Here is a 63,903-nt window from a genome sequence, read left to right on the forward strand (position 1 = left end):
AGGTAATATGCTGGTACTGGTGACACTAACCTATCTATCTGCAGGGCTGGGGTGATATGCTGGGTCTGGTGACAGTAACCTATTTATCTGCAGGGCTGGGGTGATATGCTGGTTCTGGTGACAGTAACCTATCTACTGTATCTGCAGGACTGGGGTGATATGCTGGTTCTGGTGATACTAACCTATCTATCTGCAGGGCTGGGGTGATATGCTGGGTCTGGTGACACTAACCTATCTATCTGCAGGGCTGGGGTGATATGCTGGTTCTGGTGACACTAACCTATCTATCTGCAGGGCTGGGGTGATATGCTGAGGTCTGGTGACACTAACCTATCTATCTGCAGGGCTGGGGTGATACGCTGGTTCTGGTGACACTAACCTATCTATCTGCAGGACTGGGGTGATATGCTGGTTCTGGTGACAGTAACCTATCTATCTGCAGGGCTGGGGTGATATGCTGGGTCTGGTGACACTAACCTATCTATCTGCAGGGCTGGGGTGATATGCTGGTTCTGGTGACAGTAACCTATCTATCTGCAGGGCTGGGGCGATATGCTGGTTCTGGTGACACTAACCTATCTATCTGCAGGACTGGGGTGATATGCTGGTTCTGGTGACAGTAACCTATCTACTGTATCTGCAGGGCTGGGGTGATATGCTGGTTCTGGTGACAGTAACCTATCTATCTGCAGGGCTGGGGTGATATGCTGGTTCTGGTGACACTAACCTACCTATCTGCAGGACTGGGGTGATATGCTGGTTCTGGTGACACTAACCTATCTATCTGCAGGGCTGGGGTGATATGCTGGTTCTGGTGACACTAACCTACCTATCTGCAGGACTGGGGTGATATGCTGGTTCTGGTGACACTAACCTATCTATCTGCAGGGCTGGGGTGATATGCTGGTTCTGGTGACACTAACCTATCTATCTGCAGGGCTGGGGTGATATGCTGGTTCTGGTGATACTAACCTATCTATCTGCAGGGCTGGGGTGATATGCTGGTTCTGGTAACACTAACCTATCTATCTGCAGGGCTGGGGTGATATGCTGGTTCTGGTGACACTAACCTATCTATCTGCAGGGCTGGGGTGATATGCTGGTTCTGGTAACACTAACCTATCTATCTGCAGGGCTGGGGTGATATGCTGGTTCTGGTAACACTAACCTATCTATCTGCAGGGCTGGGGTGATATGCTGGTTCTGGTGACACTAACCTATCTATCTGCAGGGCTGGGTGATATGCTGAGGTCTGGTGACACTAACCTATCTATCTGCAGGGCTGGGGTGATATGCTGGTTCTGGTGACACTAACCTATCTATCTGCAGGGCTGGGGTGATATGCTGAGGTCTGGTGACACTAACCTATCTATCTGCAGGGCTGGGGTGATACGCTGGTTCTGGTGACACTAACCTATCTATCTGCAGGGCTGGGTGATATGCTGGTTCTGGTGACAGTAACCTATCTATCTGCAGGGCTGGGGTGATATGCTGGTTCTGGTGACACTAACCTATCTATCTGCAGGGCTGGGGTGATATGCTGGGTCTCATTGGATCCAGGAGCTGCACAGATTCTGGGTATCAGACTTATCACTTTTTCTCATTAACTACTACATTCAGGGGTGTAACTACCGTGGCAGCGGTGGAAGCGGCTACCACAGGGCCCGGGACATTAGGGGCCCGGCGACAGCTGCTACCGCTGTGTTTTTTTTTTTTATTCTTTAAATAGGCCGTTACCACTGGAGTTACTATTTACTTACCGATCCTGGCTGGGCCGAGATCGGTGACACCTCGGGCCCCACAAAGACTATCATTATACTCGGGGGTCTTTCTAGTATAGTTGATCGGCTACATTGTAACTATCCCCCAACTGAGTAAGCAAAATGTGGAGATTCTTGAAAACGGTAGAAAACGTAAATTGCAACTAGGAATGATGCATCATGGGAGAGGAGTAAAGAGATTTACACATTTCCAGTGCTCTGGCTAAGTCGGCCAACCGTCCAGTATTCCACGTTTTATGCAACAAATTTCTGTTGAAATTTCAAGCCCACAACATGAATAAACAACAATATTCCCGCCACCTAAGTTCCTTATTCCTCTCTAACTTTTCAAGCTGCTCCTTTCATTTCGGTATTGGAGTAAGTGTATTTAACTCCTTCAGACCTGAACCCTATTGAGCACTTATGTCAGCCCACCATAAGCTATAACTATTCATCCTAAAAATCTGTCTAAAAACAATGCATGGCTATAACGCTCCGTTCTCACAGAGTAACGCGCCGCTCATTTAGACACATAAACACGTGTCAGAGCGAGGCGCTTCAAAACAGATCCCATTGATTTCAATGTGTAGTGCGCGTAAGCCGGCACCCATTGAAGTCAATGGGATCTGTTTTGAAGCGCCACACTCTGACACGCGTTTACGTGTCTAAATGAGCGGCGCGTTACTCCGTGGGAATGGAGCCTAACACTGCAGTCTGTGTCAAAATACAGAAGCCTACAGGTGTGGGACAGTATACTGTCTGCCTTCTCCACCATGATTTGTCATGGGCATGTGAATAAGGCCTAAGTGGTATAAATTAAACACCCCCCTCACCTACATGTGCTATGTATAATATTGCTGCCCTCTATTTAGATACTCTCCCATTGCAATTTTCTGGTTGCTCAGAAAGTAGGCGCACCTGACTAATACTGTGAGATCTCCGTCAAGACGTCTACTTGTAGTTATGAATTATTACTATGTCCGAGACAATTGCCATGAGTAGCAGCCATCAAGCAATCGCCAACAGACAATAAAGGAGAAGCGCAGTGTGTCTTTGTAAAGATACCGCACTATTAAACTCCGGAGATTGTAAAATCTTTTCACAATTCATTTCTATCATCATTTCTCCTGTTGCTTTAACCCCTTCCCGACATGCGCCGTAATAGTACGGCGCGTGTCGGGTCTGTAACTATGGCGACCGCCCGGGAGCCGGGCGGCCGTCATAGCCGCCGGGTGTCTACTGCTTTAAGCAGTAGACAACCGGCTCTAATGCCTCCGATCGGTCCCCGGACCGATCGGAGGCATTAACCCCTCCGGCGCTGCTGTCAAAGGCGCCGGAGGCGCCATTTTCCCGGCGGCACATGGGCGCCGCCATTTTGGCAGGGATCGCCGGCTCCTGGAGCATGCTCCAGGGCCGACCCCCCGTTGCCATGACAGCCGGGAGCCTTGTTAAAGGCTCCCAGCCGGTCTGCAAATTCTCTCTTTTGCAGGCTGGTCTATGCAGCCTGCAAAAGAGATGATGCTTTTTTGCAATGCATTGCAATGCATTAGCATTGTAATGCATTGCATTAGTGATCAGACCCCCTGGGGTTAAACACCCCTAGGGGGTCTAATAAATGCAAAAAAAAAAAAAAAAAAAAAAAAAAAAGTAAAAAAAAATATAAAAAAATATAAAAAGTATTAAAAGTTCAAATCACCCCCCTTTCCCTAGAACAGATATAAAAGTAGTTAAAAACTGTGAAACACATACATGTTAGGTATCCCCGCATCCGAAATCGCCCGCTCTACAAATCTATACAAATATTTTTCCTGTTCGGTAAACGCCGTAGCAGGAAAAATAGTCAAAAGTGCCAAACCGCCGTTTTTTCACTGTTTTAATTCTGATAAAAATTTGAATAAAAAGTGATCAAAGCAATAATATTTCCCGAAAATGGTAGAACTAAAAAGTACACCCAGCCCCGCAAAAAAGACGCCCTATGCATCCCCGTACACCTATGTATAAAAAAGTTACGGCCGTCGGAATATGGCGACTTTTAGAAAAAAAAATTTTTAACACCGTTTTGGAATTTTTTTTAGGGGTCAAAATGTAAATAAAACCATATAAATTTGGTATCCCTGGAACCGTACCGAAACACAGAATACAGGGGACATGTCATTTTGGCTGCACAGTGAACGCCGTAAAACCAAAGCCCGTAAGAAAGTCGCAGAAATGCATTTTTTCTTCAAATCCACCCCATTCTGAATTTTTTTCCTGCTTCCCAGTACATTATATAGAATAATTAATGGTAGCATCATGAAGAAAAAATTGTCCCGCAAAAATTAAGACCTCATATGACTCTGGGAGCGGAGAAATAAAAAAGTTATGGGGTTTAGAAGGAGGGGAGTCAAAAACGAAAAACGAAAATCAAAAAATGCCATCGGCGGGAAGGGGTTAAAGAAGGAATAGGAGAGTCTTTACATGAGAAAGATCCAGCACTGGTGATACAGAATAGTAACCCAGAGCTGTATCCGTAATTCTACTGGTTATGAATGAAACTATTCAGCAAACTTGTTGTCAGAACCCATAACAACTTAGCTGAGCTCTTAAAGTACAGGGATATACCTATATAACATATAGCATATAACTACTATAATATTGCTCCTATGTACAGGAATATAACTACTATAATACTGCTCCTATGTACAAGAATATAACTACTATAATACTGCTCCTATGTACAAGAATATAACTACTATAATACTACTCCTATGTACAATAATATAACTACTATAATACTACCTCCTATGTACAAGAATATAACTACTATAATACTACTCCTATGTACAAGAATATAACTACTATAATACTACACCTACGTACAAGAATATAACTACTATAATACTACTCCTATGTACAATAATATAACTACTATAATACTACCTCCTATGTACAAGAATATAACTACTATAATACTACTCCTATGTACAAGAATATAACTACTATAATACTACTCCTATGTACAAGAATATAACTACTATAATACTACTCCTATGTACAAGAATATAACTACTATAATACTACTCCTATGTACAAGAATATAACTACTATAATACTACTCCTATGTACAAGAATATAACTACTATAATACTACCTCCTATGTACAAGAATATAACTACTATAATACTGCCCCTATGTACAAGAATATAACTACTATAATACTGCTCCTATGTACAAGAATATAACTACTATAATACTGCTCCTATGTACAAGAATATAACTGCTATAATACTACACCTATGTACAAGAATATAACTACTATAATACTACCTCCTATGTACAAGAATATAACTGCTATAATACTACACCTATGTACAAGAATATAACTACTATAATACTACTCCTATGTACAAGAATATAACTGCTATAATACTACTCCTATGTACAAGAATATAACTACTATAATACTGCCTCCTATGTACAAGAATATAACTACTATAATACTACTCCTATGTACAAGAATATAACTACTATAATACTGCTCCTATGTACAAGAATATAACTACTATAATACTGCTCCTATGTACAAGAATATAACTGCTATAATACTACACCTATGTACAAGAATATAACTACTATAATACTACCTCCTATGTACAAGAATATAACTACTATAATACTGCTCCTATGTACAAGAATATAACTACTATAATACTACACCTATGTACAAGAATATAACTATGAGAAAAAATTCCATAAAAGGATTCAAACAAAGTTTGAAGGATCTGCAGCTCAGAGGAGGTTAAAACTCAAAAAAAAACTTTATTTCATACTTTTAAAAGGACTCACCCCAAATGGGTGAATACATTCAGAGGTTTAACAACAGAACATAGTGAGAAAAAGATAGAAAAATGTGAAAATAAAACCAAAAACCGCTGACGCGTTTCGGGACAGATTTTTAGTGTCCCTTAATCATAGCGGAATACAGCCTACACAATGTGTTGCCTCGATCTCTTATATACTACTGACTTTAACCCAGTTTAGAACACTTAATTGTCTAATCCCCATCAGCCTTCTACATGTCGGTAAAAAAAAAACAACTCCACCCGATAACTTTTACAATGCCGGTAAATAACCCCACTTCTCTATTTTTTCTAAAAGAATATAACTACTATAATACTACTCCTATGTACAAGAATATAACTACTATAATACTGCTCATATGTACAAGAATATAACTACTATAATACTGCTCCTATGTACAAGAATATAACTGCTATAATACTGCTCCTATGTACAAGAATATAACTACTATAATACTACCTCCTATGTACAAGAATATTACTACTATAATACTGCTCCTATGTACAAGAATATAACTACTATAATACTACACCTATGTACAAGAATATAACTACTATAATACTACCTCCTATATACAAGAATATAACTACTATAATACTGCTCCTATGTACAAGAATATAACTACTATAATACTGCTCCTATGTACAAGAATATAACTACTATAATACTGCTCCTATGTACAAGAATATAACTACTATAATACTGCTCCTATGTACAAGAATATAACTACTATAATACTACTCCTATGTACAAGAATATAACTACTATAATACTGCCTCCTATGTACAAGAATATAATTACTATAATACTACTCCTATGTACAAGAATATAACTACTATAATACTACTCCTATGTACAAGAATATAACTACTATAATACTACTCCTATGTACAAGAATATAACTACTATAATACTACCTCCTATGTACAAGAATATAACTACTATAATACTGCCCCTATGTACAAGAATATAACTACTATAATACTGCTCCTATGTACAAGAATATAACTACTATAATACTGCTCCTATGTACAAGAATATAACTGCTATAATACTACACCTATGTACAAGAATATAACTACTATAATACTACCTCCTATGTACAAGAATATAACTGCTATAATACTACACCTATGTACAAGAATATAACTACTATAATACTACCTCCTATGTACAAGAATATAACTACTATAATACTGCCTCCTATGTACAAGAATATAACTACTATAATACTACTCCTTTGTACAAGAATATAACTACTATAATACTGCTCCTATGTACAAGAATATAACTACTATAATACTGCTCCTATGTACAAGAATATAACTGCTATAATACTACACCTATGCACAAGAATATAACTACTATAATACTACCTCCTATGTACAAGAATATAACTACTATAATACTGCTCCTATGTACAAGAATATAACTGCTATAATACTACACCTATGCACAAGAATATAACTACTATAATACTACCTCCTATGTACAAGAATATAACTACTATAATACTGCTCCTATGTACAAGAATATAACTGCTATAATACTACACCTATGCACAAGAATATAACTACTATAATACTACACCTATGTACAAGAATATAACTATGAGAAAAAATTCCATAAAAGGATTCAAACAAAGTTTGAAGGATCTGCAGCTCAGAGGAGGTTAAAACTCAAAAAAAAACTTTATTTCATACTTTTAAAAGGACTCACCCCAAATGGGTGAATACATTCAGAGGTTTAACAACAGAACATAGTGAGAAAAAGATAGAAAAATGTGAAAATAAAACCAAAAACCGCTGACGCGTTTCGGGACAGATTTTTAGTGTCCCTTAATCATAGCGGAATACAGCCTACACAATGTGTTGCCTCGATCTCTTATATACTACTGACTTTAACCCAGTTTAGAACACTTAATTGTCTAATCCCCATCAGCCTTCTACATGTCGGTAAAAAAAAAACAACTCCACCCGATAACTTTTACAATGCCGGTAAATAACCCCACTTCTCTATTTTTTCTAAAAGAATATAACTACTATAATACTACTCCTATGTACAAGAATATAACTACTATAATACTGCTCCTATGTACAAGAATATAACTACTATAATACTGCTCCTATGTACAAGAATATAACTGCTATAATACTGCTCCTATGTACAAGAATATAACTACTATAATACTACCTCCTATGTACAAGAATATAACTACTATAATACTACCTCCTATGTACAAGAATATTACTACTGTAATACTGCTCCTATGTACAAGAATATAACTACTATAATACTACACCTATGTACAAGAATATAACTACTATAATACTACCTCCTATGTAAAAGAATATAACTACTATAATACTACTCCTATGTACAAGAATATAACTACTATAATACTGCTCCTATGTACAAGAATATAACTACTATAATACTGCTCCTATGTACAAGAATATAACTGCTATAATACTGCTCCTATGTACAAGAATATAACTACTATAATACTACCTCCTATGTACAAGAATATAACTACTATAATACTACCTCCTAGCTGTGAGGACGTGTTTTTGTAGCTCTCCTGAGGCTCCTGATGTCTGGAGATAGCCCAGGGCGGGGCCGCCCTGGGTGGGGAAGTTCCCCTGCCAAGGCCCAGGCTCCAAGGCCTTCTCTGGGAAGCAATTCCCAGACAACTAAAATAATGGATGAAAATCCTAAAGTCCCCAGTAATGGGAATCGTGTCCAGTGTGTCAGCAGTCCTAGTGCAGCAAGCCAAGATGGGAAGAAAGTTGTAAAGAAAGAAGTAATGGAAGCAAGCAGTAGTACGGTGCAACAACCAAGCAAAATGGCTGAATGTAAGAAGCAAACTTTGCAGCCTGTGCAGACTCCATTGCAGGTTGCAGGTGTCCAGTCCACCCCACCCTCCTGCAGACAGAGGAGAACATCCCTGGAGAAGCAGACCATGCAGGAGAACATGCAGCAGTCTGTATTGGTACGGTCTGAGCGGACAAGATCTGGTAGCAGCAACCACAAAAATGTAGTGAAGGCAGTGGAGGAGATCAAAGGGAGACCAGCGGGGAAGCTTCAAGGTACCAGCAGTACAGTCACTGGGAATAAACTGGGGCATAGTCCCCAGTCTGGACATTGTGGGCCCATGGCAGTGACAACAGCCGTAGCATGTCAGAAATCACAGGCTACACCAACCAGAAGCCATACTGGGGGTAACCAACCTGCAAAGCTTTCCAACAATGTACAGACTGTCATGGCTACTGAGCGAGCACCAGAACTGCGCCTGGCAGACGAGATCCCAGCACTGGTCAAGCGACTGGAGACATTAAAGGCCAGTAAAATATATCTGCAGAGACAGATTGAATGTGCCTATAATCTAAAAAAGTCTGCATGCCCTGAGAAACTGGTGTTACTGGACAGGAAGCTGAGCGCACTGGCGAAAGAGCTCGCCGAGAACGTACGGGAGACCGAGACTGTACTGGAGCAAATGGGACCGGTGGGAGAATCGTACAGAAACCAGCAGCGGTTCCAGGAATACCAGAAGTCACCATCACCTTGTGCTAAAGCTGGGTCTGAACCCTCTCAAGGTGGCAGCCAGCAGTCCCATGTAAAACCGGTTCTGCAGCCAGCAAGTTTCCCTTTTAAGGAAGGGAATTTGTACGGGAAAGCGGCCAGTGTTAAGCAACAGCAAAAACCTGCAGCAATTCTCAGCAAGGCACCACAAGTCCCAGCAACCAGCACTTTGCAACCAGATCATGGACCCCTGCCTAATGGTAATGAAGTAGCAGCTGTGCAGACACCACAAGTCCCAGGAGACAAGTCATTGCAGCAGGACTATGGACTCTTACCTGAAGGTACTGGGGGAGTAACATATTCGGGGTTACAGGTTGTAAGTGTGTGGGACAGTCTGGACTCTGCTGTGCAGGACTCTGCTGCTGCTGACTGTAGTGGTAATATGGACTCTGCTATGCAGGACTCTGCTGCCGCTGACTATAATACTAATGTGGACTCTGCTATGCAGGACTCTGCTGCCGCGGATTGTCTGACTAATGTGCCTGATATTATGGATATTCCTGTATGTGATAACGGCCCAGCAGGGGAAGGTGTTTCTGGGGGGGATCCTTCACTATCTATGGCGTCAGACCCCTCTGCAGTCCAGTCTCTGGAGTCTGGTGATATTGCAGACATAGAGGTTGATGGTGGGGCGGACACAGGACAGTCCAGTGTGCAGGACTTTCCCCCTCTAGATACTCGCACAGTAGCAGAACCACATGGTACAGGTGCTCAGCAGCCCACACAGCGCCCACAAACACGCCAAGATGGCGGATCTGGCCGTACCTCCTCAGGGAATGCCTGGAGCCGCGGTGCTCCATCTTTTGCATCAAACTCCAATTATACAGGCCAGGCTTTCAGGAGGAGGAATGTAGTCAGGTTTAGGCACGGAGGTGCCAAGGAGGATCTGCCGGATAGGAGGTTTGTGGTCCGAGAGCTCCTATGTACCCAGATGGGCTTTGTGCCGACTGATATCCTGGCCGTCATAAACCTTCCTGACCGCCAGGGGTATGATGTTAGTTTTAAGCTGATGTCTGATCTGGACCGGTTCTGGGCCAATCTCACCAGGTTGAGAGATACGGAAGGTTGGGATAAGTTCAGTTTCATCCCCATCTCTAGGCCAGATACAGCCTCTGTCACAATTGTATTTTGGAATGAAGCCGTTCCCCCTCAGGACATAGTCATCTGGCTCAGGAGGCATTGTGACCTCATGTCTGATCTTACTAAGAACAGGGATGAAGACGGGGTCTGGACCGGTGGGTGGAGGGTCCTGGTGAAGTTGCGTCAGCAGAACAACATAACCCAACATCTGCCCAATTCGTTCTTTATAGGCCGAGAAAAAGGGATCTGCTTCTATGCGGGTCAGCCTCGCTGCTGCTTCAAGTGTGGGAAGGCCGGCCATGTGGCCAGTGTATGCTCCATGGTAAAGTGTAGCCTATGTAATGAAATGGGCCACGTGAGTGCCACATGCCAAAACATTAGGTGTAACCTGTGCGGTAGGATCGGTCACCCCCACAGAGATTGTCCTGATGCCTGGCATAACATCTGTAAGGATAGCCCTGATGAGGACTTGCTGGCAGCGGCTGATGACATACAGGAGGAGGAGGAGGCGCTATTGTCAGGGTCAGTAGTCATGGAGGCGGAGCCTCAACCACATACAGGTGATACCACCCAAGACCAGGCCGAGTCAGGTCCCATTGAGACGACCATGGAGGTTGTCGAGCAGGTTGTACAACCCTCAGTGGTCGTCTCTTCTCCTGCCCGATCATCCAACAATAATAAAAGGAGGAAGAAGGATAAAGCCAGCCGTAAGCCTGAGGGTGAGTGGACCACAGTAGAAAAGCCTACAAAGATGAGAGTAAGTAGTGCAGGCGAGGTCACTGCAACGGGGAATAGATTTAGTGTCCTATCAGAGTCAGACGGAGAAGCAGAACTAGACAGAGAACTCTCACGAATGATGGCGGAGTATGAGGAGGAGCCAGAGGGCGATCCCCCCACTAAGAGGAGACCCCACCGAGATGAGGGGCAGTCCGAATCAGACATGGAAACAGCTGGTCACCAGGACACCTCTGACTCTGACCTATGACAATGGGGCCCATCTCTCTGTTTCTCATATTCCTAGTTGTTCTGATGGCAGGTTTCTATCTTAAAGTTATCTCTAGTAATGTGAATAGCATCCGAGCAAGGAGGACAAGACACGCAGTGTATGAACATCTGAGATATCTTGATGCCGATGTCTATTTCTTACAAGAAACCCGTTTAAATACTTTAGGACTAATACGAGAAGCAGAGAGAGAATGGGAATCTGGCCCGTCCTTCTGGTCTCTGGCGGTGGAGCCTTATGCCGGGGTTTCTATACTGTTTAACACCCCTGATGTCACCATACACAGACTAACTGAGGTTCTGATGGGGAGGTGCCTGGTTTTAGAAGTTACCATCCGAGGCAGAAGGCTCCGACTCATTAATATCTATGGTCCACCGCAGTCAGTGATTGAAAGGGCACGTCTGTTTGATGAAGTCAAGCCGTACTTGTTTACATCTGTTCCGGTAGTCATGGCAGGGGACTTTAATGCCACCATGTCATCCAGTGACAGACCTACTGGTAGGCCTCTCACCAGGGACTGCAAGGTCTTAAGAAGAATTATTTCACAGGCTGGTCTGTCTGATGTGTTTACTGAGGGTGGTAGGAAACCCAAATTCACTTACTCCTGCGCTGGTAGATGCAGTCGGATAGACTTAGCTCTGGTCAGTCCCGCTGAGTATGTTAGTGAGAAAAGTGAAAAGACAGTCCCTTATTCTGACCATCTGGCTTTGTATTTTTGCTTGGGCTCCACAAAACGCCCTGATATTGGGAGAGGCCTATGGAAGCTGAATTCCAGCCTCTTGGACGATGACTGTGTCCGGAGTTGTGTCCACTCTCTATTTCAGAACCAGCTTGAGAGAGTGGTGTTTTATGATAACATGGCTGACTGGTGGGAGGATGTCAAGGAGGAGATCAGATCCCTCTTAAGGAGACTGTCAGTTAAGAAGGGGAAGAGTAAGTATAGCCAGTATCTCAGGCTGCGGAAAGAATTGGAGTCACTCTATTCGGCGGGCGGGGATGACCAACAGAAGATTGACCGGCTGAAATCTGAGATCAGTCAGTATCAGTACCGCAGGTATACATCCCTGGTTCTTGAACGGGATTATGGGTCCTTAGGGGCTCCGGATCCTTTTGAGAATTGCAGGGAGCGGGTGGCAAATAAATCGGTCACAGGTCTCACTGACTCCCAGGGTGTGTTACAGGAGTCTCGGGAGGGTATCCTGGGGGTGGTGAGAACTTACTATGCTGACTTGTTTCAGAAGAAGGTTTTGGATAGAGAGAAGGTGGCTCAATTCTTGGAGGCAACTCCGGGTCCTGATACTAATGATTTGGACTTTTCTCCTTTGACAGCAGAGTTAACAGTGGAGGAGGTGAAAGAGGCCATAGATAAGTTACATCTGAAGAAGGCACCAGGTCCAGATGGGATTACAGCTGAGTTCTATAGGAAATTACGAGACCTCTTGGCACCAATTCTCGTGGATGTCTTCAAAACTAGTCTAGAAAACCACCTGATGCCTCCATCCATGAGAGTGTCCTCCCTGATCCTGCTGTCTAAAGGTAAAGAGCCTAGTGACATCAAGAACTGGAGGCCGATTGCCCTCTTGAATGTCGATAGGAAGATTCTTGCAAAAATTCTGTTCTCTAGATTAGTTTGTTTGTCCTCGGCACTGTTGGCAGGCTCTCAGTTTGGCACAGTTAAAGGGCGGAACATCTCTGGAGCAGTTATCTCGATAAGGGAGATGTTTGAGAGATGTAAAGCTCTGAGGTGTGGGAGATATGTTGTGAGTCTTGACCAGGCTAAGGCCTTTGACAGAGTAGACCATGAGTATCTATGGGCGACTTTGACAAAGTACGGTATTCCGGGACAATTTGTGGATTGGCTGAGAACTTTGTACCGTGAGGCGGAGAGCTTTCCTCTGATTAATGGTTGGCAGGGTGATACTTTCAGGGTTGAGGCAGGGGTGAGACAAGGTTGCCCACTGAGTCCATTACTGTATGTGTTTGCCATAGACCCGTTTCTCAGGTCACTGCAGGAGTGTGATTTTCAGGGGGCGCCGGTCCCCCATTGCTTGCCCCTGAGAGTCGTTGCCTACGCGGATGATGTGACTGTGGTGATATCTGAGCCTCGTGAGGTGGAGATGTTGTCTGCGGCCATCAGAAGTTACTCAGAGGCCTCCGGGTCTCTTGTCAACCTTGAGAAGAGTCAAGCTCTCTGGACGGGTCATACTGATCCTACATTTGATCTGCCGCAGTTTGCCCAGGCCTCCTCCTATATTAAGATCCTTGGGGTGAAATTCGGGAGGGATGATAATTGCAGACTAAATTGGGAAGAAAAGTTGGAATCCGGAAATGCAAAGGTTCAGCGATGGAAGAACTGGAGGCTGACCTATAGAGAAAGGGTTAAAATGTTGAAGACTTACCTGGTCCCTGTCTTCTTGTACGTCTCTGTTGTCTTTCCTTTGCCAGAATCTTTCTCCGCTAGGCTCTTTAGCCTGTTCTTCCAACTTTTGTGGGGGAACAGGTTGAACCCAGTAAAAAGAGGGATAACCTACCTACAGAGGAGAGAGGGTGGGCTGGATATGTTAAATCCAAGGGTGTTTTTTGACTCCATGTTTCTAAAAGTAAATTTTGGTTGCCTGGACTCAGATAACGGCTCCCTGTGGGTAAATAGTATCAGGAATTGGATATTGCCTTTTGCAGAATCCTGGGTGCGAGGCGGCAGCCTTAAGAGGGGTCGATCGACTCGTGACTACCTCCCCCAGTATCTGGACTATGGCATAAGGTGCCTGAAAAAATGGGGAATTGAAAAGACCTATCTGGTGAGTAAGACCAGGAGAGATCTGTACACCAGGGTATGTAAGACCTTCTATTGTCTCCAGCCAGCATTGAGGGACTGCACATCTGCAACCCTGAAGGATAGTCTGAGGCTCCTCACTGGTCTGAGGCTCCCTGCAAAGTTCTTTGACATCGCCTGGCTATCTTTGCATGGGAAACTTTTTGTAAGAGGCAACTTAAAACATCTCAGTGTGTCAGATCGGGCATGTCCATTGGGTTGTCAGCAGGAGGAGACCATGGCACATTTTATATCAGAGTGCGGGGGAGGGCGAAAGATCTGGCAGGAAATATCCCGGAGGCTGAAAATTCCCCAATTACAGTCTCTCAAATACCCGGAGATTGTATATGGCATCCCCAGTAATATAGGTGACATTAACCGGGAGACCCTGTATATTATTATTACTGTCATCAAATATTATCACTGGCATACGAGGACCCAGGTGTCCCTACACAGAGAGCCCTTCCATCATATGGCCGCTGTGAGATACATCGTGTCTGAACTGAGGTGGATAAAGTCTCTGGAGGTCAGAAAAAAGCCCGATAATGTAAAATTGTGGAGAAATGTATATATCGATTGCTGAATACTCTGATAACACTGCAAATAAGTCTGTTCATTTATTTACGGATTTATTTTTTCCCCTTTTTTTTTCCTGCCAGCAATGGAGACTTAAGTTAAAGTGATTCTCATTTGTGTTATCTGACGGACATGTCTGATTTATGTTATATTATTATTATTAATTACTAATTCTGTTGGAATGTAATGTATTTTTGTTTTGTTTTTACTAATAAAAATTACCTCCTATGTACAAGAATATAACTACTATAATACTGCTCCTATGTACAAGAATATAACTACTATAATACTGCCCCTATGTACAAGAATATAACTATGAGAAAAAATTCCATAAAAGGATTCAAACAAAGTTTGAAGGATCTGCAGCTCAGAGGAGGTTAAAACTCAAAAAAAAACTTTATTTCATACTTTTAAAAGGACTCACCCCAAATGGGTGAATACATTCAGAGGTTTAACAACAGAACATAGTGAGAAAAAGATAGAAAAATGTGAAAATAAAACCAAAAACCGCTGACGCGTTTCGGGACAGATTTTTAGTGTCCCTTAATCATAGCGGAATACAGCCTACACAATGTGTTGCCTCGATCTCTTATATACTACTGACTTTAACCCAGTTTAGAACACTTAATTGTCTAATCCCCATCAGCCTTCTACATGTCGGTAAAAAAAAAAAAACTCCACCCGATAACTTTTACAATGCCGGTAAATAACCCCACTTCTCTATTTTTTCTAAAAGAATATAACTACTATAATACTACTCCTATGTACAAGAATATAACTACTATAATACTGCTCCTATGTACAAGAATATAACTGCTATAATACTGCTCCTATGTACAAGAATATAACTACTATAATACTACCTCCTATGTACAAGAATATTACTACTATAATACTGCTCCTATGTACAAGAATATAACTACTATAATACTACACCTATGTACAAGAATATAACTACTATAATACTACCTCCTATATACAAGAATATAACTACTATAATACTGCTCCTATGTACAAGAATATAACTACTATAATACTGCTCCTATGTACAAGAATATAACTACTATAATACTGCTCCTATGTACAAGAATATAACTACTATAATACTGCTCCTATGTACAAGAATATAACTACTATAATACTACTCCTATGTACAAGAATATAACTACTATAATACTGCCTCCTATGTACAAGAATATAATTACTATAATACTACTCCTATGTACAAGAATATAACTACTATAATACTACTCCTATGTACAAGAATATAACTACTATAATACTACTCCTATGTACAAGAATATAACTACTATAATACTACCTCCTATGTACAAGAATATAACTACTATAATACTGCCCCTATGTACAAGAATATAACTACTATAATACTGCTCCTATGTACAAGAATATAACTACTATAATACTGCTCCTATGTACAAGAATATAACTGCTATAATACTACACCTATGTACAAGAATATAACTACTATAATACTACCTCCTATGTACAAGAATATAACTGCTATAATACTACACCTATGTACAAGAATATAACTACTATAATACTACCTCCTATGTACAAGAATATAACTACTATAATACTGCCTCCTATGTACAAGAATATAACTACTATAATACTACTCCTTTGTACAAGAATATAACTACTATAATACTGCTCCTATGTACAAGAATATAACTACTATAATACTGCTCCTATGTACAAGAATATAACTGCTATAATACTACACCTATGCACAAGAATATAACTACTATAATACTACCTCCTATGTACAAGAATATAACTACTATAATACTGCTCCTATGTACAAGAATATAACTGCTATAATACTACACCTATGCACAAGAATATAACTACTATAATACTACCTCCTATGTACAAGAATATAACTACTATAATACTGCTCCTATGTACAAGAATATAACTGCTATAATACTACACCTATGCACAAGAATATAACTACTATAATACTACACCTATGTACAAGAATATAACTATGAGAAAAAATTCCATAAAAGGATTCAAACAAAGTTTGAAGGATCTGCAGCTCAGAGGAGGTTAAAACTCAAAAAAAAACTTTATTTCATACTTTTAAAAGGACTCACCCCAAATGGGTGAATACATTCAGAGGTTTAACAACAGAACATAGTGAGAAAAAGATAGAAAAATGTGAAAATAAAACCAAAAACCGCTGACGCGTTTCGGGACAGATTTTTAGTGTCCCTTAATCATAGCGGAATACAGCCTACACAATGTGTTGCCTCGATCTCTTATATACTACTGACTTTAACCCAGTTTAGAACACTTAATTGTCTAATCCCCATCAGCCTTCTACATGTCGGTAAAAAAAAAACAACTCCACCCGATAACTTTTACAATGCCGGTAAATAACCCCACTTCTCTATTTTTTCTAAAAGAATATAACTACTATAATACTACTCCTATGTACAAGAATATAACTACTATAATACTGCTCCTATGTACAAGAATATAACTACTATAATACTGCTCCTATGTACAAGAATATAACTGCTATAATACTGCTCCTATGTACAAGAATATAACTACTATAATACTACCTCCTATGTACAAGAATATAACTACTATAATACTACCTCCTATGTACAAGAATATTACTACTATAATACTGCTCCTATGTACAAGAATATAACTACTATAATACTACACCTATGTACAAGAATATAACTACTATAATACTACCTCCTATGTAAAAGAATATAACTACTATAATACTACCTCCTATGTACAAGAATATTACTACTATAATACTGCTCCTATGTACAAGAATATAACTACTATAATACTACACCTATGTACAAGAATATAACTACTATAATACTACCTCCTATATACAAGAATATAACTACTATAATACTGCTCCTATGTACAAGAATATAACTACTATAATACTGCTCCTATGTACAAGAATATAACTACTATAATACTACTCCTATGTACAAGAATATAACTACTATAATACTACTCCTATGTACAAGAATATAACTACTATAATACTACCTCCTATGTACAAGAATATAACTACTATAATACTGCCCCTATGTACAAGAATATAACTACTATAATACTGCTCCTATGTACAAGAATATAACTGCTATAATACTACACCTATGTACAAGAATATAACTACTATAATACTACCTCCTATGTACAAGAATATAACTGCTATAATACTACACCTATGTACAAGAATATAACTACTATAATACTACTCCTATATACAAGAATATAACTGCTATAATACTACTCCTATGTACAAGAATATAACTACTATAATACTGCCTCCTATGTACAAGAATATAACTACTATAATACTACTCCTATGTACAAGAATATAACTACTATAATACTGCTCCTATGTACAAGAATATAACTACTATAATACTGCTCCTATGTACAAGAATATAACTGCTATAATACTACACCTATGTACAAGAATATAACTACTATAATACTACCTCCTATGTACAAGAATATAACTACTATAATACTGCTCCTATGTACAAGAATATAACTACTATAATACTACACCTATGTACAAGAATATAACTATGAGAAAAAATTCCATAAAAGGATTCAAACAAAGTTTGAAGGATCTGCAGCTCAGAGGAGGTTAAAACTCAAAAAAAAACTTTATTTCATACTTTTAAAAGGACTCGCCCCAAATGGGTGAATACATTCAGAGGTTTAACAACAGAACATAGTGAGAAAAAGATAGAAAAATGTGAAAATAAAACCAAAAACCGCTGACGCATTTCGGGACAGATTTTTAGTGTCCCTTAATCATAGCGGAATACAGCCTACACAATGTGTTGCCTCGATCTCTTATATACTACTGACTTTAACCCAGTTTAGAACACTTAATTGTCTAATCCCCATCAGCCTTCTACATGTCGGTAAAAAAAAAACAACTCCACCCGATAACTTTTACAATGCCGGTAAATAACCCCACTTCTCTATTTTTTCTAAAAGAATATAACTACTATAATACTACTCCTATGTACAAGAATATAACTACTATAATACTGCTCCTATGTACAAGAATATAACTACTATAATACTGCTCCTATGTACAAGAATATAACTGCTATAATACTGCTCCTATGTACAAGAATATAACTACTATAATACTACCTCCTATGTACAAGAATATTACTACTATAATACTGCTCCTATGTACAAGAATATAACTACTATAATACTACACCTATGTACAAGAATATAACTACTATAATACTACCTCCTATATACAAGAATATAACTACTATAATACTGCTCCTATGTACAAGAATATAACTACTATAATACTGCTCCTATGTACAAGAATATAACTACTATAATACTGCTCCTATGTACAAGAATATAACTACTATAATACTGCTCCTATGTACAAGAATATAACTACTATAATACTACTCCTATGTACAAGAATATAACTACTATAATACTTCCTCCTATGTACAAGAATATAATTACTATAATACTACTCCTATGTACAAGAATATAACTACTATAATACTACTCCTATGTACAAGAATATAACTACTATAATACTACTCCTATGTACAAGAATATAACTACTATAATACTACCTCCTATGTACAAGAATATAACTACTATAATACTGCCCCTATGTACAAGAATATAACTACTATAATACTGCTCCTATGTACAAGAATATAACTACTATAATACTGCTCCTATGTACAAGAATATAACTGCTATAATACTACACCTATGTACAAGAATATAACTACTATAATACTACCTCCTATGTACAAGAATATAACTACTATAATACTGCCTCCTATGTACAAGAATATAACTACTATAATACTACTCCTATGTACAAGAATATAACTACTATAATACTGCTCCTATGTACAAGAATATAACTACTATAATACTGCTCCTATGTACAAGAATATAACTGCTATAATACTACACCTATGCACAAGAATATAACTACTATAATACTACCTCCTATGTACAAGAATATAACTACTATAATACTGCTCCTATGTACAAGAATATAACTGCTATAATACTACACCTATGCACAAGAATATAACTACTATAATACTACCTCCTATGTACAAGAATATAACTACTATAATACTGCTCCTATGTACAAGAATATAACTGCTATAATACTACACCTATGCACAAGAATATAACTACTATAATACTACACCTATGTACAAGAATATAACTATGAGAAAAAATTCCATAAAAGGATTCAAACAAAGTTTGAAGGATCTGCAGCTCAGAGGAGGTTAAAACTCAAAAAAAAACTTTATTTCATACTTTTAAAAGGACTCACTCCAAATGGGTGAATACATTCAGAGGTTTAACAACAGAACATAGTGAGAAAAAGATAGAAAAATGTGAAAATAAAACCAAAAACCGCTGACGCGTTTCGGGACAGATTTTTAGTGTCCCTTAATCATAGCGGAATACAGCCTACACAATGTGTTGCCTCGATCTCTTATATACTACTGACTTTAACCCAGTTTAGAACACTTAATTGTCTAATCCCCATCAGCCTTCTACATGTCGGTAAAAAAAAAACAACTCCACCCGATAACTTTTACAATGCCGGTAAATAACCCCACTTCTCTATTTTTTCTAAAAGAATATAACTACTATAATACTACTCCTATGTACAAGAATATAACTACTATAATACTGCTCCTATGTACAAGAATATAACTACTATAATACTGCTCCTATGTACAAGAATATAACTGCTATAATACTGCTCCTATGTACAAGAATATAACTACTATAATACTACCTCCTATGTACAAGAATATAACTACTATAATACTACCTCCTATGTACAAGAATATTACTACTATAATACTGCTCCTATGTACAAGAATATAACTACTATAATACTACACCTATGTACAAGAATATAACTACTATAATACTACCTCCTATGTACAAGAATATAACTACTATAATACTACCTCCTATGTACAAGAATATAACTACTATAATACTGCTCCTATGTACAAGTATATAACTACTATAATACTGCTCCTATGTACAAGAATATAACTACTATAATACTACTCCTATGTACAAGAATATAACTACTATAATACTGCTCCTATGTACAAGAATATAATTACTATAATACTACCACCTATGTACAAGAATATAACTACTATAATACTGCTCCTATGTACAAGAATATAACTACTATAATACTGCTCCTATGTACAAGAATATAACTACTATAATACTGCTCCTATGTACAAGAATATAACTACTATAATACTACACCTATGTACAAGAATATAACTACTATAATACTACCTCCTATGTACAAGAATATAACTACTATAATACTACCTCCTATGTACAAGAATATAACTACTATAATACTACTCCTATGTACAAGAATATAACTACTATAATACTGCTCCTATGTACAAGAATATAACTACTATAATACTACTCCTATGTACAAGAATATAACTACTATAATACTGCTCCTATGTACAAGAATATAACTACTATAATACTACCTCCTATGTACAAGAATATAACTACTATAATACTACTCCTATGTACAAGAATATAACTACTATAATACTGCTCCTATGTACAAGAATATAACTACTATAATACTACTCCTATGTACAAGAATATAACTACTATAATACTGCTCCTATGTACAAGAATATAATTACTATAATACTACCACCTATGTACAAGAATATAACTACTATAATACTGCTCCTATGTACAAGAATATAACTACTATAATACTACTCCTATGTACAAGAATATAACTACTATAATACTGCTCCTATGTACAAGAATATAATTACTATAATACTACCACCTATGTACAAGAATATAACTACTATAATACTGCTCCTATGTACAAGAATATAACTACTATAATACTACTCCTATGTACAAGAATATAACTACTATAATACTGCTCCTATGTACAAGAATATAACTACTATAATACTACACCTATGTACAAGAATATAACTACTATAATACTACCTCCTATCTACAAGAATATAACTACTATAATACTACCTCCTATGTACAAGAATATAACTACTATAATACTACTCCTATGTACAAGAATATAACTACTATAATACTGCTCCTATGTACAAGAATATAACTACTATAATACTGCTCCTATGTACAAGAATATAATTACTATAATACTACCACCTATGTACAAGAATATAACTACTATAATACTACTCCTATGTACAAGAATATAACTACTATAACACTGCCTCCTATGTACAAGAATATAACTACTATAATACTACTCCTATGTACAAGAATATAACTACTATAATACTACCACCTATGTACAAGAATATAACTACTATAATACTACTCCTATGTACAAGAATATAACTACTATAATACTGCTCCTATGTACAAGAATATAACTACTATAACACTGCCTCCTATGTACAAGAATATAACTACTATAATACTACTCCTATGTACAAGAATATAACTACTATAATACTACTCCTATGTACAAGAATATAACTACTATAATACTACTCCTATGTACAAGAATATAACTACTATAATACTGCTCCTATGTACAAGAATATAACTACTATAATACTGCTCCTATGTACAAGAATATAACTACTATAATACTGCTCCTATGTACAAGAATATAACTACTATAATACTGCTCCTATGTACAAGAATATAACTACTATAATACTACTCCTATGTACAAGAATATAACTACTATAATACTGCTCCTATGTACAAGAATATAACTACTATAATACTGCTCCTATGTACAAGAATATAACTACTATAATACTGCTCCTATGTACAAGAATATAACTACTATAATACTACCTCCTATGTACAAGAATATAACTACTATAATACTACCTCCTATGTACAAGAATATAACTACTATAATACTACTCCTATGTACAAGAATATAACTACTATAATACTGCTCCTATGTACAAGAATATAACTACTATAATACTACTCCTATGTACAAGAATATAACTACTATAATACTGCTCCTATGTACAAGAATATAATTACTATAATACTACCACCTATGTACAAGAATATAACTACTATAATACTGCTCCTATGTACAAGAATATAACTACTATAATACTACTCCTATGTACAAGAATATAACTACTATAATACTGCTCCTATGTACAAGAATATAATTACTATAATACTACCACCTATGTACAAGAATATAACTACTATAATACTGCTCCTATGTACAAGAATATAACTACTATAATACTACTCCTATGTACAAGAATATAACTACTATAATACTGCTCCTATGTACAAGAATATAACTACTATAATACTACACCTATGTACAAGAATATAACTACTATAATACTACCTCCTATCTACAAGAATATAACTACTATAATACTACCTCCTATGTACAAGAATATAACTACTATAATACTACTCCTATGTACAAGAATATAACTACTATAATACTGCTCCTATGTACAAGAATATAACTACTATAATACTGCTCCTATGTACAAGAATATAATTACTATAATACTACCACCTATGTACAAGAATATAACTACTATAATACTACTCCTATGTACAAGAATATAACTACTATAACACTGCCTCCTATGTACAAGAATATAACTACTATAATACTACTCCTATGTACAAGAATATAACTACTATAATACTACCACCTATGTACAAGAATATAACTACTATAATACTACTCCTATGTACAAGAATATAACTACTATAATACTGCTCCTATGTACAAGAATATAACTACTATAACACTGCCTCCTATGTACAAGAATATAACTACTATAATACTACTCCTATGTACAAGAATATAACTACTATAATACTACTCCTATGTACAAGAATATAACTACTATAATACTACTCCTATGTACAAGAATATAACTACTATAATACTGCTCCTATGTACAAGAATATAACTACTATAATACTGCTCCTATGTACAAGAATATAACTACTATAATACTGCTCCTATGTACAAGAATATAACTACTATAATACTGCTCCTATGTACAAGAATATAACTACTATAATACTACTCCTATGTACAAGAATATAACTACTATAATACTGCTCCTATGTACAAGAATATAACTACTATAATACTGCTCCTATGTACAAGAATATAACTACTATAATACTGCTCCTATGTACAAGAATATAACTACTATAATACTACTCCTATGTACAAGAATATAACTACTATAATACTACTCCTATGTACAAGAATATAACTACTATAATACTGCTCCTATGTACAAGAATATAACTACTATAATACTGCTCCTATGTACAAGAATATAACTACTATAATACTACTCCTATGTACAAGAATATAACTACTATAATACTGCTCCTATGTACAAGAATATAACTACTATAATACTGCTCCTATGTACAAGAATATAACTACTATAATACTGCCCCTATGTACAAGAATATAACTACTATAATACTGCTCCTATGTACAATGTGATATTTGCTTTGATCCTTGACACTTCATTCCTCATTAGATCCTGTATAAAGTGGATCACTTGGATCTGGAGGAAGATCTTGATCTTTACCCCATAGCGAGAACCCCAGTGGGACGCTTATGGTTAACCAAGCAATGAATGACGCCTGCTTGTAAGCTGGCAGTAAGAAGTCATTATGAAACTTCAGAGACTGTATTTGCAGTGTGATAAGAGGATGGCAGGGAGGATGTTGAACTTAGATTTGTGAGGACAAAAAGTCATCGGTATAACTTCTAGTGGATGACAATGATTTGGTAGTGTAAGGTTGTCTGTACTTAATGCACCCCCTTCCTCCTCTGGACACTGTTGTACAGGTTATATAAGGATATCATCTATTTAAAACATTTAGCAAATTCGTACCATTACATTGCTGAGGTAAAGTTGTATTTACGTTTCTGCTAGCTGAAACTGGAAACAGTCAGCAAGGTTGTCATCGGACACTACCATCTTAGCCGCGCAGGGGGACAGTCGAAATGTTCCTATATCAGATGACTGTACATTGCCGAGTGCAAACATGACATATCCTTGGATGGAAAGGCCAAGATAATGAACAAGGAGAAAATACTGGGAGATTTCAGCTCTGAAGTCTGCAGAATTGTGAAAAATGGGAAATTTCTTAGTGATTGCACCAACCTGTATAATCATAGTGTTAGGGCCCGTTCCCACGATGTAACGCGGCGCTCATTCTGACACGTAAACACGTGTGAGAGTCGGCGCTTCAAACCAGAATACCATTGAGTTCAATGGGTTCGGTCTTAGGCGCACTACACATTGAAGTCAATGGGATTCTGTTTTAAAGCGCCAACTCTGACACGTGTTTACGTGTCAGAATGAGCGCCGAGTTACGTATCATTGCAGGATTACACTATATACAGATGAAAAGTCTCTTACCGTTTTTTGTTTACAGCTCCTATACAGATATATGGGTCACCATGGTAACAGACTACAAAAAATAATCCTCGTGTGATTGGTTCCTACAGTGATGTATTCGTCTATTCCCTTGTCTTCTAGAACTAGAAGAGGATACAGAGTGAGCCAAGTAACCTATGAGTGCCGGATCAGACAACATGCAGTCTTTGTAGTCTGTAACCACTAATAAGCTGTGCACAATAAAACATAAGTTTATGCAAAGCCTTTCAGAAATGTGTTCGTTCTGATTTCAGATCATTTGGAGATGTGACCTCCGGATATAGTTGTGTAACATCTACAACATGTGTAGTGTCACACAGTTCACAGAGAAGGGTGCACTGGTGACTCAGGGCTCGTAACACATAGAAGTCTTACACCAGCGTCCAGCTCAAGTCAAATTTCCTTATTTTCCTCATAGGGTAGGTTCACGGTGATGTAAATCTGCATAGGACATGGGGTGATATCAGGTCACTGTGTAACATAATGGCCTGTGGCCCTCTAAAACAGCAGAAACAATTTTAATTTTTAATTATTATGTATGTTTATGCACTGTATTGCGGTATTATTCTTTTGTACAACATGGCAGCATTGTTTATGTGTGCTATAGTATTATTCTTTTATTGTACTGTAGCATTTGACCATGTTAGGTAAGGGGTTAAATGCCTGTGATCAAAGTCATCTCTGATCACAGGCAATGCTGCCGGGTCTCTGCTGTGTGAAACAGCACAGACCCGACATCTGGTGGGTGCACTCTGCTTCATAGTGAGTCACATGCACTATGACGTACATGTACGTGCAGCCACAATGACCTGTCACCTGTATTCTGTGTTTCGGTACGATTCTGGGAATACCAAATTTATATGGTTTTATATACATTTTAACTAGAGATGAGCGAGTACTATTCGAAATTCCAGTTTCTGATAGCACGCACCCATAGGAATGAATGGAAGCGGCTGGCACGCAGACTTTTCCGGCGGCCGGCCGCTTAACCCCCTGCGTGCCGGCTACATCCTTTCATTCCTACGGGTGCGTGCTATCAGAAACTGGAGTGTTGAATAATACTCGCTCATCTCTAATTTTAACCCATTAAGAAATATCCAAAAATTTGCAAAAAAAAGTTTTTTCTTAAACTCGCCATGTTCTGACACTTGTAACTTTTTTATACTTCTGTGTACGGGGATGCAGAGGGCGTTATTTTTAGCGGGCTCAGGTGTAATTTTTAGTTATACCATTTTGGGGAATTGCTATTGCTTTGATCACTTTTTATTCAAATTTTTATCAAAAATTGTGAAAAAACAGCAGTTCAGCACTTAGATTTTTTTTACCATATGAGAAAAAATATTTGTATAGGTTTTTGGTAGCCGCTTAGCTCCGGAGTGGCGGCCATATTTAAATACCCAACATCTGGATGTCAGGAAGTGGTTAGTATTAATCTCCTGTACTTTTTCACCTGCCTTTAATAGTTCATTGTATTCAATCTTACCTATGAAAGTTAGGCCTGGTTCACATCTGCGTTCGGCAATCCATTCGGGGAGTCCGCATTAGGACCCCCTGAACAGAGTACTGAATGCATTGGCAAACGGTGAGCTTATGAAAGCACACGGACCCCATAGACTATAATGCGGTCCGTGTGCTTTCCGCTTGGTGTCCACACGGAACATGCAGACAGAAGAGTACTTCATGATCTACTTTCCTCTTTGCATGACTCGTGCGGGCAGCGTGTGGAAAGCACACAGATGCCATTTTAGTCTATGGGGTCCGTGTACTTTCACTGCTCACCGCTTGTCAATGTGTTCGGTATTCCATTTGGAGGGTCCCCATGTGGTCTCCTCGAACAGGTTACCGAACGCGGATGTGAACTGGGCCTCACACTTTTCTGTCTTACACTATTAGGGTGTATTCACACTGAGTATACGCTAAGCTCTTTCTGAACGTAAAACACGTTCAGAATGAGCGCGTACAAAGCAGATCCCATTCATTTCTATGGGAGCCGGCATACGTGCACTCTCCATTGAAATGAATGGGCTGCTTTATTCCCTATTCCTTTCAATGTGATACCTGCAATCAAAATCATAATATCACCAATGATATGAAGATCCTGGTACTAAGAGGGAATTTCAAAAACAAAAAAGATCGGAGGATATGGGAATATAAACTCATGATGACCTTTGACACGCTCCAAATGGGGTTAAACCAGTCACAGGGTTTTATGACGTTTTACAACAACTAGACACCACGTGACTGATCAAAGGAACCATAAACCCAGAGAACTTTCCTGTGAACTGATATAGATGTTTTTTTGAACTGTTTATTTGCATGTTCTGCTTTCCATCTATTTTGCATCTAACACTCCATTCCTGTATAAATATGCCTGCCTTCAGGTATTGTGTTATACCAGCCTGATGAAGGGATAGCTTTAATATCCCGAAAGCTTGCAATATGTCATTTTTTTAAGTTAGCCATTAATAAAGGTATCAACTACTGAGGACTTCTCTCAAAAAAAAAATTTATTTCATATCCACTGGCTAACACGGTACAAAGATATTTTCCCTTATACTATTAGTTATACATCACTGTTTTGGTCACTTTGTTGCTTGAGAAAGGTTCTAGTTGGACTGAAATGTCTCCTTGGACACACTTACTGCTAGTACTTAATGTTTGGAGTGCTGTCATTTTTATTTTCTTTTATAGATAGATATTAGATAAATACAAAAGATAAGATAATATCATAAGATAAGATATGATCCTCTATTAGTCCCACCATGAAAAAGGCCGTAAAAAGTGGCCCCTGGACTCCAAAGGCCCTCAGCCTCCTGAGCAGGTAGAGCCTGCTGTGACCCTTTATGTGCAGCGCCTCCAGGTGATCAGGCCAGGCCAGCTTATTATTGAGGAGCACACCCAGGTACTTATAGGTCCTGACTAACATAGATATCAGATAGACAGATATAGATAAATAGATAGGAGATAGATAGACAGATAGATAGATAGATAGATAGATAGATAGATAGATAGATAGGAGATAGATAGATAAATAGGAGATAGATAGATAGGAGATAAATAGATAAATAGATAGATAGATAGGAGATAGATAGACAGATAGATAGATAGATAGATAGATAGATAGATAGATAGATAAATAGGAGATAGATAAATAGATAGATAGGAGATAGATAGATAGATAGATAGATATGATATAAATAATAATAATAATAAAGATGGAACGTCACACTTCTTGATGTGCAAAAATAGTGTTTTATTTCGTAGAGTTAAACGTTTTTCGGTATATCACATAGCTTCATCAGACTCTACATGTTATACATGTTGTATAACATGTAGAATCTGATGAAGGTATGTGATATACCGAAAAACGTTTAACTCTACGAAATAAAACACTATTTTTGCACATCAAGAAGTGTGACGTTCCATCTTTATTGTATACCTGGGGTTGGGACCCTACGTTCACATTCACCCACCATGTTGGGCCTTGCATCCCTCTACTACATAGATAGATGATAGATATGAGATAGATAGATAGATATGAGATAGATAGATATGAGATAGATAGATAGATAGATAGGAGATAGATAGATAGATAGATAGATAGATAGATAGGAGATAGATAGATAGATAGATAGATAGATAGATAGATAGGAGATAGATAGATAGATAGATAGATAGGAGATAGATAGATATATAGATAGATAGATAGATAGATAGATATGAGATAGATAGATAGATAGATAGATAGATAGATAGATAGATAGATAGGAGATAGATAGATAGATAGATAGATAGATAGATAGATAGATAGATAGATAGGTCCAATTCCACATCAGATCTGAAAATGCAGAAGTGACTAACAGCAGCAGCCGGTGAGATATGAGGAGCTGTTTGATGGACGCCCATATAATAGACCTGTGTGACCTCCTGTGTCCCGCTCACCACTTTTATGAGACTTTTATGATGGTTGAAGGAGACACCGCATTTACTAGAACTCAACGCCAATTTTAGCCAATCCGTCCATTCCTACGGTGATCTACTTGTAACTTGAGTGTCAGCCAGGCCACATGTAGGGTCTTGAGACTGTCCGGAGTCATCTACAGCTTATTGCCTATTTTGCTATATATATTATGCTTCACATAATTTCGGTGATAACGTAAAGTATTCCCTACACCTGAGGGTTTGGTAACGGCTCCACATGCGCAATTCTGATAAATTTGTAACAATTTTTGCCAATCTGTAAATTCCATATAATGTGTAATAACTGAGTGACATGTGGCCCAAAAGCCTGAATGGTGATTTCCACGCCCAATTGGTGTGAAAAAAAAAAGTGTAAAAAAAAAGCCTAGATCCTGCTCCACTAGTTTTGGCCAGGACTCCTCCTCTTCAAGTGAGCCGTCATAATATTAGCTCAGGGTGGTGCTCGGCCTTATCTGGTGTTGCTGTGCCACGTCCCCGCACTCACTGATCTTACACGAGCCGAGGCCGTGACCGCCAAAACAAAACTTCCAAGGAGACCTTTTAGTGAATGAACTGAGCTGTGAAACCCTAAGGTGACCCAGTTCTACCTGTACCTGATATGACAATGGCCTGGGCAGGGTACAATTGTAACAAACCCTCAGGTGTGAGCAGAGGCGTAACCTAGAGGTCCTGGGCCCCAGAGCAAAATCTGTAATAGGGAACTGAATTACCTTGTACCTTTAAGAAGAGTGGTATATTTTATACAGTAGAGGGCCCTTAGGGTGCCTAGTACTGACTGCTACTGCTGCACCCCCTATAGCTGCACCCCTGGATATGAGATTTTAGCCTGTGGATATAAACAAGAAGGTCCTCATTCACTGACAGCAAGCAGAGGTCTTAGGCCTAATGAGCAATGACATGGTATGCCCCCACAGTATAATGTCCCCCTCCAGTTGCCCCCACAGTATAATGCCCCCTCCAGTTGCTCCTACATTATAATGTCCCCCTCCAGTTGCCCCCACAGTATAATGTCCCCCTCCAGTTGCCCCCACAGTATAATGTCTCCCTCCAGTTGCCCCCACAGTATAATGTCTCCCTCCAGTTGCCCCCACAGTATAATGTCCCCCTCCAGTTGCCCCCACAGTATAATGTCCCCCTCCAGTTGCCCCCACAGTATAATGCCCCCTCCAGTTGCTCCTACATTATAATGTCCCCCTCCAGTTGCCCCCACAGTATAATGTCCCCCTCCAGTTGCCCCCACAGTATAATGTCTCCCTCCAGTTGCCCCCACAGTATAATGTCTCCCTCCAGTTGCCCCCACAGTATAATGTCCCCCTCCAGTTGCCCCCACAGTATAATGTCCCCCTCCAGTTGCTCCCACAGTATAATGTCCCCTTCAGTTGCTCCCACAGTATAATGTCCCCCTCCAGTTGCCCCCACAGTATAATGTCTCCCTCCAGTTGCCCCCACAGTATAATGTCTCCCTCCAGTTGCCCCCACAGTATAATGTTCCCCTCCAGTTGCCCCCACAGTATAATATCCCCCTCCAGTTGCCCCCACAGTATAATGTCCCCCTCCAGTTGCCCCCACAGTATAATGTCCCCCTCCAGTTGCCCCGACAGTATAATGTCCCCCTCCAGTTGCCCCCACAGTATAATGTCCCCCTCCAGTTGCCCCCACAGTATAATGTCCCCCTCCAGTTGCCCCCACAGTATAATGTCCCCCTCCAGTTGCTCCCACAGTATAATGTCCCCCTCCAGTTGCTCCCACAGTATAATGTCCCCCTCCAGTTGCCCCCACAGTATAATGTCCCCCTCCAGTTGCTCCCACAGTATAATGTCCCCCTCCAGTTGCTCCCACAGTATAATGTCTCCCTCCAGTTGCTCCCACAGTATAATGTCCCCCTCCAGTTGCTCCCACAGTATAATGTTCCCCTCCAGTTGACCCTCCAATATAATCTCCCTCTCCAGCTTCCCCTACATTATAATGTCCCTTTCCAGCTGTCCCTACATTTTAATAACCCCCTCCAATTGCCCCTACATTATGATGCCCCCCTCCATTTGCCCCTACATTATAATCTCCCTCTCCAGTTGTCCCTATATTATACTGTCCCCCTTCAATTGCCCCTACACTATAATGCCCCCTCTAGCTTCCCCTATATTATAATCTCCCTCTCCAGTTGCCCCTATATTATAATGGGGGGGCATTAACATAACCCCCATCCATTCTAGATTCTGGGTGCACCCCCCTGTCCTGGTCGGCAGGTGGTATGTTCTGACTTCAACTCCAGAGGACACAGATGAGTTGAAGTCCGACCATGACACTGTACCAGGAGCACACACACCAGGCCTCACTTATCAACCAATCACAGCGCAGCTTTCATTCTACCACAGCAGGTTAAGGATTACAAGCTGCGTCCTGATTGGCTGCTGTATCAGTCCTTCTCTCTGAGGCCCAGCGCCCGCCCCCGTCCCGCTTTAGCGCTTGGCCGCTGATCTCAGCGCGCTATTATCACCACAGAACATCTACAAAGCGCTGACAACTTTCTTGTTATTGTGTACACCTGGGGTGTTTTACAATTGCCGCGCGCGGATTGGCCGAAGGACTTGTTATTGCTCTCCCGCCTGACACGCCCACTGCCAACCATCCGTGCTTGTGATTGGCTGAGCCGCGGTGCACACGCTCTGGGCACGCACACCCCATGATGGACAGCGACATTGACCAATAGTATTTTGTCCCTGTCACGAAGCAGCCAATAGGAACGGCGAATGGATTAGGAGGGGGCGGGGCATCTGTCGAGGTTGTGGGGAGGATTGGTGAGCGCTGCTGGTAAACACTGAGCACCTCGTGTCAGAGAGGGGAGGACGGGAGAAGACGGGAGCGGAGCCTGCAGCCTGGGGGCTTGGAGACGGAGGGCCTGCTGGTGTGCACGGCGCTGTACGTAGTCTGTAGGCTGCCATTACACTCCTCTCACGTGTCTATAGGCTTCTGCACTGCATATTAGCACATATACACGCACTATATACACTGTGCAACTACAACTCCCAGCAGCCCCTCACGGGCCGCCGCTGACAGGGCATGCTGGGCCTTGTAGTCTCTCTTCTGACCACTGATACACATGTCTGTATAGTATTTCTGCAATGCATCGATTATTGCTAGACATGTTCCATCTGGAGGGAAGGGGTGTGGCAGGGACATGTGCAAGGGCAGGACATGTGCTGCTTAGGCTCCTCGCACTGACAGCTTCTCTTCTTGCTGTTGTTGATCCTAAAGGGAGATTTCCAGGCCTGACATCGCTGCTGCTCATTAGTTCTGCGATGCTTTGGGGACAAAAACTTTTAACAAAGGACCTATGGCCTAAGATGTCAGTGGTAACTTATAGGGTTAATTTCTGGCAACGACACAACTCCATGCAGAATCTGTAATGGGGTCGCTGACTCCCTTCTGCTGCTTGGAATAGAGGTATATTGTAAGTGGCAGAGGGGCCCTTAAGGATCTGGGGCCCGGTAGTGACAGCCCTGTACAGCTAAGCCTTTGAGTATAGGATTAGCTATGTTATGGTATTTGTATTATAGGTATTGCAAGGCCGATTGATGGATTATAATAATGTGCCCCCCCCCCCCCCTGTACGTGGAGCAGCCCCTGCTTTCAATTTGATGGGACGCTGTTAGACCCCATACATGTGACTGCGGGGGCATCTGATGTGGAGCTAAGTTTGCAGCAGAAGGCAGTCAGATTCACGTCTATGGGGGCTTCTTAATAGCTCAAAATCCCCCCAGATGTGACTGCATCACATAATGTATTTCAATCTAACTTTTATCCGGCTGCAAACTCATGCACGCTCAGATGTGTGCACAGGGTCTTATTCCCATAGTGATAAATGGAGGGGTGGTGTGCATGTGTAACCTGTTTCTCCATAAGAGGGGCACAGAACCCCCATTCTCATTATTTGTGGATTCCCAACGGTCCTATCCCCATTATCAGTTATCACCTATTCTGCGCATTGAGGATAACCTCGCAGGTGATAAGACGCTGTTCACACCACCATCATAGCTGCAGTCTTCTTTATGGTCCATTTTGTTACTGGATCTCATTGACTTTAATTGAGTTGTTTAGATTTCTTGTTTTATAGCCTCTCTATGGCCTAAGTTACTATTACAACAATATAATATGTTACATTTGTATTAACAAAATAAACTGCAACATTGTAGCAAAGATATTGTATTTCTTTTTTTGCTGAGAATTGTCAGGTCATGCATAGGAAATAGTAAAGGCACGATCCCAATTTTCCCATAACTTGCCGTCACTGTGTTATGCTGTGATCTACACAGTGGGATTTGGAGTTTTGCAATAACTAGAGACTGATGATTTATAGGGTCAAGTGATCGGATTAAGTGAAAGACCCCCTATAGAGGTGTATGTATGAAAACACCTCCCTGTGGCTCATGACTGCTGGGGTGCAGGTTTGTGTCCTACTTGCCATATGGGGGGCAATTACTTAGTTCTATTACTGATAATCTTGTGGCACGGGAGCCGCTGTTAATAAGTTATAAGGTGACCTTTTCTGGTGCCGGTTGTTGTTGTTTTTCCTCTTTTCCTCTGTTACAAGTTGCTTGCATAAGGTTTGGCTGCTGGAAAGTTTTCCTCTGACTTGGCAGAGACTCTGTGAGCCGGAGGGAGGGTTGGGAATCTAGGACACTCATTGTCTGATGCCCTGGGACTTGTTGCAGAGTCTTTATTTGTCCGGTTATTGGTGAATTTGGAGGATGTTACGTCATAGGAGAGGGTTGTTAAAGCTGCCGGGGTCCGGCTGGTGATGTCCCCCCTGTGCCAGCTGCTTTGTATTATGACGGGGATTGCCCTGTCACTTTGACCTTGGCAGAGTGACCTTATTGTTGTGCACATGGAGTAGACTGTCAGCTTTGTATATAAGCATAGTATATGGGACGCTGGCACAGGAGCCGCACTCTGAGGGATTCATGTAAGTAATGCTCCTGTCCACACACCGCGGTTTATCCGTGTTCATCCTAGATAATGGGAGTGAATATGGAATTGAGTCGCAACGTAACCGCAACACACTGATCACAAAAAACCTAAACCTGATGTTTCTTCCTAAAGTCTGTTTATAGCCCTAGCTATGATATTCGGATCAGTGGACTAGCCTCCTCTGCACGCTCTGCTGTCATGTCTGCCAGTCATTTACCATTTGCAAGAAATTCTGCTGATTTATAATCAATTTTTTTTTCATTTCCTTGAATTTTCAAGATCTCTACTTCCTGTCGTTTTAAGGAATTTTCCAGGCTAAATAATGGATGACCTATTCTAGGGATAGATTATCAAAGATTGTCAGACGTCTGACCCCCAGGCCCCTGGCTGATCAGCTGTTTAGAGACTACCACCTGCTCAGTACTTGCCAAACTTTGTATAGTGGCTGTACTTGGTATCACAGCTCACCCCACTCACTTCAGTGGGATGTAGTTGCAAGCAGGCCATGTGACCAATGAAAGTGACTCTGTATGGCCTGGAAAGGGGAGCTCAGGGAGTGTTTCTGATTGAAATGGCTGTTCCGTTGGGGGTTTGGACTTCCATGGATTTTCCTAAAGATAGGACATCAATTTGTGCTGAAACCCTTTATTGGAAACCTGTCCATTCCTAATACTGCTAACGCTGGGTTCACACCAGCGTTCAGGTCTCCGTATTAGGTTTCCGTCTTCTGCTGGCAGAAGACGGAAACCTGTCAGACAGTGTGTGGCTGTGAGCGTTTTGAGCTCTCCGTGGCGAAACCGTTTTTTTTTTAAACCGGACACAAAGTACTGCATGTCCGACTCTGTGTCCGGTTAAAAAAAATCCCGGTTTCGCCGTGGAGAGCGCAAAACGCTCACAGGCGCTCCCAGCCGGACACTTTTCATATTCATTCAAATGAATGGGTTTGAAAAGTGACTGCAGGTTTCCATCTCCTGCCCTGTTTTGTGCAGGAAACGGAAACCTGCACAACGGAGAACAGGCACAGATGTAAATGAGGCTTAAGACTGTGTTCACATTTACATTTCCCTAGTAGGAACAGGAGAATGGATTAAGAAAGGCCATTCTTCTCCTACCTTTAGATGTCTTCTCCGCGCTGCCGTTTGGTATATAATCCAATTTTCGTCTGTATGCAAATGACATACTTGGCTCAAGGGATGACTTTCAATTGATCGCAGTGAGGTAGCTGATCTGCTACTCACAAAACCGTGACCAAGAATCATGTCGTCTATGGTTGGGGGCAGTTCCTAGTGCTCTAACAGCACTGGGGGCGTCCCCAGTGCTGCGAGAGAACTCTCCAATTAATAGTAGAATCCCTTTAAGCAATAATGATGGACCTATCCAACAACTGACAAAAGTGGACCGCAAGGGACCCTGTTGGCAATGATGGTGGTCTGTGGGGTGGAAGGTGTATCTGTTGTCTTCTCCATGACTTGGTTGTGCTTAGCTGACTTTTCTGGGATTTCACAGTCCCTGCCCTGGAGGCTTCTCCGATGCAGATGTGAATGGATAAGGGTTTGCTCTAATGGACAATCCTCCAGACTGATACATTCTACCTGCACTGAAACATTGTAACAAACACTCAGCGCACAAGAGATATTATGCAGCATTGGATTTAGCTCCCACAGTGATATGTAGCTGTGGCGAATACAGTTCACTGATCTTGCAAAATGGGTCTTGGACATTCCGTTGTCGGTTTCTTGTCTTTTAGATGATAGAACAGTCAATAGAATTTGCAAGGAAGAAAGTTTTAGTCAAGAGGAAGTAAGAATTGTTATGTAACTACCCTGACATTTACAGCAGGGCGATTCTTATACAGGGGTAGGGGAACATTTATAACTCGTGGCAGCACCGTTTGTATACATTGGTGAGCTGAGATTTGCAGTGTAATGGTAAAGCCCCCGCCTGCCCTCATGTTATATACAGTGTGTCTTGTACATGGCGTCTAGTAGTGATTCAGTCTGTGGGATGTAACTAGAAGAAGTTCTGCTTTTTGTGGAGCTGCCGTGCTCAGGGTGCGGGGGGTCCAGACTGGGGGAGGAGCTAGGCAGGACTTTTTTTTTTTTTTCCCGTTATTTTACCTCTCTCTCCTCTGAACTGATCCGTCACTTATTGCTCCACTTTCTGGCTGCTGCGGCTTCATCCTCCAGGTCTGTATTGTTGTTGTTGGCACAATGCCGCCTCTAGCTTATAAATGTCTGTGCTTGTTGGGATGAGAAATGTTAGAGCGGCTTGTGCTAAAACGTGCGCGCTAGGAACTAGACTGTTCTTACTTTTAAAGAAACATGGTTTTTTTTTTAGTATGCCTTTTTTCCCAACTACTAATGTAAATTTTCTATAATACTACCTGCTATGTACAAGAATATAACTACTATAATACTGCTCCTATGTACAAGAATATAACTACTATAATACTGCTCCTATGTACAAGAATATAACTACTATAATACTGCCCCTATGTACAAGAATATAACTACTATAATACTGCCTCCTATGTACAAGAATATAACTACTATAATACTACTCCTATGTACAAGTATATAACTACTATAATACTACTGCTATGTACAAGAATATAACTACTATAATACTGCTCCTATGTACAAGAATATAACTACTGTAATACTACTCCTATGTACAAGAATATAACTACTATAATACTGCCCCTATGTACAAGAATATAACTACTATAATGCTGCTCCTATGTACAAGAATATAACTACTATAATACTGCCCCTATGTACAAGAATATAACTACTATAATACTACTCCTATGTACAAGAATATAACTACTATAATACTACTACTATGTACAAGAATATAACTACTATAATACTGCCTCCTATGTACAAGAATATAACTACTATAATACTACTCCTATGTACAAGTATATAACTACTATAATACTACTGCTATGTACAAGAATATAACTACTATAATACTGCTCCTATGTACAAGAATATAACTACTGTAATACTACTCCTATGTACAAGAATATAACTACTATAATACTGCCCCTATGTACAAGAATATAACTACTATAATGCTGCTCCTATGTACAAGAATATAACTACTATAATACTGCCCCTATGTACAAGAATATAACTACTATAATACTACTCCTATGTACAAGAATATAACTACTATAATACTGCCCCCTATGTACAAGAATATAACTACTGTAATACTGCTCCTATGTACAAGAATATAACTACTATAATACTACCTGCTATGTACAAGAATATAACTACTATAATACTACTCCTATGTACAAGAATATAACTACTATAATACTGCTTCTATGTACAAGAATATAACTACTATAATACTGCTCCTATGTACAAGAATATAACTACTATAATACTGCTCCTATGTACAAGAATATAACTACTATAATACTACTCCTATATACAAGAATATAACTACTATAATACTGCTCCTATGTACAAGAATATAACTACTATAATACTACTCCTATATACAAGAATATAACTACTATAATACTACCTCCTATGTACAAGAATATAACTACTATAATACTGCCCCTATGTACAAGAATAGAACTACTATAATACTACTCCTATATACAAGAATAGAACTACTATAATACTGCTTCTATGTACAAGAATATAACTACTATAATACTACTCCTATGTACAAGAATATAACTACTATAATACTGCTCCTATGTACAAGAATATAACTACTATAATACTACTCCTATATACAAGAATATAACTACTATAATACTGCTCCTATGTACAAGAATAGAACTACTATAATACTACTCCTATGTACAAGAATATAACTATTATAATACTGCTCCTATTCTGCAGATTATCCGCTATATTTCTCTGTAATCCCGGCACTTCCCTCCAGACTTTTTTCTTACTTCTGATTAGTTTGTTGCGGTTATATTTCCAGGTTGTAGAACTAAATAGAAATAAGTAAGTAGTGACATCTTGGAGATTATCACCGTTGTCTTAATGATTATGTTGTGGATGAGGACAGGGATAGGAGGATTATTTTTGTTTGTTTTTTCTGGTCATTCTTTCTCCAGATTCTCTAATGTATACGGTTTCCCGTACTTCGCTCCAATCCTCTCACTAACAGATAGGACAAAGTGTTTGCCCTGACACCACAACTTAGATGGGACCAAAGGCCCCGGTTTTTGCAGTCCAGCGCTTGTTCAGTGTGGCCACCTACCCCAAGGGACTGGCCGCCGGCTTCTGAGGGTGACTCTCTGCTCTATTACCAGGACAGGCCTGACTTTCTTGCGCTCTTCTACATTTGCGAACCCACATGCTCCTGACAATGACACTGTTTTTATACGGTCGGCGTTGTGTATGGCGGTTTTCTGCCTTCCCGTTCTCAGGGTTGTTCTTTAAATAGCCTGTAATTGAGTAATTCCTGAATAATCTGCTGGACTTTGCTCTGCCTGATGTAAATCTGCTAATAGGATTACCTGGGCATGAGTTTTGTTTTCCGATTATTTATGGCACGGGGGGTGGGCAGATGGGGTCGGATTCCTCCGCGTGCCCCACATATAATCTGTATTCCGTGACTTTGCAGGATACAATGGCGGGGGAGCCACAGGAAGAGAACGGAACAGATTTGGAGCCTGGTCACTGTCTGGGGGACTGCTTTTTAGTTGCACATCGCATGTGAACTTCACCGAAAATTTCTAGGATTGTTAGGTCCGGGGACTCCCTGTTTATACATGGCTGCTTTCTTGCACTAACAGCGCCACCCCTGCCCCCAGGTTTCATGTGATATTGCAGCTCTACTCCACTCACTGCAGTACCAGGTACAACTTTTGCATAGATGTGGTGCTGATTCTGGAAGAAGGCGTCCATGTTGTGGACAGCCCCTTTAATTGCCGGACTGGCTTCTGTATCTTGTATGTCCTAACACAGTGTCGTAAGTAATATCTGACCACAATAACAGCAGTGCCGGCCATATTGTGCTCTGCTCACGACCTTGCCTTAAAATCCTCCCCCTCTGGACATTGACTTTGTAATGAAGAGTCACCTGCACTGGCACTCGACAGAGAACTAACAGTACTTAAAGGACTTGTATAGTATCCGGTGAGATAACCTCTTATGTTGTGGTTGTCACACCCCAGTAATTAACCTGGATGTTTGTTTTTTTTCCTTTTCTTGGTGAGTTTATGGCCCTGACAGTTTAACCCCCGGCGTTCAGTGATCTGCTCAACTGCACGGTCACGGCCATAGGCGGCAATACTCTACAGGTGACTCTTTGAAGTCTATAGGAGAGTTTCCCAGACATGCGGGTTGAGTAGATACGCTATGATGCAATGATGGCTCAGTGGTGTTATCTATAGAGGTATTATCTTCTGTTGTAATACTGTCAGTCGTGGAATTGAGGTGACTGCTTGCAAAGAAAACCCCTACACAGTTTTCAAGTGGCAGTGTATTATTAGGCTTGGTGGTCAGAGTGAATATTTTAACAAATAGTGACCACTATCTCTATTTAAAGAAATCTGGAACATCTTATCCTCCGTTTCCTTATGGGGTACTAGCAATGTCTATCAAGGACTAGAGGATTAATGAAATTTTGCCGGGGTAACAGGTGACCCATCTGGAAACCACAGGAGCCATTTCCCAGATCTGTGCTTGCGCTGCCTCTGACACATGGTGGCGGTTGGTCTCTTTACTGACACCAAGCAGAATCCTTCTACTGTGAGGAATAGAATGCAAGTACGTAAATGTAGTCTTGTATCTTCACTTGTGTGTGACCCGGGGGTTGTGGTGCGATCTGTGCCCTCGCTGCTGCTGCCGCCTCCTTCGCCAAGGTCAGTGGGATATATCGCACCTCAATGACTTGCTCTGATGGAGCGCTGCCACATCCGGAACATTACCAAGGACTCTGCCAGGTTCATTGTTTAACTAGTTGTTTTTTTATTATAGATGCCATAAAGGATTAGCCGCCGTGTAACGTCCTTGATAAAGGGACACCCTGATATATTCGCCTTTTCACATCCGCTTGTAGACTTGGATTTTCATGCATTATGTCCATCACGCTGGTTTATTTTACTGTGTATGCAGCAAACTCATGAGCGCCATCTAATGGTGACTGCAGGAAACGGTCTTTCATCACATAACAGTCTAGGCAGGGGGTTCGGTGCTGTGTATCAGGATCCTTTAAAGGGGTGGTTTGGGACTGATATTGAGCTCTTCCACCTCTTAGGCGAGTGCCCTCATGTTCATCGGTAACAGGCAAATAAATGGGACTGAGCTGCAATACCAGGCACAGCCACTATACAATGTATGGCAGTGTGCTCAGTAAGCCATCATTGGCATAGTCCCAGACACCCATTTTTAAAGGGAATGTGTTGCCAGAAAATGACCCATTTATATTCATGCGTGTAGAATTTTAAGTATTATATCCTGCAATTTTCACTCTGACCACTAAGCTTAATAGTAGCCTGACACTTTCCAATTCTAAAGGGGTTTTCTTTGCAGCAGTTACATCATTTACATCAGTCAGGAGATGCCACTGAGCCCTCACTGACAATAGATGATGTTACAGCTTATCACCTCCCCTCCCCATGTGTAGAAAACTCTCCCATAGACTTCAGTGAGGCGGCTCCAGACCATTGCTGACTATGCCCATGACTGTGCCGTAAAGCAGATCACTAAATGCTGTTAAGAGCAGAGAAGCTCAAACAAGATGGCCGCCCCATAATCATGGACAGAAAATAGAATAAAATATCTACAATCAGAAAATAAAAATGGATTAGAAAATAAGTTTTATTAGTTTATTTTTCAACAGGTTTTATTAGATACATTTAAAAACAAAAATGGCGGCACATGCCCTTTAACATGGGACATTCCCTTTAAGAGGAATCATTGGGTGACTATTATATGTGAAGATTCTGAGAATTCAGTAAAATGTTGTGTGCAGAGATCTCATATTTCAGCCCCGTGTAGATTGTTACCTTAAGTGACTTCCCATCTGCCCCATGCACAACGTAATTACGAGGAAATGCACATTCCAGAGCGGCTGCCGAAATCTGCAACCTGACCCCAGCCCCGGGTATATCTCCTCCTGCCGGGCTGTGTATCCCTATGGAGTGAGCTATCCGGTGCAGGCTTCTGGTAAGATGGAGGTAGGTTAGTCTGGAGGGTTACCTGTCACATACAAGGGTAGTGGCATCTGCCAGAGAGGAGGGAGATGAAGCTGCAGTAACCTCTTCTGCCATAGGATATGCCGTCATTTCCAATAGGACCTCTCAAGAACAAGGGACCCCTGGAGAGGCCCAAGAATACCTAAGCAGGTAGGACCCTGCACCCCTACAGAGTAACTGTCTGCAGAGACCACGGTGTTTGGGTGCACCCTGTGACCTCTACTGAATACCGACACAGCGCCGTACATTGTGTAGTGGCCGTGATTGCTGTCACTTGAATGGGACTGAGCTGCTGCTTTTCCCTTTTACTGAACATCTTCAGCAGGAGCCGCAGTGCTTGTGATCGTTCAGGTTCCATCTAACCCCCCCCCCACTGGTCACATAGTGAGGGGCCATCAATATGCAAGTTCTAGAAACCCCTTTAAACCCCCCGGGGCAGGGGGCCAAGTGTCTGCTATAATAATACATGGGATTCCTAGCCTCATAGTTATTAGTTATCAGGTTCTAGGAAAGCTGGGTGACAACTAATAGGACTGTCTCCAACTCTTCCTTCACAGCAGACTGGGTGGAGGCAGATCAGGACTCCAAGAAAGCTGAGTGAGGGCTTCCGTGCAGGTTTATTGGTAGCCACCCAGCTTTCCCAGCACTGGTTAACCAGTCTTTGCTGGAGCCAGGTTCTGACACTTTTACAGCTCGCTCTTCTAGCAGCGATGTCAGCGCGCTCTGTGTGATTAATGCGGCCGCCCGGGTTGGTGGATTATTATGGCGGGCCGGCCTCGCTCGCTCACGTCACCAGGGACCAGCTCGTGAGACTTCTCACACCCTGCATGTCCGGGCTGGAGAAGCTGCGGGAGGAGAGGCGGCTCTGGATGTGTAAGTGCTGTATGTGGTCACTGTAACTTCTGCGGCATCTGTAGGATTAGGACCCCCAGTGTCTGAGCACTGTGGGGGTGGGGAATATAGGACTGTGGGTGATGGTTACAAATGTATCGGTGACACTTGTAATTTTTTTACTGAGTAACTTATCAGATTTCTATTTGTCCCCTGATGTTACTTTGTTGCAACCGTCACCATCCAGTCATGTCTGATGTTTGACGTTCCATAGACTTTCCATTACTTTGCAGACGTCCCGGGTTACATACATACATACATAGTGGTGTGTTGTATACAGATTAGTGCCCCGCGCCTTGGGGTACTTAGTAAAAGTCCCTTGTGACGGCAGGAATGATTATCTGGAACGTGCAACTTGTGTCTTGTTTCGCAACCTTCGCAACCCCCACCCTTTAATTGTATGAAGTTGCGACATCTGTTGTTGTGGTGTTGCATGTGGTCTACTCTATGTATATAATATCCTATAGGAGCAAACATGAGTAGATGTCCCTAATACGCTGCTGCTTGTAGTCCTGCATAGAAAGGGATTGGACAGGATTTGGGGGGGAAACTTGAAACCTGACCAGGGGTCGTGTCTGGTATTTTAGGGCCATTGAAGTGAACAGAGCTGTGTTGGATGTCTACACAAGCAGGGTTATAATTTACACAAGCGGTGTCCATTTACAATGAAGTCTATGGAGGAGAGAGATAAAGGAAAGACTCGTGTAATGCTGCAGATGCCTCCTATCTGTCAGGAGAAGACTGGAGCGTTGCGTTATACCTGATAACCCGGCACTTGTCATCTTTCCCTCTCCATAGACTTCTATTGTACTGTCTTGATCCGTGGTAGGAGGCAAATATGTGAAGAAATGGGCACTTTTTTCTTATATAAAGTACAGTGAAACCTCTCTAGAAGACCACCTTAGTGAGAAGACCACCTTAATGTTTGGAATATTCTAACCCTTCTGCGTACTTGCTCTCTTTACAGGTGAAGGACGCTGTGAGCAGCCATCATGGCGGCGGACGCTATTATGCTAATGAGGGGCCTGGCCAAGCTCAGTAAGGTGGTGCTGGAGGTGCAGGCTGGGCAGCTGAAGCAGGCGGTGGTGGGTAAAGATGTCGTCAAGTTCGCAAGAAGTTTGCAAGTGGCAGCCGAGGAACGATTCAGCGACACCATGGGGAAAGTCCAGGTATGTGGCCGTAGTATACGAGTAGCTCCTCTACAATGAAGGGGGTTTGCCAGACCTTATTCATCAACTACCTATCCTTAGAATAGGTCATCAGTATGTGTTTGGGGGGTCCCATGTGTGACCCCCACAGACCAATCTGCTGGTTGGACAGGCTGTAGAGTTTGGGTGAGTGCTGCCTCCTCTTCATTGATTACCAAGCACAGCGCCTTACGTATCCTAGTGGTTGTACTTGGTATCGCAGTTATATTAAATGAGTCTGAGCTGCTGCTGTACCATATAACCGATAAACGTGATGTCATCCGTACAAGGAAGAGGCCGCAACGCTCATGAGTAACAGTCTCTTCATCCAGCTGATCTGTGGGAGTCCCAGGTGTCAGATCCCACCGATCAGATATGGACAACTCATCCTTGTTATAAGTATGCAAGTCCCGGAAAACCACTTTAATCAGAGCCACAGTGTAAAGCATGGTGGACGAGTCCTGTTTTGTGCAGTGTAATCTCTATAGACTGCACTATTACAGCTATTGTCATCCAGCTTTCCCAGGGTCCTGAGGGGCACATCCCATTGGTTCTGTTAGAAGTGAGGACTTATAGCAATGCGGTTGTGCTGAGGCTGCGTCTGCCTGGGCTTGCTGGGAGTTGTAGTTTGCAGCGCGTTGATCATTAATGTGTTGCTTTGCATTTCAGGAATTTGGGAAGCAGCAGGAGAACCTCTCTGTGGAGGGGATGGATATTTTCGAAGGCCCGGCCTCGGAGATGGCTGGCATGGAGTTCTCGCCCTCCTCCAGCCGCGGCCCCGATGAGACTTATAACCTACAGTCCAGTATTCCCAATGCAAATAACAACTTCACCAGCCACGGCCAAGAAACCCCTTCCTTCCGTCCAGACCCCGACAGGGACAATGGGGCATTATTTGGGACTTTCAGAGACTCTGCGGGACCTTTTGCAGCTGCTGGTCAGAAAAGGGCATTTCACCAGGATCATTCTTCCGTCAGTGGGCTTACAGCGGAGGACATTGATAAAGCCCGGGAGGCCAAGTCCAACCCCGAGAACAAGCCTCATAAACAAATGGTACATCCATATTTCTGCAACTCTTAGTTTCTTCTCTGTTTATGTCAGTCTTCACTGTAGTCCCTGGTATTTTATTCACGAACCAGCAAGCTCAAGATGAATAGTGTGGGCTTTTGTTCTTTTTAATGTTTCTCTTATTCACACCCCATTAAATCCACTTAATATGAGTTCGGCAGGGCTGTTTCTATATCTAAAGCCCTGTACGTGCCGGGCAGATTACCAGCTCTGAAAAGCCTGATGACTCGGTGAAAAGCGTTGCGGGCTCATGTGTCTTTTTGCACGTCCCTGTGCCACATCATTTATGTCTGCAGCCCTGAGCATGGTGTGAACGCTGCTGGAAGACGTGATTCAGCTTTATGAGGTTGTGCGAGTCTTAGAAAGCTCCAGTCATGTCCGTGTGTGATCTGTGGTTATACAGTATGGCCGTTATATACAACGCTGGTATTATACACAGGGGCGCTCTGGGGACTGGAAGTAATAAAATATTCTGACCTAAAAAACTGCCAGAGTATGGAGCGCAGCTCTGGAGTATAATACAGGATAAGTAATGTAATGTATGTACACAGTGACTGCACCAGCAGAATAGTGAGCGCAGCTCTGGAGTATAATACAGGATGTAACTCAGGATCAATACAGGATAAGTAATGTAATGTATGTACACAGTGACTGCACCAGCAGAATAGTGAGCGCAGCTCTGGAGTATAATACAGGATAAGTAATGTAATGTATGTACACAGTGACTGCACCAGCAGAATAGTGAGCGCAGCTCTGGAGTATAATACAGGATGTAACTCAGGATCAATACAGGATAAGTAATGTAATGTATGTACACAGTGACTGTACCAGCAGAATAGTGAGCGCAGCTCTGGAGTATAATACAGGATAAGTAATGTATGTACACAGTGACTGCACCAGCAGAATAGTGAGCGCAGCTCTGGAGTATAATACAGGATGTAACTCAGGATCAGTACAGGATAAGTAATGTAATGTATGTACACAGTGACTGTACCAGCAGAATGGTGAGCGCAGCTCTGGAGTATAATACAGGATAAGTAATGTAATGTATGTACACAGTGACTGCACCAGCAGAATAGTGAGTGCAGCTCTGGAGTATAATACAGGATGTAACTCAGGATCAGTACAGGATAAGTAATGTAATGTATGTACACAGTGACTGTACCAGCAGAATAGTGAGCGCAGCTCTGTGGTATAATACAGGATGTAACTCAGGATCAGTACAGGATAAGTAATGTAATGTATGTATACAGTGACTGTACCAGCAGAATAGTGAGCGCAGCTCTGGAGTATAATACAGGATGTAACTCTGGTCAGACCAGACTATGTAGAGTTCAGGTGTTGCGGGCAGTTCTAGGGGTCAGAGTCCGCTCTATGTTGGCCGGGATATGATGTAAATGGAGGAGGTTTTGATGTCTCTGCAGTTTTTTTTGTATTTGCACTTATTCTGCTTCAAAGAAATTTACCAAAATGTATTTATAGATGACTGGTAATGATTGGTTCGGTGACTTAATATAATATAACCTTTGCCAGGCTCCTCCGCCACGTCTGTGCCAATCCTCCGCTGACATGTCTGGTCTCCGCCTTGTATATTTTCTCGCTCGGGCTTGGCACAAAGTCTCCCATTCAGGCCTCAAACTGCAGCTACAGCCAAAGCTAAACTCGGGTTTACTGCTAAGCTGTTGGGTTATGTGACTGTCCGGAGGGCAGATAAGCTGCCGTGGGTTTCCTAAGGTAACAGCTGATTGGGGCTGCAGCTTTAGATGTGACTGGAGGATAATGCATATTATAAAGTGCTGGGACTTTATTTACAACTTATTTTTTCTCCCCCTTTTATATAGGATGTAATATTGTAAGTAGTCACTCGGGTTCTGTTCAGGAGTGTTTACAGCGGTGTGAATGTTGTCAGATGCCCTTCATATTGGATCAGCTTATATTTTGGGTTCACTACCTTTGTTCTGACCTCGGCAGCACCTGTGACTTTCCCGTGCCGTCATGGCGGAGGGGCTTGTATTGCGCTGTAATAAATGGTTGATTCAGTAGACTGGATCGCCTGGGAGTTTAGTACTAATAGGTTACTTTTTAATGGGGTTGTCAGGTCTCTGGGTGACTAGTCTGCCCCTTCCCATACCTGATTGGCTAGTTGCTGGGCACATCCTGTCCCAGTCTGTACAGCTAAGCTGTAGATAAGGGACGTACAGAAGGGACGACTGCAGCTATCTGGGGTGTAGTGAATCCCTATATAGCTTCTCATGGGCTCTGCTTTGATAGTAGGGGCTTGTTTTTTGCAGCATCTTACATCGATTTCTGTCTCCCGTTGCATACAATGGCCGGCAGCTTCAGGGTGGAATTTGGTGTTGAGTTTTCAGGCAGAATCTACTCTCTCCCTCACCCAGTATAGGACATTATAGAGAAAAGCCGATGAATCGAGCACTCGGGTGAGAGAGATAAAGTGGTAATATCTGCAGCGACGTATACAAGTCCCAGCTCTGCTCCCTGTCCCTCCTTTTATTCCGTGTCCCCCTCCCCATGGCTCATTGACTTTTCCTTCTTCATGTTCTTTGTGTATGTTCAGACTTGTTGCTCCTTCATTTTCATGAAATCCTGTTTGTTTTTTCAGCTCAGTGACCGAGCGCGTGAGCGGAAAGTGCCAGTGACACGGATCGGGAGATTGGCGAACTTCGGAGGTAATGATATTCTGCTGGGTCAGAAGCTACGGGAGATCGCAGGGCGCTGTGGCTGTGCTCGCAAGTCCATTCCAGATAATCCTCTGCCATAGTCGTTCGCTACAGTGTGTCAGTGCAGGGATGAGCCTAGTGCAGTGATGGCGAACCTTTAAGAGTCCGAGTGCACAAATGGCAACCTAAAGCTCACTAATTTATCACTAAGAGCCAACACTGCGATTAATACTGTGCGGATACACAATTGTAGACCATTACAGATGCTCTGTAATAATATCACTTGTCTGCTATAAAACAGATACTGTGTGATTTTAATAATAGTGAAGGGCCCCCACACAGTACAATCTGCTCCACTGTGGCCCCCACACAGTACAATCTGCTCCACAGTGACCCCCACACAGTACAATCTGCTCCACAGTGGTCCTACACACAGTACAGTTTGCTCCACATAGTACAATCTGCTGCAAACTGGCCCCATACAGTATAATCTGTTCCACAGATGGATGCCCACAGAGAGGGCTCTGAGTGCCACCTCTGGCACACGTGCCATAGGTTCGCCATCACGGACCTAGTGCAAGGGACTTGACTGGGGAAATTTGGTGTAGCTGTCTAGACCCCTGCTGCCTTGATCCTGCAAAATGGCAGGGGTCCGGAGGACAGGGAACTGTCTAGGGGTCACATCATTGTTTTTACACTGGCATTATACTGGCAGTAGGGGGCAGTAAGGGAGTGTTTACTTTGTAGGGGTAAACTAAGGTGTCATTCTGTATGAAGGCATTATTTCATGTGAGGTAGACGAAGGGAGCACTATGGAGGCTTCATCACCATATGTTACACAGAAAAGGGCACTATTATTGTATGGCGGTACAAGTGGACGGGGTGGGAACAAAGGGGGTCCAGGGTGGGACTAAGTGGGGTTAGAAGACTATTAACATATGATAATGTTGTACATGTACAATGCAAACGTTCGCCTGATGACAGACCCCGATCATTGGATCTTTAAGTAACCTTGAGTATCCAAACGGTCCACTGACTTGTCTAGACAGGAATCTGTTGTAACAAACCCCCAGCTGTGAGAAAGATCAGAGGTTGTTCTGGTTTAATTCAGTTTTTACCAATGACCTATTCGCAGGATCTGATAAAACAATGCAGAGCTTCTAGTGGATCATGTGGCCACACAATGCCGTATACAGCCCCGGTGCCCGTGATGATATAGGATCAGAGACTAATTATAGGGGGGATAAAATACCTAAAATACTTCTGTGGTCAGATAACATGTAATGCTGAGAGTGACGGAAAACCAACTCTGTTTATCAGGAGGTGTCCACAGGGGCGGTGGGTGACAGAAGACATGGCAGTGTATGGGATTGAGCTATCAGGACGACTTCTTTATATAGTAAATGGTTACGTTGCAAATCCACATGTCTTATAGGGAGTCTGTCAGGTCTGAGGGCAGCGGAAGGTAGAGGGGGAGATGCAGAACTCTGGGATATGTAGTGGCCAAACCCCCTACTCATAGAGAGCCTGTGAGTCCTGCTTCTCCCCCTACTCATAGAGAGAGCCTGTGAGTCCTGCTTCTCCCCCTACTCATAGAGAGAGCCTGTGAGTCCTGCTTCTCCCCCTACTCATAGAGAGAGCCTGTGAGTCCTGCTTCCCCCCCCTACTCATAGAGAGCCTGTGAGTCCTGCTTCTCCCCCTACTCATAGAGCCTGTGAGTCCTGCTTCTCCCCCTACTCATAGAGAGAGCCTGTGAGTCCTGCTTCCCCCCCCTACTCATAGAGAGAGCCTGTGAGTCCTGCTTCTCCCCCTACTCATAGAGAGAGCCTGTGAGTCCTGCTTCTCCCCCTACTCATAGAGAGCCTGTGAGTCCTGCTTCCCCCCCCTACTCATAGAGAGAGCCTGTGAGTCCTGCTTCTCCCCCTACTCATAGAGAGCCTGTGAGTCCTGCTTCCCCCCCCCTACTCATAGAGAGAGCCTGTGAGTCCTGCTTCTCCCCCTACTCATAGAGAGAGCCTGTGAGTCCTGCTTCTCCCCCTACTCATAGAGAGAGCCTGTGAGTCCTGCTTCTCCCCCCTACTCAGAGAGAGCCTGTGAGTCCTGCTTCTCCCCCTACTCAGAGAGAGCCTGTGAGTCCTGCTTCTCCCCCTACTCATAGAGAGCCTGTGAGTCCTGCTTCTCCCCCCTACTCATAGAGAGCCTGTGAGTCCTGCTTCTCCCCCTACTCATAGAGAGAGCCTGTGAGTCCTCCTTCTCCCCCTACTCATAGAGAGAGCCTGTGAGTCCTGCTTCTCCCCCTACTCATAGAGAGCCTGTGAGTCCTGCTTCTCCCCCTACTCATAGAGAGAGCCTGTGAGTCCTCCTTCTCCCCCTACTCATAGAGAGAGCCTGTGAGTCCTGCTTCTCCCCCTACTCATAGAGAGCCTGTGAGTTCTGCTTCTCCCCCCTACTCATAGAGAGAGCCTGTGAGTCCTGCTTCTCCCCCTACTCATAGAGAGAGCCTGTGAGTCCTCCTTCTCCCCCTACTCATAGAGAGAGCCTGTGAGTCCTGCTTCTCCCCCTACTCATAGAGAGCCTGTGAGTTCTGCTTCTCCCCCCTACTCATAGAGAGAGCCTGTGAGTCCTGCTTCTCCCCCTACTCATAGAGAGAGCCTGTGAGTCCTGCTTCTCCCCCTACTCATAGAGAGAGCCTGTGAGTCCTGCTTCTCCCCCTACTCATAGAGAGACTGTGAGTCCTGCTCAATACATAGAAAAGAGGAATGACATTGTGGCGTTCCTATATATAATATATGTATTATATAAACTTGTATTTTGCCCCCCCAGGTTTAGCGGTGGGTCTCGGCATTGGAGCTCTTGCAGAAGTGGCAAAGAAAAGCCTAAGCCTGAAAAATGAGAATGACGGTGAGTGATCTGAGCGCGGTGTGGCAGTGTGACCTGATGTGGCGACTGCAGCCCCAAGATGGTGTCCTTTCTATGCTACATGTCCGGCTGTATCAAAGCTATGTTGTTCAGATGCAAACTCACATCTTCTGGCTGCAGTTTAGCGCGATATAGTAGAAATATTTTCATTGTGGGTGTGACTGGTGTATAATATAAGGCCATATTTAAAAAAATTTTTTAACTGAGCTTTGCTATCAGTAAGTTGGAGTATCTGCAAGGTTACTGAACATGCAGGAATATCCTACAGATCATAAAACGCAAGGCAAGAAGGGGGCTAAGTGCACCCCCAAATGGAGCGCAGCCTTTGATCCTCTGCAAAACTTCATCTTGGGGTTCGGACATAGTCTTTGGCCTGTAAGTGTCGCCTCGCTCTTAGTGACCGGCCTGATCCTTCTCTGCCAATTGTGCTTTATAATCTCATGCTGCAAACTCTCCAGGACCCGGATTATCGTGGCGAGGCCCACGTGGCTGCTATGTATGGCTCGCCTCCAGGTCACCGAGACTTATACTCTGCTGTGGTGTCTGGGAGGGGTGAACACTTCACTTTTAAAATCTTCAAGTTTCCTTTAAGCTTTTAATGATCTCGCACCCAGGACCCCGGGTCAGACAGCTGGTACCGTCTGCCTGGAGGACAGCGGGCGCCCTGGTTAGACACCTTGTACAGGTCATAGTGCATCGGGGGATTAACGTTAGAGGGAGCGGCCTGTAGAAGGGACACGCGGTGGGGCGACCTACAAAGGGGGCATTTGGATGGGTGAAAGGACCTGCAAAAAGAGCATGTGGGTGGGGGGTGCCTACTAAAGGGACATGGCGGCATCGGCAGAGAAGTGACCTGCAAAAGGGGCATGTGGGTGGAGGCAACACGGAAGACTAACATGGGGTTCAGGCATGGTGACACCGCTGATTCTGTCTGCACCGTCCTTGGGAGTCTAAATGGCTGCCAGCCCAGATTTCCTTATGACCCAGTTGACCTGTGTGAGTGTAAAAAATACAAATGGGCAGTAAAAATCCCCATTCCCCCCGCACGGTCCGATGTATTATTCACCCCGGCTTTATAGACTGTTGACTGATCTTGGTAAAATGACCTGGATCCACTAACAGAAACCCAACACCCCCTCTAAATGGACAACTGATACCCTGACACCTCTCAGCTATTCCTGGTTGTTTTCCGCTTGGGGCAGTGCCCAGGAATGTGCCCTCTCTCTGCTGCAGCGGGCGTGGGCTTATTGTTTATTGTGGATCGGCCGAACCCTCAGGCTTTGCTTTGGCTTGTTGCTGAGTAAACGCCAATGATTTATGTTCTTTATATTGGCCACGTTGGTGTAAGCCTACTCGCTGGGCTCGGCAGGTCGGGTGAAGTTGGGCAGTTGTGCCGTTACTTTAGGCTTATTGGTCACCTTAATGGCGCCCTCTTGGATTTTGTACTAGTGACATCACTATTCTATCACTGATATGACTCTGGGGGTCATGACCTGACTAATACTCAGGATAGACGAGTCTCCCCCTCCCCCTCGCCCTCAACTACTTGGCTACACAGTCTGATATATACTGGCCTAGACTGACGCACTGCAACAAACCCTCAGCTGTTAGAGCAGGACCATGGTTGGTTTCCCTCTCCTGCCCTGTGACATATTGACACGGGATGTGACATCTTCATTCTCATTTTCATATCATTTCATTTCAGGCAAAAAATCTGTCATGGACTCCAGCCCCTTCTTATCAGAAGCCAATGCCGAGCGGATCGTGCGGACCTTGTGTAAAGTTCGTGGCGCTGCCCTGAAGCTCGGCCAGATGTTGAGTATTCAAGGTAATGTCGCCATGTAGTGATATCGCTCCCAGCGCACACGACCTTTCATCGGCCGGTTCACAGCGGTCTGTGCTCTGGGACTGGCTGTGCAGATGATCCCTGGACCCTGTTGTGTGGTCCACGATGTGAGGCTATGAATGTGTGCTGTTCATCCTGAGCTTCCTGGTTCATGGATAATTTCCAAAATCTCTGTCAGAGAGATAGAGATGTATCTGTGGCAGTGGCGATTTCTAAGGCAGGTGGGTGTCTGTAGAGGCTCCCCGCTATGCTTATAGGGGTCCTCCAGTCTGTCTCTTTTGACTGGCTTCATCCAGGGGGGTTTAGATGCTGTTTCTAGAGGTTCTGGGCTCTAGAACGTGATTGGAACCAATGCCCGGTCCCTGGGCCACTCCACTGCCGCCTCCCCTACTTGTGCTATGTGGGCTGCCAGGTTATAGGAAAACCAGCCCCCATGATACAGGCAAGTCATGGTGAGCTCAGGAATGGAGGAGGACGACCTGGGATCGGGGTACTGTTCTGATCATGTGATACACAGTCTGAACCAGCCTGAAACCCCGATGTGAAAAGTCAAAACAAAACTCTGGAGATTTACTTTGGTCCTTAATAGAGATGAGCAAACGCTGTTCGGATCAGCTGATCTAGTCCTTAATATTTGAAGAAGAGTCCTCAGACGAGTGCGGGGTCTTCTCTATTCTATACCAGACCCTTCACCATACATGGCCCAGTGACACTTCACTTCAATGGGGCTGATCCGCAGAAGTGTCACATGACTGGATGTGGTGTCAGAAGAAGATTTGTCAAACCGTCCCAAAATCTGACACTGATCACCTGTCCCAAGTATAAGCCGTCAATATAAAGTTCCAAAATCCTGAGAGTCCTTTAGGCTGCGGTCACATGGAGTTTTTTGGTCAGGAAATGGACTCGAATTCCTCCTCCAAAAAAGTTTCGAGTGTATATACTATAGGGTGTGTGTATTATATTAGTATTGTGTATTCTGAATCATTTCATGTACTGTGTAGAATTTGTTCCGTATTTGCCCCTTTACCCCCCACCTGTTACATTCACTTCCTGACCTTTGGGTCTCTCCATTCGCCCAGAGCGCGGTCACCTAATCTGTGTAAACTCCCCATCAGCGCGATTAATTTGGGAACTGTAAATCTTTTTTCCGAGGCTGCCGGTGTGAGGTTCTTAATCTGTGCAGAATGTTCCTCGTCTTGTTTACAGCAGCCATTGTGTCCCCCGCCGCCTTCCCGCAGTCCTGTCTTGACAGATCGCAGTCACCGCCATGCAGGACACTGCGTAACATGGCGAGGTGGTGAGGTTCGGAAACAGCGGGTGGCGCCTACAGGAGTGGAGCCTTCTAATGAGTTTTTACTCATTGCCATGGAGAGTGTCGTGTTTGTCTTAAAGGGGTCCTGCGTTACTTTAAGAATTCTGTCCCACCTTAGCAACTTATCTCATAGCACTGGATAAGGGGCCACGTTACAGATTCATATGCCCATTTGAGATGGGTTGGGCACCACGGATCAGGGAGGATTTTCTCTCCAGTATGGTGGCTTCCGCCCCTATAGTGTGGTGCTCGGTCATAGGCTCGTACGTTCGGTGGTCTTACTGCCTGAGTCTCTGTACGAGGGGAGCTTTTTTGGCTGCCCTTACAGGCCGGTGTAATAACTGGCCCAGCAGCTGTTGTTGTACAAGACCACTGGTCTTCATGTCACCGCCTTCTCCTATTATTGTAATGCACTCGCTGTACTCGGAAGGAACGCTCTGCTGCGGTGCCAGCTCTTCGTGTTCTCACATATCAGACGTATAACATCACCTCTCCCAGCGCAGAGGAGCACAGCGACCCGAACTCTGCTCCTGCCTGACCAGATGGGGGGAGAGCGAATAAACAGGCTGTGCAAACACTGTATGTAACGGGACCTGCCGAAACCCTGGAGAGTCCTGCAGAAGGTTATTCTAAGAGTAATGGAGATCCAAAATAAGCTGCAGATACCAAACATGTTGGATTCCCCCCCCCATAAACTTGTACATGCTTTTGCAGCAGCTGCTTGACCCTGAGGTTCACTGTTCAGCTCATTGTCTAGGGTAAGAGAGTCCTAAATTCAGATTATACAAGCACCATTTATAGATACTCCAGGACCACAAAGTGTCCGCTCTCTGCCAGGTGTAAGCCTTGACCTCCATTCCTGCTTGCCTTGCTTGTCCTTGGCGTTCTCCGTATGTGCCAGTGCTCTTATGGCGACCTCTCCTCTTTCCTCGTAGTCCAGTCCAGGACATTTCCACTCTTGGTTGCCGGCAGCTTGTTATGGGTTATTAATAACGGCTGGCGCGGCCCCCGGGTATGTGGCCTGGCAGATTTATGATGAGTAAGTGGACTCTGTGATCTCCTCAGAAGTGCGGTGACTGCTTGTCCTCAGCACTTGTGGGTTGTTGCCCAACAATGGCAGGGACTGGCCTGGTCTATTTACAGCCGCCGTCCATTGTCATGTTGTTTTCTGCAGCTGCTGTTCTCCTGAAATGAACACCGAGGGGTGAGGGGGGGGGGGGGGGGGGAGACATATTGGTCAGTGATGATGACAACCTCATGTCATCCTCCAGAAATACAAACTACCTCAACTTGTCCCTTTGTCTCTGTACAGATGATGCCTTTATCAATCCGCAGCTGCAGAAGGTCTTTGAAAGGGTGCGACAGAGCGCCGACTTCATGCCTATCAAGCAAATGACGGTGAGTCTCGGCTGCCGGTGACCAACTCTAGATCTACAGAAATCTACTAGAAATGGTCATTGTGTTCAACCAAGAGCTTCAGGACAGAGCTGAACCTGCAGTAAATCCTACAGCACTGCTAGAGGAGCCCGATATTCAGTATTAGTTGTACATCTTGTGGTTTAGGGCAGTGAAAAGGTTAATGCTGCCTACCTGGGGTCCTGTGGTTATTCATCTTTAGGCTCCAGCATCGTCCTGGTGGTACCTTCCTATTTCTCTTTACACTGGTCATAGAGAGAACTGTGCAGCCATACAGCTCTCTGATTGGGCAGAACAATTTTAGGTGCAGGGTCCTCACCCTTAATGGGGTAATAGCATTGTGTGAGATTACCTTGCACTGGTCATAGCTGTGACTGTATACAGGATTGTGCAGCTGTATCTATATGTATGACTGCCCAGTTCTCTCTAGGATTATAACGGGTGCTTCGGGAGTGAAACCTCCTCCTGCAAAATCAGCCGTATTCTTTATCATCTTTAATGTATTAATAATGTATTTTGTCACCTTACGGGTAGATCCATGAAAAGGTTTCTCTCTGCGCTGGTCATAGCTTTGAGTGCAGGGAGTGTATAGAGAGAACTGTGCAGCAGAGCGATTCAACAGCTGTAGTATTTCTCCTCCCCATTAATGGGTTAATGTATTTTGTTACCATGCCTTGTCCTGGCTGTAACTACCTGTTAATCCTCGCACTGGTCGTAGAGATGAGTGTATACAGCTGTATCTGTATGACTGCACAGTTCTCTCTACGATTGGGCAGAGCTTTTCAGCCTCTGTGTCCCTTTTTGTCAACTTTTAATGTGTTTTGTGACTCTATCAACAGAAAACCCTAAACGCTGACCTGGGGTACAACTGGAGGGACAAGCTGGAGTTCTTTGAGGAACGGCCATTCGCTGCTGCCTCCATTGGACAGGTCCACCTGGCTCGTCTCAAGGATGGAAGAGAAGTTGCCATGAAAATTCAGGTTGGTCTCTTCCACTTCTGGGCTTTCTGGGTCACTGACGCGCTCCTTCCTGGCAGCCAGCCATTTGGTTTCCATGTTTTTAACCTTTCTTGCGTTTGGTTCCTTCTTCAGTACCCCGGGGTGGCTCAGAGCATTCACAGCGATGTGACTAATCTCATGACTGTCCTCAACATGAGCAACGCTCTGCCTGAAGGTAAGATCTGGATATAATGATGTCCTCCCAGTCTCTATGGTTTCGGGGCCTTTCATCCGTACACTCTCGGAGACGTTACCTTGAGGCTTTCTATGTCCCGATAATTAATATGTCTCTGCCCACCGGTCTGTGTCCCCCAACAATGACTCCATTCAGCCGACGCCGGTGACCAGGTCTCCTGTGGACTCAGGAAGGATTACATGATGATTATTTCTCTTGCAGGTCTGTTCCCTGAGCATCTGATAGAAGTCCTGAGCCGCGAGCTGGCCCTGGAGTGCGACTACAAGAGAGAGGCCGCCTGTGCAAAGAAATTCAAGTACGTCCTCCCCAACTTATTTAAAGGGGTGGTTGATAAGTCCCCATCTAAGCCCTAGTAAGTTAGAGAGCAGATACAAAGAGCATCTCAGTCCTGGAGGACCCAGCACACATTACAACACACATCATTCATGTAATACTACATTTCTCCTGTGGGGGAGCTGCAGGGAAACTGAACACTTGCTGCCTGGTTTCCCCATTGGTCATAACAGATTTATTGGTGCTCAGGAAGTTTTCTATTAACCAAAGTGCAGCCCTTCTTTACTTTGTAGGTCATAAACCTGCAGGAGACATCCGGCAGCAGTAAAATAACATGTCCGAGCTCCGTATGTTTTACTGTATGAATTGGGCAAGGCTGAATGACTCTGTGCTCATTCCTTGTATTGGCTCTTCCCAGGGAGCTGCTGAATGACCACCCCTTCTTCTACGTGCCCGCAGTCGTGGACGAGCTGTGTAGCGAGCACGTCCTGACCACTGAGCTGGTGACCGGTTTCCCTCTTGACCAAGCAGAGCAGTTGAGCCAGGAGACTCGCAATGAGGTGAGAGACTTGGGATACGGTGATAGCTAGCAGTAGCAGATGTCCACCATAATGGATTCCCTTTTGAAAGGGCTACCTACAGCATCGGTGGTAAGTCCTGGGGCCCTCGTTGATCACAAGATCCAGTCCTGTGCCCTGTGTTTGGACATGGATATCTGAGCGTTGGTCACTGAGAGATTAGACAAGTCCTCAATATCAGACCAGTGCTGCTCTGACATTGGACAGCTGATCAGCGGAGGTGCTACTTTGCTTGCCTTGGTCTGTGCTTGCTCACCACTTACTTGATAGTGGCAGTGCTTGGTATTGCAGCTTGTCCGCTTAGATGGTGTGCAGTTAGATAGAATGTGACCTGTAATACATCGCACGCGCACACACACACTCTGATATTGATAGATTAACCCTAACCCTAAGGCATCAGTCGCCTACTCCAAGACCAGAAAGCCCCTTCACATTTAAAGTGATTGTCAGGGCCGCACTTGTCCAAAGACTGAGCCACATAAACTTCAATGCTGCAATACCGCTTGCCGCCTATAGATAAGGGTGGCGATGTTTATATATGGGAGGACTCTCTCAGAATGGTTCGCTGTCCCTTTAACAGCAGAGTGCCCTGTACGTGTAGGTTCGGCCTCGGTGAGTTTGTCTCCGTTGTGTTTTTCATGTTCTGCTATTTTGGGTTATTTAAGGAGAAACTTGTTTTTACATTCAACAATCTGCGTCTTGTCCCGACCCTGTCTACACCGGCAGGAGAGCAGAGCAAACAAACCGGGGTGTCACCCGACCCCGCACTGACCTCCAAAACACAATATAGGCCCCACCTGCTGGATAAAGGGGTAACTGTTATTGTGGATCTGTGTGGCGGGGTAAGCTTCAGGGCACGTTCTTGTAGTTTTGGGGTTTTTACTTTACCAATAAGCCTGTATTGATGGCAGGGGTTGCCGTAGTTCCTGTATGAAACCAATAGGGGGCCCCTCCTTGGCAGTCGTTCCCAGTGCTGCTCTCCTCGTGTTCTCGCACTAGTGACCTTCAGTGACCTTGAGCAGCGTCCGCGGGTTGTGTGCCCGGAACGTGTCTGCTGGGTGACAGATCCTGCTCTACAGCTGCTGCCCTGGAGCGCGGCCACATCCCGCCTATGGCTGCCATCACATGCCCAAAATAACACCCTGACCCTCCATATGTGGCACAAGGGTGCTGGAAAGTTACCGCTAGTAAACAGAGAAATTACCGGAGAGGAGAACCTGCAACGAGGCAGCGCTTGGGGGGGGGGGGGGGGTTTAAGGTTCTAGAAGCCACTACAGTAATGACAAGTGTGAGGGATTATTGGGGGTATTATGCTGCATAATACACACCTCGGCTGCTGCAGCACCTCATAATACACACCTCAGCTGCTGCAGCACCTCATAATACACACCTCAGCTGCTGCAGAACCTCATAATACACACCTCAGCTGCTGCAGCACCTCATAATACACACCTCAGCTGCTGCAGAACCTCATAATACACACCTCAGCTGCTGCAGAACCTCATAATACACACCTCAGCTGCTGCAGAACCTCATAATACACACCTCAGCTGCTGCAGAACCCCATAATACACAACTCAGCTGCTGCAGAACCTCATAATACACACCTCAGCTGCTGCAGAACCTCATAACACACACCTCAGCTGCTGCAGAACCTCATAATACACACCTCAGCTGCTGCAGAACCTCATAACACACACCTCAGCTGCTGCAGAACCTCATAATACACACCTCAGCTGCTGCAGAACCTCATAATACACACCTCAGCTGCTGCAGAACCTCATAATACACACCTCAGCTGCTGCAGAACCTCATAATACACACCTCAGCTGCTGCAGAACCTCATAATACACACCTCAGCTGCTGCAGAACCTCATAATACACACCTCAGCTGCTGCAGAACCTCATAATGCCCATACTGACTTGCCTTTGATCCACCATGCAGCTGTAAAGATGCCCCTGCAGTCACTTGGGGGTCACCTAGGGCTCCTCTGGAGTTGTTTGGGGGTCCCCCCTCTGGCTGTAGCGGGGCGCACTTACTGACCCCCAGTGTTGGGGCGGCCGCTCTTCTATAGCCCTGACTGTCTTTTATGAAGGTCTTGGAGTAAAACTCTCATCCTCCTCCTCCTCCTTCTCCTCCAGATCTGTGAGAACATCCTGAACCTGTGTCTGAGGGAGCTCTTCGAGTTTCGCTTCATGCAGACCGACCCGAACTGGTCCAACTTCTTCTATGACCCCGACCTGAAAAAGGTAAAGTGAACGTGCCCTTAAAGGGGCGGCGCTCATTGTCCAGTCTGCCAGTCAGCTGCTGTGCCGTCCTCAGGTTGTGGATCGGGCCTTGTCCTGGCTTTGGCCCTTCAGTTTATTCACATATAGCACTGCTGCCCCTTCTGGATATAAACAGTACTGCAAGTTTTACTTTCTGCAGTATTTTCTTGCATTGCCGCCATCTTATCCTTCTGGGACCTTATATTAAGCCGCCCGTGACCCTTTTCTGTATATGCCATAGGTCGCCTTGCTGGATTTCGGAGCTACGCGCGGCTTCGATGAGCAGTTCACAGACACTTATATTGAGGTGGGTGCGTTATATTGTATGATCTCCTCCTGTCCTGGGCGATCATGTGACTCTCTAGTAGTTGTGTCATGGCCGCTTTCAGACCCGCTCACCCACCGCCCGTATGTTTGGCTTTTCAGATAATTCGCGCAGCAGCCGACAAAGACCGAGAGCGGCTCCTGAAGAAGTCCATAGAGATGAAATTCCTCACCGGTTACGAGTCGAAGGTAAGTCTTAAAGAATCGGAGCCTCTTGTAGCGGCCAATCCGATTCCGTCTCACTTACCAGCTCCGGTTAGAGTAAATAATGAAATCTGATTGGCTCCTGACTGTGTCTTCCTCTTCTCGCCCCTCCTCCTCCTCAGGCCATGGAGAACGCGCACCTTGAGGCGGTCCTGATCCTCGGCGAGGCCTTTGCTTCGGACACACCATTCGACTTTGGGTCTCAGAGCACCACGGAGAGGATCCATCGCCTGATCCCCGTCATGTTAAAGCACCGGCTCATCCCCCCGCCAGAGGAGACCTACTCCCTGCACCGCAAAATGGGCGGCTCCTTCCTCATCTGCTCCAAGCTGAAGGCCGCCATCTCCTGCAAGAACATGTTTGAGGAGGCGTATAGCAATTACTGGAAGGGCAAAGAGCACAAGAAGCCTTAAAGGGCCGGACTGTCCGATTGTCGTAGGTTGCGCTCTAATCGCCAGCCGGGTTTCTCAATTATCATTAGAGCGCCACCGGTGAGGGCGGAGTCACGGCCGCCATGATCGACTCAAACCCAGAGACGTTTTTGGTTCCTTATGAGCCCCGAGTAGGAAATTAGACTGTGGCTGTAATGGAGCTGATCCTGAGGAAGGTCTTGGAGGAGAAATCTCCGAGATCGTATCTCCGGATGACACTGGTTTGGCGTGATGGGAGAGCGGCGTCACCCCGACCGCGGAGAAGTGAGTGGGACACTCAGATTTTGTATTTTGGCTTTTTATATAAGCGAGAAGGATCGGTAATCTCACTTTATTACTTCTGGTTATGAATTTTTTTTTTTCTTGCAATTAAGTAAAATTAAACGCTTTTTGTACCGTAACGAATGAATCTAATCGGGGGAGGGGACATGGATTTGTAATGTGATTAACCCTTAATTTACCAAGCTTGTATTTTGTCTGGAGAGGTGATACATGTATATGCACAAGTCGCCTTATGAGCTGTGTCTGATTAAAGGGCAATTACATTTATTTCTACCATATGTAATAACTGTCGAGGCCACAAGGTGGCGCCATTTATAGCACAACAATGGGGTTAGGCTAAATCCACATGTCAGGGTGTCCTGTTTGTGTCCTCCTGTCAATACTAGAGGTGACCGACTGTTCTATGTGATGGTCCTCACATCATGACACCAGCAGGGGGCAGTGTGTGACTCCACAGCACAGGCAGGATTGAAGCGCTCACCACGAGGCCTCTATAACCACCGACCCCCAACACCACCTAGCGGTGAGGACCGAACCGCCAAGATGGCAGCAATTCATCGACAAGACCCTTCTGCTTGTCAGTACAATGAAGTCTCCTCAACTGGGCAAATGTCTGAGCGCATCAGAGTCTTGTCTAATAGTCAACAATATCTCACCAAGAGGTACACTACCCAAAGGTATCCACTGAGAGCCTTTTCATATAGGGAATCCCTTGTGGTAAGACCCAGTGCCTGATCATATCCCACATGTAATCCTTTATATATGTGCCTGAGACAGAACTGCAGCACCTCTGACAAAAAATTTTTCCCACAGTGGCTGCACCAGCAAAATAGTGAGCGCAGCTCTGGAGTATAATACAGGATAAGTAATGTAATGTACACAGTGACTGTACCAGCAGAATAGTGAGCGCAGCTCTGGAGTATAATATAGGATGTAACTAAGGATCAGTACAGGATAAGTAATGTAATGTATGTACACAGTGACTGTACCAGCAGAATAGTGAGCGCAGCTCTGGAGTATAATACAGGATGTAACTCAGGATCAGTACAGGATAAGTAATGTAATGTATGTACACAGTGACTGTACCAGCAGAATAGTGAGCGCAGCTCTGGAGTATAATATAGGATGTAACTAAGGATCAGTACAGGATAAGTAATGTAATGTATGTACACAGTGACTGTACCAGCAGAATAGTGAGCGCAGCTCTGGAGTATAATATAGGATGTAACTAAGGATCAGTACAGGATAAGTAATGTAATGTATGTACACAGTGACTGTACCAGCAGAATAGTGAGCTTAGCTCTGGAGTATAATACAGGATGTAACTCAGGATCAGTACAGGATAAGTAATGTAATGTATGTACACAGTGACTGTACCAGCAGAATAGTGAGCGCAGCTCTGGAGTATAATACAGGATAAGTAATGTAATGTATGTACACAGTGACTGTACCAGCAGAATAGTGAGCGCAGCTCTGGAGTATAATACAGGATGTAACTCAGGATCAGTACAGGATAAGTAATGTAATGTATGTACACAGTGACTGCACCAGCAGAATAGTGAGCGCAGCTCTGGAGTATAATACAGGATGTAACTCAGGATCAGTACAAGATAAGTAATGTAATGTATGTACACAGTGACTGTACCAGCAGAATAGTGAGCGCAGCTCTGGAGTATAATACAGGATGTAACTCAGGATCAGTACAGGATAAGTAATGTAATGTATGTACACAGTGACTGCACCAGCAGAATAGTGAGCGCAGCTCTGGAGTATAATACAGGATGTAACTCAGGATCAGTACAGGATAAGTAATGTAATGTATGTACACAGTGACTGCACCAGCAGAATAGTGAGCGCAGCTCTGGAGTATAATACAGGATGTAACTCAGGATCAGTACAAGATAAGTAATGTAATGTATGTACACAGTGACTGTACCAGCAGAATAGTGAGCGCAGCTCTGGAGTATAATACAGGATGTAACTCAGGATCAGTACAGGATAAGTAATGTAATGTATGTACACAGTGACTGCACCAGCAGAATAGTGAGCGCAGCTCTGGAGTATAATACAGGATGTAACTCAGGATCAGTACAGGATAAGTAATGTAATGTATGTACACAGTGACTGCACCAGCAGAATAGTGAGCGCAGCTCTGGAGTATATCATATCGGGACATTTATTCTGTAGATCTTTCCCTTGTATATAAGGGTCGTCTGCTCAGTTGGCTCTTGGTTATCTCTCATTGGGAAAGCTGGCTGTTGGCCATTAGATTGATCACAGCTGTTTTCACCCAACTTTCCCAGACTACTGAAAAGTAAATCATGTAGTTGCCACCCCGGCTCCTTTATTGATGTGCTATTATTTTTGCTTTGATGATCTGCAGCTGTTTTCACTCGGCTTTCAAAAACTGATAATATAATTCTACGCAAATTCACAGTATGCAGCTTTTTTTTTTTTTTTTTTAACCCTCTGCGTTCCTTTTTCTTATGGTAAGCCTCTGACCTTTTTGTCCCCGGCCTTCTTGCTCAGTGTTGGGCGGTTCGGTCTCTGTTTGTTGCTGCTGCTCTCTGCTGCCTTTTGTGACCATTGAATGTATAGTCTATAGCCAGGACTGTGCCCCTGAGCCCTCGCTGCTGCACCCTGTGTCACCTGAAATCTCCAGGACTTCTTCACCAGCCGCCATCAATGTCCCGGATCCTCGGCCTGCGCTGCGGGGAGTTTATTGCTCTTGAGATGTTTATTTGATATTTCATTAAATCTGATTTCTACGACTTTTCGGGAAATGTATTAACTTGCGCCACCTTGATGATGTCTGAAAGCGGCACCAGCTATAAACTGGCAGAGATCCATGAGGAGGCGCGGGGCAGCGAGATCGCCAGGACTATAATCTCCCCCCAATGATAGTAAAGGAACACTCCAAGGGAACCTGACCTGCTGTGTAATGGCTCTTACAAGCCCAGCAGGGGGCAGAACAAGGCACAGCCATTCAGAGATGGACGTTGTGCACTTCCTATGTAGTGTAGGGCCTACAAGACTCAAAACCTCCAGGGCCCTATGCTAGTGTCTGGGGGGCCCCCTTATACATCAGGGCCCAAGAGTGAATGCTATTTTTGCATGCTGTATAGCAGGGGTCCTCAAACTACGGCCTGTGTGTGTGGGGAGGAGCATAGAATACTGTGTGTGTGGTGGGGCATACTAAGGAGCATAAAATACAGTGTGGGGGTGCGTACTGTGGAGCATATAATACTATGTGGAAGCTACTGTGGAGCGTATAATCTTAAATTTTTTTTAAACTATATTTCAGCCCTTCAATGGTCTGAGGGACAGTGAACTGGCCCCGTTTTAAAATGTTTGAGGACCCCTGCTGTATAGTGACCCCTATTTATCTGCATCATATATGACAACCCCTTACAGAGGACCTGTCACCACCTCTTGGCATCCTTGAGTAGCCGCTCCTGCACTGATTCCGGTACAGTTTTTTCTCTAGCCCCCACTGTTCCTGAGTAATCGGTACCGGTAGTTTTGTTGTATGATAGGATAACTAGACTCCCTAATGACAAGTGGGAGGTGTCAGGGAGGAAGCGGCAAGAGGGTGGGATTCTGAGCTCCTGAGACAGCTATAGCTCTGGTTCACTAATCCTGAACAACTCTCTTTGGCTGCATGCACACGGAGTTACGCGGGGCTTGTAAAAAT

At 43.0% G+C, this 63,903-nt stretch overlaps 1 protein-coding gene across 2 annotated transcripts; it reads left to right on the plus strand.

Annotated features, from left to right (window-relative positions):
- Positions 1-31,966: 31,966 nt before the first annotated feature.
- Positions 31,967-60,476, plus strand: COQ8A (coenzyme Q8A). Of its 2 annotated transcripts, none has more exons than XM_075267229.1 (15): positions 31,967-32,103; positions 43,197-43,398; positions 44,086-44,469; positions 47,105-47,171; positions 49,986-50,063; positions 51,787-51,909; positions 54,552-54,637; positions 55,495-55,635; positions 55,747-55,828; positions 56,051-56,144; positions 56,541-56,682; positions 58,843-58,950; positions 59,210-59,275; positions 59,395-59,481; positions 59,619-60,476. In XM_075267229.1, exons 2-15 carry the CDS (start codon positions 43,222-43,224, stop codon positions 59,907-59,909), a joined length of 1,926 nt encoding a protein of 641 aa, XP_075123330.1. In that variant the 5' UTR covers positions 31,967-32,103; positions 43,197-43,221; the 3' UTR covers positions 59,910-60,476. The 2 variants fall into 2 exon arrangements, with proteins under 2 accessions (XP_075123330.1, XP_075123331.1); XM_075267230.1 differs by lacking the exon at positions 31,967-32,103 and adding an exon at positions 42,136-42,211.
- The last annotated feature ends 3,427 nt before the right edge of the window (positions 60,477-63,903 follow it).

This window comes from Leptodactylus fuscus, chromosome 3 (assembly GCF_031893055.1).
Source record: "Leptodactylus fuscus isolate aLepFus1 chromosome 3, aLepFus1.hap2, whole genome shotgun sequence".
Lineage (NCBI taxonomy): Eukaryota > Metazoa > Chordata > Amphibia > Anura > Leptodactylidae > Leptodactylus > Leptodactylus fuscus.

What these genes read in the sequence shown, in the direction of transcription:
- COQ8A (XM_075267229.1), top strand. Translation starts at nt 43,222, where the DNA reads ATGGCGGCGGACGCTATTATGCTAATGAGGGGCCTGGCCAAGCTCAGT. An exon ending in CCAGATGTTGAGTATTCAAG is followed by an intron (nt 51,910 to 54,551) that starts GTAATGTCGCCA and finishes GTCTCTGTACAG; the next exon opens with ATGATGCCTTTATCAATCCG. An exon ending in TGCCTATCAAGCAAATGACG is followed by an intron (nt 54,638 to 55,494) that starts GTGAGTCTCGGC and finishes CTCTATCAACAG; the next exon opens with AAAACCCTAAACGCTGACCT.